The 72,089-nt window shown below is 37.7% G+C and overlaps 1 long non-coding RNA gene, 1 other non-coding gene and 1 pseudogene across 2 annotated transcripts; all 3 read right to left on the reverse strand.

The window, feature by feature from the left end:
• Nucleotides 1-4,133: 4,133 nt before the first annotated feature.
• Nucleotides 4,134-6,438, reverse strand: LOC133681462 (uncharacterized). The gene is made up of 5 exons (XR_009836521.1): nt 5,480-6,438; nt 5,308-5,378; nt 4,969-5,226; nt 4,784-4,900; nt 4,134-4,703 (listed from the first exon to the last, which is right to left on the reverse strand). It is a non-coding gene; the product is annotated as an uncharacterized LOC133681462 (long non-coding RNA).
• Nucleotides 6,439-7,666: 1,228 nt separating this feature from the next.
• On the reverse strand, nt 7,667-44,049 carry LOC133682739 (N-(5'-phosphoribosyl)anthranilate isomerase 1, chloroplastic-like; annotated as a pseudogene).
• A 12,166-nt stretch (nt 44,050-56,215) lies between these two features.
• LOC133684363 (small nucleolar RNA R71) lies at nt 56,216-56,322 on the reverse strand. The gene has a single exon (XR_009837872.1). It is a non-coding gene; the product is annotated as a small nucleolar RNA R71 (small nucleolar RNA).
• Between the last annotated feature and the right edge of the window lie 15,767 nt (nt 56,323-72,089).

Genomic DNA, 72,089 nt, shown 5'->3' on the forward strand with positions numbered 1-72,089 from the left:
GATCCCAAGTTTCAATCTTAGGACGCCCAACATTCAGATCATCCTTGATCCGAGTCCTCCACCACAGCTTTGCGTCACCGCTCAAATACATTGCTGTGATTTTTACCTGTTCGTCAGCCCCAATCCTGGCCACCCCGAAGTACCCCGACGCTGATGAGACGAGGGGCCGAGACGGGAGAGGAAGTTGTTCTTATCGGGCACGAGCGGCTCGAAATGGGTAGTCGCCAGAGTAGAGGCCCCCGCGCCGGCATCGTATTCTGCATCCGAAAGCACGAGCGATCGCGCGCGGGCCAGTTCGGCGGGAGTCCGCTCGACTGGAACACGGGCGCTGCTGCTAGGCTCGCCCCGCGCCCCCGGGTATAGCTTCACATTCGAATTCCACCGAAGTGGGTACGCATCACAGGAACCCCGCCTCGTCGCAAGGCACCCAGGGCCTTGGGCTGAGAGTGATGGGGGCAGCAGGCCGACAGTTCGGTGCACCAGCACGGAGCCTGCCGACACGGACAGCCCGATTACCGCTCATACGACTTTATGTACACGCGACAACAATCCCGACGAGCGAACCACGACCACGAGAGCAAGTGGAAACACCCGAGTGAGATCGTGCCCGCACTGCTGGACGCGAAGGATCTCGAAGGGACAAGCAAGAAACAAGCCGGACGTGAAGGATCTCGAAGGGAAAAGCAACAGGCCGCGGGGGGTGAGAAGTAAGAGAGAGAAGCTGTTGGTTGCAGGAAGTGGAACTCCCGCTACTGTTCACGTCCTCCATTTTCTTGTGCAACATTTTCTTCTCTTGCTTTTTGCAATCTCATAGGGTCTTCTTCTGGTCTCTTGGTTTCACTTTTTCATGGCTAAGTCAAAGAAAAAAACATCGACGCTGCGGTTTGCCCAACGAGATTATGAATTCTGCTCGTCACTCCCTTCTTCGTCAAACACTTTGACTATTACTGTCCAACTATTACCGTCTCATTTTTGAATTGTTATTCTCTGATCTCTCCTCAGATTTTTAAGTATATCTGGAGTTATAGGACTCCGATTTAAGTGAGACTTATCTTGTTGGAAAGCTAACATATGATGCTACAAGTTCTATGATTTGAGGAGAACCCGGTTCTGCCTCTAAGATAGTCAAAATTGCTTCTCAATAAACACTTCGACTGTTACTGTCCAACAGTTACTGTCTCGTTTTTGAACTGTTACTGTCTGACCTCTCCTCAGATTTTTAATTATATCTGGAGTTATAGAACTCTGATTCAAGCGAGATTAGTCTTGTTGGAAAGCTAACACATGAGACTACAAGTTCTATAATGTAAGGAGATCCCAGTTCTGCCTGAGACATAGTTAAAATTGCTCATCAACAAACACTTTGACTGTTACTGTCTCATTTTTTAATTGTTACTGTCTGACCTCTCCTCAGATTTTTAAGTATATCTGGAGTTATAGAACTCTGTTTCAAGTGAGATTTGTCTTTTTGGAAAGCTAACATATGATGCTACAAGTTCTATGATTTAAGAAGAACCCAATTCTGACTCTAAGATAGTCAAAATTGCTCCTCAACAAACACTTGAACTGTTACTGTCCAACTGTTACTGTCTCGTTTTGAACTGTTACTGTCTGACCTCTCCTCAGATTTTTAACTATATCTGTAGGTATTGAACTCCAATTCAAGCGAGATTAGTCTCGTTGGAAAGCAAACACATAAGGCTACAAGTTCTATGATTTAAGGAGAACCCAGTTCTGTCTCTAAGATAGTCAAAATTGCTCATGAACAAACACTTTGACTGTTACAATCCAACTGTTACTGTCTGACCTCTCCTTAGATTTTTAAATCTATTTAGAGTTTTAGAACTCCGATTCAAGCGAGATTAGTCTTGTTGGAAAGCTAACACATCAGGTTACAAGTTCTATGATTTAAGGAGAACCCAGTTCTGCCTCTAAGATAGTCAAAATTTCTCATCAACAAACAATTTGACTGTTACTCTCCAACTGTTACTGTCTCGTTTTTGATCTGTAACTGTCTGACCTCTTCTCATATTTTTAAATATATCTGGAGTTATAGATCTTCGATTAAAGCAAGATTAGTCTCATTGGAAAGCTAACACATGAGGCTACAAGTTCTATGTTTAAGGAGAACCCAGTTCTGCCTCTAAGATAGTCAAAATTGCTCATCAACAAACACTTGGACTGTTATTGTCCAACTATTACTATCTCGTTTTTTAACTGTAAGTGTCTGACCTCTCCTCAGATTTTTAACTATAGCTAGAGGTTTAAAACTATGATTCAAGCGAGATTAGTCTCGTTGGAAAGCTAACACATGAGGCTACAAGTTCTATGATTTAAGGAGAACCCAGTTGTGCCTGTAAGATAGTCAAAATTGTTCATCAACAACCATTTTGACTGTTACTATCCAACTGTTACTTTCTCGTTTTTGAACTGTTACTGTCTGACCTCTCCTTAAATTTTTAACTATATCTGGAGTTATAGAACTCCGATTCAAGCAAGATTAATCTCGTTGGAAAGCTAACACAAGAGGCTACAAAGTTCTATGATTTAAGGAGAACACAGTTTTGCCTGTAAGATAGTCAAAATTGTTCATGAACAAACACTTTGACTATTATTATCCAACTATTACTTTCTTGTTTTTGAATTGTTACTGTCTAACCTCTCCTTAGATTTTTAAATCTATCTGGAGTTGTAGAACTCCGATTCAAGCGAGATTAGTCTCGTTGGAAAGCTTACACATGAGGCTACAAGTTGTATGATTTAAGGAGAACCCAGTTCTGCCTCTAAGATAGTCAAAATGGATCATCAACAAACATTTGGACTGCTACTGTCTCGTTTTTGAACTGTTACTGTCTGACCTCTCCTCAGATTTTTAACTATATCTGGAGTTATGAAACTATGATTCAAGCGAGATCAGTCTCGTTGGAAAGCTAACACATGAGGCTACGAGTTCTATGATTTAAGGAGAACCCAGTTCTGCCTCTAAAATAGTCAAAATAGCTCATCAACAAACACTTGGACTATTACTGTTTAACTATTACTGTCTCGTTTTGAACTGTTATTGTCTGACCTCTCCTTAGATTTTTAACTATATATAGAGTTAAAAAAACTATGATTCAAGTGAGATTAGTCTCGTTAGAAAGCTAACATATAAGGCTACATGTTCTATGATTTAAGGAGAACCCAGTTCTGCCTCTAAGATAGTTAAAATTAATCATCAACAAACATTTTAACTGTTACTGTCTCGTTTTTGAACTGTTATTGTCTGATCTCTCCTCAGATTTTTAACTATATCTAGAGTTATATAACTCAAATCTATAATTTAACATCCAGGCATCAATTCATAATTGACTTTAAAACAACTCATAAGACCATGTTTAGAATATCTTACCCGATACGAATCAAGGTCTTGATTCCTCATTTTCTTTCTAATGACAGCCGACCCTCCCCTCTTCTCTTCTTGTTCAATTTTTCTTGTTAATCCCTTGCCCACCAGTGTTTAGTTTTACCTATAACCCTTAATCCTAGATGGCACTACAAGATTTCACAGTTTTACTGACGAAAATATTCCATCGGTGTGTGATTACCAGTCCGTCGGTGAATTATTTACCGGCGTCTTCACCGACAGAATATGTTCGTTGGCTTTCCTTTCGTCGGTAATTCCACATTCTGTCGCTATATTGATCGAAAACACAAAAAAACCATTTGCCGATGGTTTTACAGACGGAATTTGCGTGCCAAAAAAAAGTTTCCCACTTGAAATATACCGACGGATTTTATTCCATCAGTGATATCGTGATTTACCAACGGCCACGTACCATCGGTAAATATGTCGGTGAGTTTTTGAAATACCGACCGAATATATCCGTCTGTGAATTCGTCGGTATTTGTGGCAGCTACTATCAAATGCCGACGGATTCATTCCGTCGGTAAAGCTGTCGGTGAGTGTATGAAATACCAACCGAATATATCTGTCTGTAAATGTGTCAATGAATGTGGCAGCTACTGTCAAATGCCGACGGATTCATTCTGTCGGTAAAACCCTTTGTAATAATTTTTTCTAAATTTATTTTCAAAAAATTATTTAGAATACATAATATAAAATTATATAAATTAATGGTAATAAAAACCAATTATGCAAATAAAATTTATATTAAACATCAAAAACATAAAATCAAAGTTAAATAATATTCATTACAAACTGAATGTGTTTAAAAAAAATATTAAATGAAATTTTAAAGGTAAATAATGTTTATCACAAATTAATATAAAAGTGGAGCTGGAGGAGGCTGGTGGTTATACGGCCAAAAATGATTAGGCGCACATGTTCCACTCTGTGTTGCCATGTTCATGACCATTTCGCGAAGCTCTTCATAAGATGCGTTTTGTTGTTCAGACTCCACTCTTTTTCGTGCTTAAGACACTTTGAGTTGTGCGTACTCCATTGATAGGTGGTCGTATTTTTCGGTGAGCTGAGTCGCGTGTTGCTGCAAGGCCACGAACTCCTTAGATTGGGAACTCCTAACGGTTGAAACACTACGGGCCGACTGCAAGTTATCGGTCGTAGTATTGGAGAGCCCATAAACTTGATTTTTATCGGGTCCACCTGACGATCCAACCTCCATCCACAAATCCGGATCGAATTCCGGATGGGTCAAAGTATCGTCCCCGTATCTCTCCCTCAACCGATTATTATAGGTCTCCTGAAAATAAAAAAAGTAATCATCATAGTCAATTCAATAAACATAATAACTTACAAAATAAAATGGTTGAACAAACATACCACGAAATGTTGAGCACGATTGTCAACGAACTGTTGTGCCCCCTTTTAGCGGTCTTGACTCTGCACGTCCGTCTCCACAAACTCCATCGAGCTCGGCTCACGTCCAAGAGACGTAGCCTATAATGAAAAAAGATTTATTAACAACAACTTAATTTAACGATATATTTCATTTAAATTAATCTTACCATCTGTTTCGCATGTGCAGCAAACGAAACGGAGCCGTCAGTGTGCGTTGTCACCGAGCCATGAATTGGCCGATTCCGGTTGCCAGCACCGGACTGTGAGCGTCGTGTGAACCGCTCAAACATCACGTGCTCAAGATAGGACGGCCATATATCTTCTAGGATGTATATCGGTTTGAAATCCCTCCAAACCGCAACATTATTCCAACCTTGGAAACCCCTATCTCTCGCAGTTTTTTTTGCCCTTTTTTGTACTTCATACTAAAAATCACGCAACCAAAAATTACATTTCAAAACATAAATTTTTGTCTAAAGAAAATCTTGTATTATTTTCGATGTTACCTAGTTGCCGCGTGATTTTCCCACACCCTCCTCACAACAGTGTTATGCTCACTGTCCTAGTAGAATTTGTCCTGTGTATAAATAATTAATTTTAAATAAAAATAATAATTTATTTACAATTATATTAATTATTTTTTTAGAAATAAGTTGAAAATTATAAATTAACACCAACCTCAAATCTGTCAAACCATGCATTGATTTGAGGCATCCATTCAGGATGCTTGAATATCTGACTCCATTGAAACAATAGAATCTCCATCGACGATTTAAACGCCGATGATATTACTCGGGTGGCCTCAATGTTTGTGAACCTGAAAATAAATGAAATAAATTCAATAGTGATTACTTCATAAATTATGTTGTAATTATGCCTCGTACTTGTGGGTAAATTGATTCCACTTCAAAGGCACGCCGCCTCTGCGTTGTGAACTAGCGCTGGAAGAGGCAACATTGATTGATGGCGCAAGTAGTGTAGGTGCCTTTTCTTGAGAGGCACCTAAGGAAATATCATCATCGCTGCTAGACGAACTAGCTGCGACCATACGTGAGCGACCAGCTTTGGTTTTCATTCTACGCATCTACACAATTTTATACAAATAATTATATAATTAAATTCAAATGTAAAAAAAAAAATCGACAACACCTCCCCTATACTGGATACTACCCAAATCCACAAACCTGCACATATTAACAATAGTCACAACCACTTGACCCAATCTATACTAATTATTCCAACATATTCAATTACTAATCCTAAGGTAAATTCAACATTAAGAATTACAATTCAACAAATTATTCAATAATTATGCCAATACAACAATAAAATTTATTCAATAAATAAATAAAAACTCTAGACTAACAATTAAAATTAATGGAAAAAATTAAACATAAATCATGTAATAATAGAGTAAAATTAATAATTATTCCAAAATATTCAATTACTAATACTAAGGTAAATTCAACATTAACAATTACAATTCAAAAAAGTATTCAATAATTATGCCAATACAACAAAACAATAAATTCAAAAAAAACTCTAGACTAACAATCAAAATAAATGGAAAAAATTAAACACAAATCATGCAATAATAGAGTAAAATTAATAATTATTCCAAAATATTCAGTTACTAATACTAAGGTAAATTCAACATTAACAATTACAATTCAAAAAATTATTCAATAATTATGCCAATACAAAAAAACAATAAATTCAAAAAAAAACTTAGACTAACAATCAAAATAAATGGAAAAAATTAAACACAAATCATGCAATAATAGAGTAAAATTATTAATTATTCCAACATATTCAATTTACTAATTCTAAGGTAAATTCAACATTAATAATAAATATTCATCAAATTAACTAATAATAATTATGCCAATACAAAAATAAAAAAGTATTCAATAAATTCAAAAAAAACTATAGACTTTAGGAATGAAATATGCTTACTTTAATAATGTGTTGAATTCAAGACTTTATCTACATTACAAAAAGTACACTAAAACAAAAAACATAATAAAAATAAAAATAGCTAAAAAAACCCTTAAAGTAAAATGAAATAGAAGAAATGACACGACCAAAAGATTGATGTCTTTTCTCAAGTGCAGGAGTGTCGAAATAATAAATAACCCGGCAAGACCGAGGTCGAACCACAGGGAGGTTACTTGTATAAATTATAAGCAACAATAATACTACAATAATAGTAACAATAATAATAATAATAATAATAATAATAATAATAGTGATAATAATAATAGTGAAGAAGAAGAGGAAGAAGTTGATGAGAACTTTAAGATGAAAGATTAACGTAAGGATTAAACAATGATAACAACAAATGTCAAGGTTAGAGGATCCACTAATGATATTTCAAACAAGTATAGTATAAACCCTTATTATTCAATTGAAAACCACACACAAGGAGGTTCCAATCAGATTATAAATTGTTAACATGATTACATTAGCTATCTTATTCGAATAATGCTAATACTTGTAAATGTTTTCAGGCATTCATGATTATAACTTATGTTAACAACAAATCAAGTTCCTTTCATAGCTCAGGTGTCGGTTATACCATACAGTATGGGCTATGAAAGTGTCAAGTATTCGTTGTACTAAGTGTTATACAACATAAATCTAGATTAACCATTTAACAAGCAAAGTATTAAAAGTGAACAAGATAACAAATATAAAGCATGTTAGTATCCAACATTAAGGTCCATGTTAAGTTTATGTTATACTTATTCTTACACCATTAGTGTACCCTTTTCACCTTGACATAATTAATTTAGCTAGACATAATGAAAGAAAGAAACATAAATAAACAAGGAAAGGAAATGAAAAGCATAAGCAAGAGATTAATATAAGCAAAACTTAAGCATTACAAAATATAAAGAGAGAGCAAGAGCATGATCTTGATCTGAGAACCAAGATGCCTAAATACATGGCAAATGCTTCCTTTTATAGGCCAATATTCGGAACTATTGATTTGTTGACTAATTGATGAGTGAGTGGCCACATCTTGACTTGGTGACAATTCTTATCTTCTTGTCTGCCAAAAACATCATTGATGACGTCATAATTTGAACAAACTTAAATCATGAAAGTTCTATAAAATTATCTCATCTTTCCAGGGTAAAAATTTGAGATCATTTGGACTTCTAAAACTTGAGATATGGGCTGAACACTGAACAGTGTCTAGGCTGCAGGACAGATTCAGACTTCTTCTTTGTTGCTACAATTTGGACTTGAAAACAGCCTTATTAAATCTTGGGCTCCGCATGAAAGTTGTAGGCCTATGTCTTATCTTTCCATCCATATAAAATAGACCTAAATCCAAGATCTACAACTCCAGATATGACCCAATTACCGAACAGTATTCCAGTTTAGACTCCACCAGCATCTCTTTTCTAAGTTTGGCCATCTCTTTGTCCTTTCAATTTCAGTACTTCAACTCATCAATCAATTCTTTCATTTATGTGATAGGCCTGCATTTAAGATGAACATTTATCATAAATTAAAGGTATCTTATATAATTAGATATGTTATTATAAAACATGCTTTAGTTAAGGAGTTATTGATACTTTAAGTGCAAAATGATGATATAAAACCTTGATAAAAATGCAGTTTTAAGTACTAATCAAGAAACACATACCTTTTAAACTGATGAAGATTCACAAGAAAACTTGCTAGAGATTGTATGTGAAAGCTTTGAAGAATTGAGAGGAAAAAAATCAAAATTTAAGGTGAAAAACGGAGGAGAAGAAAAAATAAACTAAAGGAGCGGTCGCTGGAACTTATAAGGCAGTTTTACCGATGGATTCACTGACAGCAATAAAATTAATTATTATTTTAATTTATTCCGTCGATAAAGTGTTGAAAATCCGTCGGTAATTTTTGAATTTCGCACCAAAATTTTTTAATGACACTCCATATTTTTCGTGGTCCGTCTGTAATTCCGTTGGCAAGCTGACGCGGTCAGAGATGCATTTAATGCACCACCCTTTGAAATTCGCATAGTCCGTCGGTAATTTTGTCGGTAATACTGACCCGCCGACAACTTACCGACGGACGTAAATCCGTCGGTATTGACGTCGATGATGGTGGCATTTCAAGTAATTATTTTCAAACTCTCTGTGAAATGTCAACGGACTTATTCTTTCGGTATTGATGTTGGTGATGGTGGCATTTCAAGTAATTATTTTTGAACTCTCTGTGAAATGCTGATGGACCATATTCCGTCGGTATGGATGTCGGTGATTGTGGCATTGTACAAGAAAGGTTGTATTTGTATTGTCTATTTACCTTCTTGCAAAAACTTAAATGATAAATTGTCCATCACACAAAACAATAACAACAGTGCTTAAACAATAAATATTTTGTGTTACAAAATATATCATCCATAATCTAAATTACATGAAAAAAATGGTTTTACGCAGAGCTTCATTTTGATAGATAGTTAGTCATAATTTTCTTCTTCTTCGTCATCAATTGAATAGTCATCACCTTCATCGCAATCTGCAATATGGATATCTTCTTCATCAACATTTGCTTGTCCACTAGAGCTCAAAACAACATTCAACTCCTCTGCGTCAACATCAACAAGACTATCATCGAAAACACAAAAATTTGAATTTTCTTCCAATTCAATCGAAGGAGCAACTCGATATGGTTCAACCAACTCACTAACTTGAAAGACTTCATCTCGCATACTTGTTTCTTCGTTCTCATCTTGAACAACCTCGACACACCCCGAGGTTTCGTTTTTAAAACGGACAATCAACCCATTCTTGATCGATCCATTCTAAATGAAGGGGTGTATGTGTAATAAACTTGTTGACATTGCTTTGCGAAAACAAAGACATCGTTTATGTTGCGGAGTCTAACTTTTGAGTTGATTTCGACCAGACCAAAGTGCGGATCAATTCTGATTCCTCTGTCAGTCGTGTCATACCAATAACATTTGAATAAAAACACTCTATTCTGCTCGCTGTTGTATGTCTTTCTTCCTTGCCCATATTCTTTAGTATGGAAAACATATCCATTGACAAAATACCCGTTGTAGCACTAAAATTTTCTTTTAGGCCCCAGGCTTAGTGAAGACAATGACTTAGGTGCACTCTTTCCCATTTGATAAACCTTGTATGTAATGTACATAAATAAAAAGTAAATGAACGAGAATCTCGCAATGACATGCATACGTACAATAATTTTGCAAGTTAGAATGAGTTTGTGATAGTGCTTACATGTGTTCTGAACCACGTGACAAATTGTTCATCTTGTAATTGAAAGATCTGGGTTCGGTCAGTTGTGAGTTATTAGAGAGCAAATATTGTCGATGTTGCCTGCAAGTGATAATGAGTGTATGATATTATAATATATAATTAACAGTATATTACTAACAAAGTTTAATTAGTATTACACATATATAAACTTACTAAATAAAAGATCTCAGCTCATCACAGTTAAATAGAACATAGTTGTGTGCTTGTTTGAACTCTATTTCCGACAAATATCTTCCTCTTACGATATTTTTAGGTGTGGGTCATCCAGTATTGGAGAATATTGACAAGTTCCCACTGGAAGGCACTTCACCGCCATCATCGTGCCGTGGAACACGATTGATTCTCGTTCTCAAATGAGGTTCGAAATAGTACGAGATAAATGTTGAGATCTCCTCAACAATATAGGCCTCACATATCGAAGCCTCAACATGCGCCTTGTTCTTAACCTTTTTCTTGAGATTAAACAAGTACCTGTATTGAATTAATTAAGTATTTTCAATTAAGAAAAACATAGAAAATACTTTTATATATGAATTACATTGCAACTGTAATATATAACCATTCGAATGGGTACATCCATCTATATTGGACTGGTCCTCCAGCTTTTGCCTCGAACCGTAGATGTATAGGGAGATACTCCATTGAGTCAAAAAATAATGGAGGGAATATCATCTCAAGTTTGCATAGTGTCTCGACGATATTCGTTTGAAGCCTCTCAATATGCTCAACATTCAACTTGCCGGAGCATATATCTCTGAAGAAATGACTGATCTCCGTGAGTGCATCTCATATTCCCTTTGGCTATAAATCACGAAAAGCTAATGGGATGAGTGTTTGTATAAACACTTGGCAGTCACGACTCTTCATTCCATACAATCTGCAGTCCTCTATATTAACCAGCCTTAAGATGTTCGATGCATGTCCATCCGAAAAACACAGACTCTTAAGCCATTTGTAGACTAGCAGTTGTGCGTTTTTCTCTAACACGAACCTTGCTCTTGGTTTTGCAACCCGTGACTCATCATAAACCAACTCCATATTTTTACGGTTATAGTATAAAGCTATATCCTGTAAACACCCAAGAGAAAATATAGGTATATATATAAATTGATGATGCAGTTTTCGCTGCCGATTTCAGTTTTCGCTGCCGATTTCATGATCAGCAGTATAAAGCTATATCCAATCTAGCCTTGATGTTGTCCTTTGTCTTCCCCTTCACATCCATGATGGTGTTGAAAATGTTCTCAAACACGTTCTTTTCGATGTGCATGACGTCAAGGTTATGGCGGAGCAGATTGGTCTTCCAATAAGGAAGCTCCTAAAAGATACTTCGCTTTACCCAATTATGGGTCAAACCAAAACCAGGAAACTTTTGCTTACCTGATTGAAGGCCAAACATAATGTCACCGTACTCTGATACAACATCATGCAATTCTTCACCGGAAAGACGCGGGGATGCAACATCTTTTTCAACTCTGCCAACAAAGAAATCTTTTATGTTCTTTCTGTACCTGTGATTAAGTGGCAAGAAGCGACGGTGACAATAAAAAAAAGAAGCTTTACCTCCGTTTGCTAGCATGAATGCCTTGTTGTTTTCCATGCAGTATGGACATGCGAGTTTCCCATGCGTGCTCCAACCAGAAAGCATTCCATAAGCTGGAAAATCGTTGATAGTCCACATCAAAGCCACCCTCATAAGGAAATTTTATTTCCTCGATATATCATAAGTCAGAGCTCCGGAGGACCACAACTACGCCAACTCATCAATCAACAGTCGAAGACAAACATCTATATTCCGCCCCGGGCTGCTTGGACCGGGTATGACAGTAGATAAACACATGAACTCCGGCCTCATACACATTCCTGGTGGCAAGTTATAAATTGTGAGTATGACCAGCCAACAAGAATAAGGAGCAGCAAATGACCCAAATGGGTTGAATCCGTCTGTACACAACCCAAGACGCACATTCCTTGATTCAGCTAAAAAGCGAGGATGAAAACTGTTAAAGCATTTCCACGCTTCGCTCATCAGAAGGATGCACTATCACTCCATCAAATCGCATCATGTGCTTGGTGTCATGTCATATGCTCAGCAATCCTTGGTGACATTAATAACCTCTACAGTTTAGGTGTGATCGGGAAATATCTAAGTTTTTTATATGCCACTAGAGTCTTTCCCCTGTCAGTTCTAGGTTTGTAACGGGAATGCCCGCATGTCATGCACTCGGTCATCTCAGCATTTTCAAGGTAGTATAATATGCAGAAGTTAGGGCACATGTCAATTTTCTGGTATCCTAAACCGAGGGGTTTCATCATGGACTTCACAGCATAGAAGTTCTCTTTCAGCCTGTTCCCTTCAGGTAAAATGCTTCTCACCCATTCAATAATGTTGTCATACCCGACCTCACTCAACCCGTGATCTGACTTGATGGTGAACACCTGTGCTACGGCTGATAATTTACTGTGGTTTGTGCAACCATCCCATAATGGTTCGTTATAATCTTTCAACAAATCAAAAAACCTAGCTGCATCTGTATTAGGTTCTTCTTCTACGATTGGACATTGACTAACATTACCTTGATTCATTCTCATTGCATCCATAACCATATTTATGTAAGGATTAGTGTTGTCATTTGTCGTTTCATACATGTTGCTAGCACTAGAAGTTGACCCAACCACCGTTTCTCCCATTCTCCTCTTACTAACAAATACTTCTTCATGTGCATACCAACACTGGTAATTCTCCATAAACCCTTTGTGTAGAAGATGCATCATTACAACATCTAGATGCAGATATTTTTTATTTTGACACTTCCTGCATGGACAACTAATACCGCCTCCAGTAAAATTTCTCGAAATAGATGTTGTGAAATTAATAAAACCCTGAACCCCGTTACAATAATCAATCATCTGCAATCCTTGGGGTGAATCTCGATACATCCATGAACGATCATCCATGACTTATATCGAACCTCTATAAAATTATGATGACATCATGTATTAATTAACTAAGTTAGGTAAATAAATTTGCAAAAATATTACTTTACCTTGAGATTATCCAACAAACCAATCACAACTTCTCATAAATATTAAATATTCATTATCATTTATCAACGTCAATACAAATTAATATATATAAATTTACAGAAATTACCACCCCGCAATACCATTGATAAAACTTTAAACGGACCCATTAAGCAAGCTATTAATTATTTCAAAACAGCACATGTAATTCGGTAATTCCATAAAGTTTTAACAATTTACAAACAAATACAATCTTACAAAATCTAAAACAAACCATAACAGGTATAAAATTATACATTCATATACTACAAGTTTGTTTGAGAAATAACAATAAAACATGTACATCTACTAACAAAATACATATACTAAAAAAACAATAAAATTGACATTTAAATGTTAAAATTTAAAAATATAGAATTACTTACAAAAATTGATAAAATCCATCGGTAAATCAGAACACGGATGCTTGACCACAAAACTTCAAGAAATATAATTTGTTGTGCTGAGATGAGGAAGATTTTTGTTTGGGAGGGGGGGCTGGTTGTTTGCAGATGGGGAGAGTTGGGATTAGGAAGAAGAAGGGGAAATAGGGGAGGAGAGGGTCAACAGAGAGGGCATATATCAACTTTTTCAGACGGTTTCATCGACGGATTTTCCGTCTATGAGTCCGTCGGCTATTCTAACAGAAAAATCGACACGTCATCGTACGGATCTGCCATTTCAAATCCCTTGGTGATTCCGTCAGCATTTCTAGCGGTGAATCGGTCACGTCACCGTACGGATCTGTCATTTCAAATCCGTCGGTGATTCCATCGGTAAAAATAACCCTGCCAAAACCTCCACATCAGCGACCCGCCTTTTTTTTAATTCTGAACATTTCATTCGTAATTCAGTTGGTAACTACTGATGGACACTTTCCGTCGATAGTTACCGACTGAATTCCGGACAGAAAAAGTTTCGTCGGTAATGTCAACCTCAAATTACCGACATAAATAGTATGTCGGTAAATTCGTTGCTATTAAGCGAATTTCTAGTAGTGTGGGTTCTTGAAATTTGATGTTTCTCTCTTGATCTGTAAAAATAGATACCAAAACTCTCTCTCTTCTTTCTCACGATAGTTGCATATTTGTTTTTGGTAAGAAGAGTAATATTTATGCTCTATAATTATTCTTATTTGCATTTAGGCCCTATTTTCTTTAAGTGTATTCGTTTTGCCCCCACTTCTTTTTATTTTAGTTTATTTTTTTTAATTTAATTCAGCCTTGATTATCTCAGGATTTACACAGCGAGGAGAGGAACGTTTCTTGCCATAATGTCTGAGTAGGTCCTAAACAAGATTGATGTTATTACTCATAAATCATCCACCCAATAAGGCATTTTGCAAACGGCTGATAATATCTGTAAGTGCATGAGCTAGTCGACCAACCAGAATCTTTACAATGACCTTATAAATTACATTGCAACAGGAAATGGGCCTGAAATCAGATGGAGATGTAACATTAGCTGATTTAGGGACCAAAGAAATGATGGAGTGATTAACCTGCCGAAAGAGCTAACTAGTAAGGAAGAAATCTTGAAAAACAGCACAAAAATCTTCCCCAACTATGTGCCAGGCACGCTTGAAAAAAAATGAAGAATAGCCATCCAGCCCGGGTGCTATATCATCCCCTATGCTAAAAACTACCTTTCGAATATCATCATAAGTGGCCGGAGAGAGCAAAAGAGCATGAGAACTAGAGAAACATGGCCCTCTATGGATCACCGTACTATCAAGAGGGATAGTGGGGTTGGACATGCCAAGTTGCTACTGGAAGTAATTGACAAAGACGCCTCCAACTTCCTCCAAAGAGGAGCTTTGACGACCATGGCCGGTCATAATTGCTGGAATAAAGTTCCTTCTGTGATTATGATTCATCAGTGCATGGAAGAACTTGGTGCCTCTATCACTTTCTTTAAGAAAATTGCATTTGATCTTTTGGCTGAAAAATTGTTTATCTACAAACTTCAATTGTGAAAGCTTTGATCTAAGAAGCTTTTCCTGGTCCAATAAATGGTGATTGTCTCTGTCATGATGCAGGGATAATTGATGAGCTATCAATTCAGTTTGAAGGTGAGAAACACATTCTGAGATGTGGCTGAAATGTAGCCGATTGAGCTCCTTAAAAGGCCTCTTTAAAATCTTTAACCTGCGACACAAAAGATACATAGGAGTGCCATATAGATCAGAGGGCTAATGAGTAGAGACCACGTCAAGGAATTGATCATGGGAAGCCCACATGTTGAAGAATTTGAAGTTCCTCCTGCCGTGAACAGGATGATCCAAACTAACTTTGGCAGGAGAGTGGTCTATAAAAGCTCCAGGAGGATCAAAGTGAATGTGAGCCAAGTGCTAAAGGGAAGACCAATATGGATTTGTCAGAACCCTATCAAGTTTGCACCATACAGTACCATTGGTCGAACTGTAGTGACAGCCAGTATAGTTCACATCCTGGAGGCCAAGGTCTAAGCAACACTGATGAAAATCAGAAGTTTCATAGGAAGAAACAGGCTCACCATTATGCTTGTCTGCAGAAGAAAGAACAGAGTTGAAATCACCAAGAAGCATCCAGGGACATGAGGAGGTCCAGCATCTCAAATCCGCCCATAAAGACTTTCTAACAGAAAAGGAGTTGAATACATACACAAAGGTAACCTGAAAGTTGTATTGAGATATAAGAATATGAACAGAAAGATGCAGGGCTTGAGAAGTGGAAAAAATTAGATCAACAGAAACTGTGGAAGGATTCCAAAAAACCACAATATGAGCAATAGATGCTGCATCCGCATTAGAGATATATTTCCAATCCCGAAGTCGCAACCTGTGCAGGTTGACTACCCTAGAGAGAGTCAATTTAGTTTCAAGCAATCCACAAATATCCATACGGAATTTCTTCATGAGGCCAGCCACCTCATGTTGCTTCAGGGGATTATTGAGACCCCTGACATTCCAGCTATATATAATCATGGAGATGCAGGAGAAGGGATGGCCCTTCTACTACTAGTATTGGTTCTCATGCTATTATGCTTCACATTGGTCCTGACTGAATTCCCCAACAAAGGAACTTCTAAAGGCCGAGAGGCCAGAATACCTTCTCCCGGATTGGGAGGCCTCAAGCTAGAAGAAGCAACTGTCAAAACAACATCAACACATTCAAGAATAACAACATATGTACATGCAGTAGTAACAGTATCTGCACATTCAAGAGTAACAACATCTGCACTTGCAGTAGTAGCAGTATCCGCACATTCAGGAGTAACAACAATTCTTGTACTAGGCAGATGGACAATAGCATCTGCACATGCAGGAATAGTAAAAGTATGGCAGAGAGTTTTACCAGACACATTTTCAATAGCATTCACTGTCTTCCCTTTGGAGGGGCTTTTAACATGGTTATTGGACTTTCGCCTAGACTCTACCGTGATCCAGCCTTCATCAGGAGTAACACTGGGACCAACAGGCTGAGGAGCCACAACAGGAGAGGTTGATGTAGCTATAGGAGGAACCTGAACTGTTAATGGTTGACTCTGTTCTTGCGAATCCTTGATTGGGACCTGCATATGTTGCTGTATGTGGGGACCCAGTCTACTAAAGACTCCCTCTTTGCTTGCATGGTTAACCTGAGCACAACCCCCATCTTTGATATTGGATGCAGCTTTGGAACAGAGAAGCCGGGTATGGCCAATGGCAATGCAAAAATTGCAAAATTTTGGTAGAGATTCATAGACTACCTTTTATTGAAGCACTGGACCAGATGGCAGAGACACCACTATAGATTGTTGAGTGTCTTCACAAAGGTCAAGTTCAATAAGAACTCTTGCATAAGACAGACGAGAGAGAGTAGAGGTCATATGGTCACACTGGATGGGCTTGCCTAGAACACTGGCAATTTTGGACAGACACACAGGTGACCAATAGCAAAGGGAGAGGCTTAGAAATCTTACCCAGACATGAACCCTCGTCATCTCCTCACTGGACAAGTAAAAAAACTTCATCATCTGTTTCAAAATAAGAGGTTTACCATACACAAGGTATGGTCCACCCTGAAGAACAGAAATTTTGTCTTCCTTCCGATTAAATCTATAGATCAGCCATCCAGAGGCATGGATAGTGAGAGAAGCTTCACATTTCCAAACAGAGGAAATGATGTCATTCAAGGCCCTATAACCAAGGCTCTTACCTGAAACATAACCCACAACACACAAATTCCAGACCTCAAACTGAGGTTGGATATCTTCTTGAGAGATGACACATGATTTGGTGAGATGATTAAGGGAGAAATTTTATAGCTTTGTACATTGAGTAGATGGACGATCAGAAGAGAAGAGATCCCGCCATACACGACTACCAGAGGCAGAGGGGAGGGAAGAAGTTGCTTTTGGAGATGTATTTTGTGGACTACCCCCTGTAGTGACAAGAGGAAGAACTGGAGCAGCAGAAAGGGAAGACAGGGGTGAACCATCACAACAATCATCATCAAAAAAGGAAAAATCCAGTTGTTCCTCTTCCAAAAGCGCATCTACCAAAGCTTCATATTTTGAGCAATCTTCAACTGTAACAGTATCCACAAGCTTGGAACCAGAACTAATCTCAGGGATGGTTGGAAGAACATCTGGGCAAGGAGGACTGAACTTGGACAGAGACAGAGGAGAAGGTTCAGAAGAAGATGCAAAAGGGTTAACATCCAATTTGTTAGCCTGGAGGCCAGGAACAATAGAGCTATCATGAGTTGGTTCATTGGGAACAGGCATATGCAGGGTGTCTTTTCCACCAGACACTATAGCAGCAATCTTCCGTCTAGTTTTGGCCATTTGAATTAAAACTCAGGCGAGAAAAGAAAAATCAAGTGGGAACCGAGGAAAAAGCAGAATCAGAAGGAAGAATTGAGTAAAGGGGGAAATCAAAGTGAGGAAGGAAAGGAAATTAAGGGAGAATTAAACTCCAAAATCAGCCAGCGCTACTGAGGGAATCAGCTCCATGAGAGGAGAGTACTCTCTCTAGATTCTCTCTCTAGCGTGACTTCACTGGGAGATCTGTTCTTGCATTTGGAGGAGCTTTTCTTGCATGTGGTAGTAACATGCCCCATGAAAACACAGTACGTATAAAAACGGGGAAGAGACTCATAAATAACCTGTTGGCCTAGGGATGAGCCATTAGAAAGTTGAACAGTGACCAAAGTAGGCAAAGTGCCAAGCAAGTCAGCCTCAATGAGAACCCGAGCATAAGAGAGCTTAGACTTGGTGGATGTGGGTTCATCACAGTGCAATAGCTTGCCAATCACTCTAGTTAGTTTGGATAAACAAATAGGGGTCCAACACCTAATAGGGAGATTTGGAAATCTCACCCAGGTGGGCATCTTGGTCAGGTGTGGAGGCATAAAGTCAAAAAAATCGAGCATAACTTGTAAGATTAATGGCCGACCAAAAACAGAATGTGGTCCCCCACTTAGAATGTCCAACATAGCATATTCAGTGGGGAAAGCAAATATCAACCATCCAGAGTCATGCATGGTGAGGTTAGCATGATATTTCTAGTGTTGAGCAATATATTGAGACAACATGATATAACCAGGGCACTTGCCAGCAACAAACCCAATGAGGCAAAATTTCAATAAATCATCAAGGTGAACCACATCAGAAGCTAAAAATTGACATGAAGCAGTGGATGCAAATATAGGGAAGTGAACAAGACCAGGAAATTCAGGGGAAGCTGGTACAGAATCCTTGACAAGCAGTTGTCCAATCTAGGTCGGAGGCAGTTGTCCATAAGGAGTTCGAGCAAAAGGTGAAAGAAGCAAACTATCGCGCTGTAAAGCCCTATGTCCCTCAGAATGAGCCAATTGATCCGCCTTAAAACCCTCAGAAGAAACCCCTTTGCGTGCACAGGAAGCAGAGGAGCTTGATTTGGATCGGGTTCTCGCAGAAACCCTAATTCCAATTGGGGACGAGACAAAGTCTCCAAAAGTCAGCTTAGGACGGGGTGGGGGGCTTGAGACGAGGACTCAGGATCCGATTGGACTAGAGATAGGATCCGAAGTGGTGCCCTTTGTACGCGCGAGGGAGCATAGACCGAGGGTTGAAGATCAAAATTCCTTCCACCAGACCGGAGAGCTAAAGAGTGCTTTGATTTAGCCATAAAAAGAGCAGTAGCGGACACAGAAGTGAAGAAGAGGAACGGTGCTCAAGGAGAGAACCAACAGACGCAGTGCAACACACCAGCGTTTTCTCTCACTATAACCGAGACCCAAGCTGACTTTTGGAGACTTTGCCTTGTCCCCAATTGGAATTAGGATTTTTACGAAAACCCGATCCAAATCAAGCTCCTTTGCTTCCTGTGCACGCGAAGGGGTTTCTTCTTAGAGTTTTAAGGCGGATCAATTGGCTCGTTTTGAGGGACAATAGGGCTTTGTAGCGCGATGGTTTGCCTCTTTCACCTTTTGCTAGAACTTCCTGTGGACAACTGCCTCCGACCCGGACTGGAAAACCGCCTGTCAAAGATTTTGTACCTGGTTCCCTTGAATTTCCTGGTCTTGTTCACTTCCCTATATTTACATCCACTGCTTCATGTCAATTTTTAGCTTCTGATGTGGTTCACCCTGATGATTCATTGAAATTTTGCCTCATTGGGTTTGTTGTTGGCAAGTGCCCTAGTTATACCATGGTGTCTCAATATATTGCTCAACACTGAAAATATCATGCTAACCTCACCGTGCATGACTCTGGATGGTTGATATTTGCTTTCCTTATTAAATCTGCTATGTTGGACATTCTGGGTGGGGGATCATATTCTGTTTTTGGTCTGCCATTAATCTTACAAGTTATGCCCGATTTTTTTGACTTTATGCCTCTAGACCTGACCAAGATGCCCACCTGGGTGAGATTTTCAAATCCCCCTATTAGGTGTTGGACCCCCTTTTGTTTATCCAAACTAGCTAGTGTGATTGACAATCCATTATACTATGATGAACCCACATCCACCAAGTCTAAGCTCTCCTATGCTCGGGTTCTCATTGAGGTTGACTTACTTGGCACATTGCGTACTTTGGTCACTATTCAACTTCCTAATGGCTCATCCCTGGGCCAACAAGTTATTTATAAGTCTCTTCCCCGTTTCTGTACATACTGTGCTTCCATAGGGCATTTCACTACCACATGCAAGAAAAGCTCCTTCAAGCGCAAGAACAAATCTCCTGAAAGCCACACAACTGTTAGTCCCTCTACCGACAAGACAACTGTTGAACCTCAGCATCTATCTGGTTCATGTCCTCTAGTTATCCCCCCGGTAGGACCCCTGACCACTGAGATTGTCACTCCTACTCCCTGGAGACAATGCTCCCCTTAGTGTAAACGAACCAAGCTTCTATTGGCCAATAACTTTGCTTCAAGCTCTGCCTTTGGTCCAACCCCATGTCAGGATCTAACTGGTATACCGGCCTCTTGGCAGTATCTCGACCGAAGCTTAGCTCCCATGGTTTCACAACACTATATGGGTCAACCGAACTCTTCTCTCTCTAGTAACAGCTCTGATGAGTTAGCCCGTTCGGCGCCTATATAGCTTCTTGAGGCCTTGCTACTCTGTGGTGGCACCTAAGCTGTCTTGTTCACTTTTACAGTTGATGGGTTTTTTGCTTGGTTGCTTTTGTTTGGCAGGTTCTTTCTGGTGGTGCCTTCCTAGCTTGTTGCTGGCTGAGTTTCAGCTTGGGGTTTTGTTTTCCTTCTGCAATGCTTGGTCATTGTCTTTTGGATATGTTGCTTTGCTGCTGTCTTGGAGCACTACTGTTTGATGTGCTCTGCAGTTCTGTTTTTTTTTGTTTAACTTGGTGGGAGCCTATTCCCCTAAGCTTTTTGTTCTGCCTTCTTGGAAGTCTGGATTTTGGTTGCTACTGCTTCCTGCTGCTGAGGCTTTGTTCTTGCTTGTGGGTACATAGTCCCTTTTCAGTGAGGATCAGCCTATGTTAGTTGTATGGGTTGTTCTGCTCCTGGCTTTGCTCGCTGGGGATTTGTATGCCTCTGTTGGCTTTTTGAATGTTTGGTTCCTGCCCCCGTATGAACCTGTTCATACGGGTTGTCTTGCTATGGTTCGTCCAAGGGAGCCTGTTCCCTCTGACTGATTATGCATATCTTTATGTATTGCTGGTCTCTAGCTTGTATTGCAAGCTTGTCTTGCTATTTTTTATCTAAACATTTCTTACATTTGATCAAAAAAAAAGAAAGAGTGAAGAAATTGCAGTCAAGTCACGCTAGAGAGAGAATCAAGAGAGGATGCTCTCCTCTCATGGAGCTAATTCCCTTGGTAGCGCTGGCGGATTCTGGAGTTTAATTCTCCCTTGATTTCCTTTTTTTCCTCACTTTGATCTCTCCCCTTCCTCAATTCTTCCTCCTGATTCTACTTTTTCCTCGGTTCCCCCTTGATTCTTTTTTTCCCGACTGAGTTTTAATTCAAATGGCCAAAACTAGATGGAAGATTGCTGCTACAGTGTCTCGTGGAAAAGACACCCTGCATATGTATGTTCCCAATGAACCAACTCATGATAACTCTATTGTTCTTGGCCTTCAGGCTATCAAATTGGATGTTAACCCTTGTGCATCTTCTTCTGAACCTTCTCCTGTCTCCGTCCAAGTTCAGTCCTCCCTGCCCGGATGTTCTTCCAACCATCCCTGAGATTAGTTATGGTTCCAAGCTTGTGGATACTGTTACAGTTGAAGATTGCTCAGAATATGAAGCTTTGGTAGATGCGTTTTTGAAAGAGGAACAATTGGATTTTTCCTTTTCTGATGATGATTGTTGTGATGGTTCACCCCTGCCTTCCCCTCCTGCTGCTCTAGCTCTTCCACTTGTCACCACAGGTGGTAGTCCACAAAATACATCTACAAAAGCAAATCCCCCCCTCCCCTCTGCCTCTGGTAGCAGTGTATGGCAGGATCTCTTCTTTTCTGACCGACCATCTACTCACTGTACAAAGCTTTAAAATTTCTCCCTTAATCATCTCACCAAATCATGTGCCATCTCTCTAGAAGATTTCCAACCTCAATTTGAGGTTTGGAATTTGTGTAGTGTGGGTTATGTTTCAGGTAAGAGCACTGGTTATAGGGCCTTGAATGACATCATTTCCTCTATATGGAAATGTGAAGCTTCTCTCACTATCCATGCCTCTGGATGGCTGATCTATAGATTTAATTGGGAGGAAGACAAGATTTCTCTTCCTCGAGGTGGTCCATACCTTATGTATGGCAAACCTCTTATTTTGAAGTAGATGACAAAGTTTTTTTGACTTCTCCAGTGAGGAGATGACGAGGGTTCCTATATGGGTAAGATTTTCAAACCTCCCCCTTTGTTGTTGGTCTCCTGTGTGTCTGTCCAAAATTGATAGTGTTCTAGGGAAGCCCATTCAGTGTGACCATATGACCTCTACTCTCTCTCACCTGTCTTATGCAAGAGTTCTTATTGAACTTGACCTTCGTGAAGACACTTCACAATCTGTAGTGGTCTCTACCATCTGGTCCGGTGCTTCAACAAAAGGTAGTCTATGAATCTCTACCAAAATTCTGTAACTTTTGCAACGCCCTTGGCCACACTCGACTTCTCTATTCCAAAGCTGCATCCAGTATCAAAGATGGGGGTTGTGCTCAGGTTAACCATGAAAGCAAAGGGGGAGTCTTTAGTAGGCTAGGTCCCCACATACAACAACATGTGCAGGTCACCACCAAGGATTCGCAAGAACAGAGTCCGCCATTATCAGTTCAGGTTCCTCCTGTGGCTACATCAATCTCTCTTGTTATGGCTCCTCAGCCAGTTGAACCTAGTATTGCTCCTGATAAACGCTGGATCACGGTGGAGTCTAGGCGAAAGTCCAATAACCATGTTAAAAGCTCCTCCAAGAGGACGACAGTGAATGCTATTGAAGATGTGTCTAGTAAAACTCCCTGCAATACTCTTACTATTCCTGCATGTACAGATGCTATTGTCCATCCGCCTAGTACAGGAATTGTTGCTACTCCTGAAAGTACAGATATTGTTACTCCTGCATGTGCGGATGTTGTTACTCTTGAATGTGTAGATGTTGGTTTGACAGTTGCTTCTTCTAGCTTGAGACCTCCCAATCCAAGAGAAGGTATTCTAGCCTCTCAGCCCTTTGAAGTTCCTTTGTTTGGGAATCCAGTCAGAACCAATGTGCAACATAATAGCAAGAGCACCAGTACTAGTAGTAGAAGGGCCATCCCTTCTCCTGCATCTCCATGATTATATACAGCTGGAATGTCAGGGGTCTCAATAATCCCCTAAAGCAGCATGAGGTGGCTGGTGGGAGCCTGTTCCCCAACCCTTTTTTGATTTTAGGAGTTTGTTCCCTTTTTGTTTATTGTTTTCAGTTGCAGGTTGTGTTCTGCTTGCTGGTCCTTGCCTATTGGCTTGGTATGGTAGCTAGGTTAAGGGTTTGTTTCTAGGGTTTTGTTCCCTTTGTTTCTAGGGGGACTGTTCCCTGTCATTGTCTATGCATGTACAGTTGACTTGCTGGTGTTTAATTATGTATTATTTTTTATCTATATATTTCTTACATTTGATTAAAAAAAAAGAGCTTTTAGTGTTTCAGCGGTCTGGTGAGAGAAATTAGAGAGATAAGCTATCCTTCCACCCGAAGTTGTTTCCTCTAGTTTTCATGGTCATCCATTGCACCCGAAGCTGTTTCCTGTAACCCATTTCCTTTCCTTCCCGCTTGTTTCATAAATGGAAAAAAACAAATGGAAACCTGCAGCAGCTGCTGCTTGACCGCTTTTTATGTTCGGCTTGTTTTAACTCGCAAGTGCACGAGTGTGCGATGTAGCAATTAACTCGGTAAGATCGAGGTCATATCCACAGAGAGCTAGATCTGGAAATTAAGCTAGGTAACAAAACAAAACTCAAGAGAAATTAAATTAACAATAACTTGGTTGAAAATGATTGATGGATTTGTTTTCAAAGATGAAAAAGTGTAAATAGATTTTAAATGACAAGAAAAAGTAAGTCTTGGTCCAAATCAATTTTAATGGTGATGTATTGGTGATTCCTTTAACATATATAAGATAACTCAACCTAATATCAACGATGGTGATATTAGATCGGAAGATATTACAATGAAGTTTAAAAGGATGAAGATTGATTATTGCTTAAGAATGTACAAGTATTTTCATATTAAGTAAGACATTGAATCAAGCAATCTCTATACCAAAACTAAGGTTTGTGCATAAAAATTCAAGATTATAACATTACCTAAATGATTTCTAAAATTTCTTTGCAATAATAAACATTCATGAAGAAAATGAAAAGATAGACATTAAGATTCATTCATATCTTAAAGAACTCACCTCAACCACCATCATCCTTGATTTGGATCCAAGAAGAAGATTAGCCAACCATGATTAGATATAATAACACTTTAATAAACATAAAATGACTTGAATCAAACTGAAATAATGAGTTTTACAAGCTAAAGAACCGAAATCTATAAAGAAGAACACAACACAATTTCAGTAAAAATTCGGACACAAATCTGACTCTAACTTTGGACAGCAATTCGACCCTTTTTGAAGCCTCCTCTGGAGATGGCTATTAGAGACATATTTATAGGCCATTCTGTTAGCTTTCCAGATCATTAAAGAACAGCTCATTTGGACATCTGAGTCAAAAGTTATGGAGAAAACACCGAAAGGTGTTCTGGAAAATCAAACCAGGCCAGCTTGGAGAACACTTTGGTGCACGTTTTTCTTCCTCCTTTATGAGTTGTCTCTTTCTTCTTTTGACCCAAAATAATGTCACAATGTCCCCTCCAGCTTTCCATCCATGTGCTTGCCCTCTTGGATCAATGAATTACCCAAATAAATCAAATGTTATTTATTATGTGAACATGTAGGATCATGGATTGTGTTTGGGCTGATTTGGAAGGTGATTTGGGGCTGATTTGGGGCTGATTTGGGGCTGAATTTAAGCATCAAATAAGGATACAAATGTACCTATTATTTGGGCTAAGATTGACTTTGAAACCTTGAGTGTTTGATGGTTGAAGTTTGCACACAACATAAGGCATGTTTGGGCTTGAAATAAATCATATGATATTCTTTTCTAGAATTGGACTTGAATTGATTTTTGGGGCAAATTTGGAGCACTTATTTGAACCAAGATTTGCTTCAATCTTCAACTAAATTTCTCTTCAATTCTTTGTTCCGAATTCCGACGTTGAATTTTCTGAAATAATTCATTTAAGCTCCAAAAACCTATCGAGACATTAAAAGAAACTTCATTACTAAAAAGCACATCAATTATTATAAAAAACCCAAATAAAAATAATAAATACATATGTAAAATAAGAGACTTAATGATACTTTTGATGCACAATCACACCCCCCAACTTAGATTTTGCTAGTCCTCAAGCAAAACAAAACATAAAACCTTTGAAATAAAAAGAATAATAATAACATAATTAGGCTCGACTCATCACACTTAAAGGACATATCATGCAAACATTGGTATCTTTAACTTAGTGTACACAATAACAAATAAAGAAAAATAAGCATACTCACATTCTCTAAATCAAACATCCATACAAAATTCCAAATTCAATCGTATTTATCATGCAACCAACATAATTGATTCACGCAAAAACTCAACTTGTAATCTTCCCTTCTTACTACTACAAACAAGGTAGCAAACTAGAGAAATATCTATATATATTTTTTTCTTTTTTCTTTTTTTTTTTTCTCTTTTTTTTTGAAGATATTATTTATTCTTTTTCTTTAAGTGGTCACTTCCCTTTTGACGCGAATACAAACATTTGTGATGAATGCACCCGGTTACTCACAAAGTCACAAACTTAAAGTGCTTTGCATACTCATATTTCAAGCTGCCGTTTGACGTAAAGATAAACATTTGTGATGAATACCCCTAGTTACTGAGCAACTCAAAACATTGGAGTAGATAGAATTTTGTACACATTTGTGTAATAATAATTACTCTATTTACTTAAACCTTGTTTAGGACTAGATCAAAAGGGATGATCACAAGTAAAGCATCACACTCATCTTTCATGCATAATCACACAACTCACACAACTTTTACAAGGAAAGATGTACTTCAATAATCTTAAGAAAAAAGTATGCTATATCTTGCTTTATAAGATATTATCTATCCCAAATTAAAGCATGCAATGTTCAACACAATAATGAATCCAAAAATGTAATGTTGATCTTAAACAAGTCTCATTCACATACGAATGCAAGTTTTTTTTTTTTTTTTTAACAAGCATGGTTATCTCAAGCATTCAACATAATCAAATATCTAAAATTAAGTTTTTCATTATCCTCAATGTAAAAAAGAAAGAGAAGAAAAGTATAAAGATTAGAAAACTGTTACTCCCCTTTTGTTCTCAAGGATGAATGTCTGATTGAATTGGACATGAGCTGACTTCTTGCTTGATTTTTTTTACCTGCATATCACAACTAAAAGAAAACATTGATGTTTTTTTTTTTTTTTTTTTTTTTGAAAATAAAGAACCTCACACCCCCCCAACTTAAAATAATGCATTGTCCCTAATGCATGAACAAGAAAATATAAGAGATGGAAGAAAGAGAAAAAAAAATAAAAATAAAAATGAAAAAAAATAAAAATAAAAACTCATTACTTCTGATACTACAATGGTATTGGATCTTCAAGATCCAATGTCTCAACTTCAGCCACAAAGTTTTCAAGATAAGGTTTCAATCGATGACCATTTACTTTGAAAACATTTCCATTCTTAGGATTTTCTACCTCAAATGCACCATGCTCAGAGATGGATTTAATCACAAATGGACCAATCCATTTTGTCCTTAACTTCCCAGGAAAGAGATGTAATCGTGAATTATACAAGAGAACCTTTTGACCAACATGAAAGGATTTTCTAAAAATGTGTTTATCATGCAAAGCTTTCATCTTATGTTTTGAAATTTTTGCATTTTCAAATGCATCATTTCTCAGCTCCTCTAATTCATCCAATTGAAGCTTTCTATTTTTGCCAACCTCGTTTTCATTATCATTGAATTGCCGGATGGCCCAATATGCACGGTGCTCAATCTCAACAGGGAGATGACAAGGCTTTCCATAAACTAGCCTATAAGGAGACATTCCTAAAGAGGTCTTGTAAGCAGTGCGATATGCCCACAAAGCATCAACTAGTCGTAGGGACCAATCTTTACGGTTTGGATTGACTGTTTTCTCTAGAATGTTCTTGATCTCCCTATTTGCCAACTCAGCTTGGCCACTAGTCTGTGGATGATAGGGGGTACTGACCTTGTGAATTACACTATATTTTCTCATCAAAATCCCAACGGGCTTGTTACAAAAATGCTTACCCCCATCACTAATCATAGCCCGGGGCATGCCAAAACGAGAGAAAATATTTTCTTTCAAGAATTTGACCACAACTCGATGGTCATTGGTTCGAGATGCAATGGCCTCCACCCATTTAGACACATAATCAACAGCTACAAGGATGAATTGGTAACCAAATGAACTTGGAAAAGGTCCCATGAAATCAATCCCCCAACAATCAAATATTTCCAAAACAAGAATGGGGTTTAGGGGCATCATGTTACGCCTAGTAAGGTTACCTAGTCGTTGGCATCGGTCACATGCAACACAGAAGGCATGGACATCTTTGAACATGGTGGGCCAATAAAAACCACACTGCAAGATCTTGGCAGTGGTTTTCTTGGAAGAGAAATGCCCACCACAGGCTAATGCATGACAAAAATTAATTACACTTGGAATTTCATGATCAGGGATGCACCGCCTAACAATTTGGTCAGGGCAGTATTTAAATAGGTAGGGGTCATCCCAAAAAAAGGTGCGCACGTTACGCAAGAATTTTTGTTTGTCAAGTTTAGACCAATGAGAAGGAATCTGACTTGTGGCTAGGTAATTTGCTATGTCAGCATACCATGGAGAGCCAATGTAGGAAACAGTACCTGCACAAAATAAATTTTCATCAGCAAAGAATTCATTTATTGGAGATTCATCAATTGTGGTCTCATAGCTGGAAAGACGGGACAAATGATCAGCCACTACATTCTCTACTCCCTTTTTATCTCGAATTTCAAGGTTAAACTCTTGGAGTAAGAGGATCCATCGAATCAAACGTGGCTTGACATCTTGTTTTGTGAGCAAGTATTTCAATGCTGCATGATCAGTAAAAACAATAACAAGAGATCCAACCAAATAAGACCTAAACTTGTCCAATGCAAATACTACAGCTAAAAGTTCTTTTTCAGTTGTAGTGTAATTCAATTGAGCATCATTCAAAGTCTTGCTAGCATAATAAATGACATGAGGTTTCTTATCTTTTCTTTGTCCTAAAACAGCCCCTACCGCAAAATCACTAGCATCACACATCAGTTCAAATGGTAAAGACCAATCAGGAGCTTGCATGATTGGTGCAGTGGTCAACAACCCTTTAAGCTTTTCAAAAGCTTCTTGACATTTTGATGTCCAATCAAATTGAACATCTTGTGACAACAAGTTACACAATGGTTTGGCAATGGTACTAAAAGAATGAATGAATCTTCGGTAAAAACCAGCGTGTCCTAAAAAGGATCTCACATCTTTCACAGTCCGAGGGGTAGGTAATTTTTGAATGACTTCAACCTTTGACTTATCTACCTCTATCCCTTTTGAAGAGACAATGTGACCTAAGACAATGCCATGTGTCACCATAAAATGACATTTCTCCCAATTAAGTACAAGATTCCTCTCTTCACACCTTTCAAGAACTTTTTCTAAATGCATTAGACACAACTCATAAGAATCCCCATAAACTGAAAAATCATCCATGAAAACTTCCAAAAAATTTTCCACCATGTCACTAAAGATACTCATCATACACCTTTGAAAAGTGGCTGGTGCATTACACAAGCCAAAAGGCATTCTTCTATAAGCATAGGTACCAAAAGGACAAGTGAAAGTGGTTTTTTCTTGGTCTTCTAAAGAAATCTCAATTTGGTTGTAACCTGAGTATCCATCAAGAAAACAATAGAAAGCTCTTCCGGCTACTCTTTCAAGCACTTGGTCTAAAAATGGAAGTGGAAAATGGTCCTTCCTAGTCACCATGTTCAACTTACGATAATCAATGCACATACGCCATCCAGTTTGGATTCTAGTTGGTACTAGCTCATTATTTTCATTTTTCACTACCGTGACTCCAGATTTTTTTGGGACAACTTGGGTTGGACTAACCCATTTTGAGTTTGCAATGGGGTAAATGATACCCGCATTAAGTAGCTTAAGCACTTCACATCTTACTACTTCCTTCATGTTTGGGTTCAATCGTCTTTGCATTTGCCTCACAGTTTTAGCCTCTTCTTCAAGATAGATTCTATGTGTACATAAAAGAGGGCTAATTCCTTTCAAGTCAGTAATAGTCCACCCAATTGCTTTTTTGTGTTTTCTCACCACTCTCAAAAGTTCTTGTTCCTGCTCTATGCTAAGTTTTGATGAAATCACAATAGGATATGATTCATCTTCCCCTAGAAATGCATACTTAAGATCACTCGGTAAAGGCTTCCTTTCTGGTTTATAAGGTTGGACAAGAGATGCCTCAGCTTTCACTTGGGGTGAAATCAAAGGCTCAAACGATGGGGTCCATTGACCTATTGACATAAGAGGCATTGGATCTAGATAAGTCTCGAGTTCTCTTACTTCTTCATCAACACATTCCAAAGAATAAAATCTTTCATCATGAATTAAAGTTCTCTCCAATGGATCCTTTATCCATTCTCTCTCAAAGTGTTCTTGACAAACTGTTTGGATCAAATCCACCTCTCTAATGTCCTCGTGTTCACCAATTTGTTTGGAGACATTGAATATGTTCATCTCCACAGTCATGTTCCCAAAAGACAATTTCATCACCCCATTCCTACAGTTGATTAAAGCATTGGATGTAGCTAGGAAAGGTCTACCTAAGATGACTGGGATGGGAGCATTAGAACCTTGAATAGGTGCGGTGTCCAACACTACAAAATCAACAGGAAAGTAGAATTTATCTACTTGGACCAACACATCCTCAACAATACCCCTAGGAATCTTGATTGACCTATCAGCTAATTGAAGGGTGATTCGAGTAGGCTTGATTCCTCCTAAACCTAATTGTTCGTAAACAGTGTAGGGTATCAAATTCACACTTGCTCCTAAATCTAACAAAGCTTGGTCTATCTTATGATTTCCAATAATGCATGAAATGGTAGGACAACCAGGATCTTTGTATTTGGGAGGGGTCTTAAACTGGATGATGGCACTAGCATGTTCAGTTAGAAAGGCTCTTTCTTTCACATTCAATCTCCTTTTGACTGTGCATAAGTCCTTGAGGAACTTTGCATAAGATGGGACTTGTTTAATTGCATCAAGGAGTGGGATGTTGACTTTCACTTGTTTGAACAATTCATAGATTTCCGAGTTCATAAGATCATGTTTAGGTTTCCCTAACCTTTGTGGAAATGGTGCTCTAGGAACAAATTCTAAATCACTCACTTTGACTCCAATTTTTCTTGAATCATCTCCTTTCTCACTCATCTCTTTCTCATTTATCTCACCTTCTTTGTCACTCAAGCTCTCATTTGTCACTTGTGTTTTGATTTCCTCTTCACTTTGCCTAGATTCCTCCTCCACAATACTTCTAGGAATCCCAAAACCTATAGCTTTGTCAATAATCTTTCCACTTCTAAGGGTAGTGATGGCTTGGACTTGTTCATGGTTTGAAGGTTCACTAGATGAGGATTCACTCATATGTACCTGACCTCTAGGATTTGGCATTGGTTGAGCTGGGATCTTTCCCTTCTCTTGAATGCTTAGTGATTGAGTCAACTTGGTTAGTTGACTTCGAATGTCATCTAAGGTCCTATTGGTCTGGTCTTGAAATTTATAAGCTTGGTTGTTGATTCCTCCTTGTGTTTGCATGAATTGTTGAAGAGTATCCTCTAGGGATCTCTTATGAGGTGGTTGGTATGTGTTATGTGTGGGAGCATGAAATGGTTGGGGTGGAGGTTGAAATGTTTGAGGTACTGAAGGGCCCTCATTTCTCCATCCAAAATTTGGATGGTTCCTCCATCCAGGATTGTAGGTCTCAGAGTAGGGATTGCCTACTTGGTTTGAAAATGGCTTTCTAACATTACTTGAATCAGAAGTTTGGCCATATAGCACTTCCTTGAAGGCTGGAATGGTAGGACACTCAGTTGTCTTATGCCCTTTGCTCTCACAAACAACACAACTTTCCTCTTGTTGTTCACTCATGACATGCACTTTTTTAATCTCAAGAGACTCTACTTTCCTAGCCAATGAGGTTAATCTAGCATTGAGGTCATCAGTCTCTTTCAATTGGAACTTCCCACTTGAATGAGAAATGGTGTTTCTAGACTCGACATGAAGTGGGAGAGAAGTCTCCCATTGCTTTGTGTTTTCAGCCAATTGATCAAAGAAATCAAAGGCTTCACTTGGTTCTTTGTCATAAAACTCACCATTACACATGGTTGACACTAGCTTTTTAAAATCTGCGGTAAGAGAGTCGTAGAAGAAACTCACTAACCTCCACATCTCAAAACCATGGTGGGGGCATGCATTTAACAAGTCTTTAAACCTTTCCCAAGCTTGGTGAAATGACTCATTTGGACTACAAGAAAAATTCATCATTTGACGTTGTAAGGCTGCCGTTCTATGAGTGGGGAAGTATTTTTTCAAAAATTCAGCTTGCATTTCTCTCCATGTACCTATAGACCTAGGACGCAAGGAGTTTAGCCAAAGCTTGGCTTTATCCTTTAGAGAGAATGGGAACAATTTAAGACGAATAGTTTCCTCGGTGCATGTTCTATCAATAAAAGTATTACATACCTCTTCAAAGTCTTTAATGTGTATGTATGGATTTTCAGAATCCATACCGTGAAATGTGGGAAGAAGTTGAATCATGCCCGGTTTCAAATTGAAAGCTTGTTGGTTAAGAGGTAAGATAATACACGAAGGTGTACTTTGTCTAGCCGGGTGAAGATACTCTCTAAGAGTTCGAAAATTAGGTTGATCATTGAATTGTGGAGGTCCATTACCTTGAACACTCCCTTCACCCTCTACATCTTCAACATTAGCCATGATAAAAAAACAATAATATAACAATTATATGAATACGAAAGGAAAGGAAAAGAAAAAGAAAAAGAAAAAAAAGATTGCAAATAAAAGTAAATGAAACGTAAAAGATAAAGTAATAGCTCAAAAATAAAAATACAACAAATTAAGAAATTCACTCTCTAACTAATAAGCAATAGTAACAACAATAAACATTAAAAGATAATTATAACAAGCATGAATAAAAGGCGGTAATACCGGCCAAGCACTTCAAACAATAAATATAAGAAAAATAACAACAATAAACAACAAAATAAAATAAAATGAACAAAAGGCGGTAGTACCGGCCAAGCACTTCAGACAATAAATATAAGAAAAATAACAACAATAAACAACAAAATAAAATAAAATGAACAAAAGGCGGTAGTACCGGCCAAGCACTTCAGACAATAAATATAAGAAAAATAACAACAATGAACAACAAAATAAAATAAAATGAACAAAAGGCGGTAGTACCAGCCTTATAATATAAACAATAAATATTATAAACTAATTAGAATAGACAATAAAAGAAAAATGGTTGAACCAACAAAAATCCAACAATTAATAGTCCAGTCCACAGTCCAATATCCGAAAAGTTGAGGTCAAATTAAATTTTTTTTAGGCGGTAAAACCAGCCATTTGATTTTTTATTTTTATGTATTTTTTTTGTTTTCCAATAATCAAATAGAAATTTGTTACCTTTGCTTGCTAGCTCCCCGGCAACGGCGCCAAAATTGCTTGACCGCTTTTTATGTTCGGCTTGTTTTAACTCGCAAGTGCACGAGTGTGCGATGTAGCAATTAACTCGGTAAGATCGAGGTCATATCCACAGAGAGCTAGATCTGGAAATTAAGCTAGGTAACAAAACAAAACTCAAGAGAAATTAAATTAACAATAACTTGGTTGAAAATGATTGATGGATTTGTTTTCAAAGATGAAAAAGTGTAAATAGATTTTAAATGACAAGAAAAAGTAAGTCTTGGTCCAAATCAATTTTAATGGTGATGTATTGGTGATTCCTTTAACATATATAAGATAACTCAACCTAATATCAACGATGGTGATATTAGATCGGAAGATATTACAATGAAGTTTAAAAGGATGAAGATTGATTATTGCTTAAGAATGTACAAGTATTTTCATATTAAGTAAGACATTGAATCAAGCAATCTCTATACCAAAACTAAGGTTTGTGCATAAAAATTCAAGATTATAACATTACCTAAATGATTTCTAAAATTTCTTTGCAATAATAAACATTCATGAAGAAAATGAAAAGATAGACATTAAGATTCATTCATATCTTAAAGAACTCACCTCAACCACCATCATCCTTGATTTGGATCCAAGAAGAAGATTAGCCAACCATGATTAGATATAATAACACTTTAATAAACATAAAATGACTTGAATCAAACTGAAATAATGAGTTTTACAAGCTAAAGAACCGAAATCTATAAAGAAGAACACAACACAATTTCAGTAAAAATTCGGACACAAATCTGACTCTAACTTTGGACAGCAATTCGACCCTTTTTGAAGCCTCCTCTGGAGATGGCTATTAGAGACATATTTATAGGCCATTCTGTTAGCTTTCCAGATCATTAAAGAACAGCTCATTTGGACATCTGAGTCAAAAGTTATGGAGAAAACACCGAAAGGTGTTCTGGAAAATCAAACCAGGCCAGCTTGGAGAACACTTTGGTGCACGTTTTTCTTCCTCCTTTATGAGTTGTCTCTTTCTTCTTTTGACCCAAAATAATGTCACAATGTCCCCTCCAGCTTTCCATCCATGTGCTTGCCCTCTTGGATCAATGAATTACCCAAATAAATCAAATGTTATTTATTATGTGAACATGTAGGATCATGGATTGTGTTTGGGCTGATTTGGAAGGTGATTTGGGGCTGATTTGGGGCTGATTTGGGGCTGAATTTAAGCATCAAATAAGGATACAAATGTACCTATTATTTGGGCTAAGATTGACTTTGAAACCTTGAGTGTTTGATGGTTGAAGTTTGCACACAACATAAGGCATGTTTGGGCTTGAAATAAATCATATGATATTCTTTTCTAGAATTGGACTTGAATTGATTTTTGGGGCAAATTTGGAGCACTTATTTGAACCAAGATTTGCTTCAATCTTCAACTAAATTTCTCTTCAATTCTTTGTTCCGAATTCCGACGTTGAATTTTCTGAAATAATTCATTTAAGCTCCAAAAACCTATCGAGACATTAAAAGAAACTTCATTACTAAAAAGCACATCAATTATTATAAAAAACCCAAATAAAAATAATAAATACATATGTAAAATAAGAGACTTAATGATACTTTTGATGCACAATCAGCTGCTAAGAGTACACAGGATTCATTGCATACTCCTGTTCCATCTCACACTAACCAAGGCATCCCCTACCTGACTGGCTGAAGTTATGAGGGAACCATCACTACGATGAATCGCAGGAATGAAGTTCTTGTGCTTTTGGTTCATCAAAGCATGGAAAAAGCTAGTCCCTCCATCACTATCCTTAAAAAAGGTACATTTCAATTTCTGGCTATAGAACATTTTCTCCAATGATTTAAGATTGACAAGCTCCAGGTGAAGTTTGTGATCCTGAGCCAGTAATTACGCATTGTCTCTATGGTCTTAAAGCAAAGATTGGTGCTGCTCCAGATCAGCTTCAGCTCTACGGACTCTCTCCGAGATGTGGCCAAAATGGAGTTTGTTGAGCTGCTTCAAGGGACCTTTGAGGAGCTTAAGCCTCCTGCATAGAACATACATTAGGGAGCCATAGACCTTAGCATGCCATTGCTCCAAGAGGAGAGATTTATAGTCATGATGCTCAACCCACATGTTGAAAAACTTGAAGCTAGCATGCCTTGGTTGATGTTGGGGGCCAATATAGACCGATATGGGAGAATGATCAGAGAAGGCACTCGGGGTGCTGAAATGGACATGGACAGATCATTGAAGACTCAGCCAGTGAGGATTAACCAAGACTATCAATCTTGCTCCAAATCCTCCCATTTGTCCAGGTGAAATGGCTTCCTGTAAAGTTGAGGTCAGAAAGACCTAACATAGAGCAACAGGTTCTGAAATCAGCAACTTCATACAAGGAGACAGGCTCTCTATTATGTTTATCCTCTTCAGATAAGGGAGAGTTGGAGTCACCCAGGATAATCAAGGGAGAGTTTGAGTTCCATCTCTACAAGTCTTCTCAAAGAGCTTTGCGAGCAATAACAGTGTTATATCCATAAACAAAAGTAGCAGTAAGAGAACAATTATTCACCATGCTACTGATGGTGACGTGAAAACCCTGGGCAGTAAAATCAATAAGCTCCACCTTAACAGTAGAAGGGTTACAAAAAACCAAAATACAGGCAATGTTAGTTGCTATGACATTAGACAAGAACCTCCAATTCCTGAGCCAGAGTTTGTGCATGAAAGACACAACAAAAAAAGCCAGCTTTGTTTCAACAAGACCGCAAACATCTAATTTATTCTTCTTCATGAGGCTTACTCCCTCATGTTGCTTGAAAGAATTGTTGAGCCCCTTCACATTCTAGTAGTAGATCTTCATAAATGAGGGGGTGGGAAGTAACCCCTCGCCCCTACCAGGGACACCATCATTGCACTGCTGAGCCCCCCTTCTTGGGGGCAAACCTTTAGAACGAGATGTGGAATGACCTGAAGCACCTGAAATAACCACAGATTTGCCCTTATCTGCCTTAGAGCCAGCTAAGTCAGAAGCTGGTGCTGGTGTTATGTAGGGGACAGGTTTTGAAGGTGAGAGCTAACGCTCATATTGAGGCATATGAGAAGTACCTTGAGCTGGCCAAAGCTTAGCATGAGGAGACACATTAGAAGGTCTTGGGAGTGAAAGCTTGCACTTCACTTTTCTGCGCTGGACAATTTCCCAGCCTCCAGTGTTAGTAAAACCAGCTTCATTCTGAGATAGAAGTGCAGCTTCAACTTACTTTGTAGTGGGAACACAATCAGCAGGTTGATTAGCCTCTGAGCGATCAACAACAGGGTTGTCTACTCGGGAGCCCAATCGGTGGAAAACAGAATCCCTTTCTTTAGGAGCTGGAGTATAGGCAGGAGTCTGCTGTTGTCCCGGAACAATAGGAGGTAAGGATTTTATGCACGTTGAAGTAATGTGACCAAGGGTTTTGCAATGCTTGTAGAAATAAGGAAAGGTTGCATATAAAACTTATTGATGGAGCAAGCTACCATTGGGCAAAGTAACTTCAATGGAGTACGACAGGTCAGACAACAAGTTGACTTCCACCAGCACCCTGGCATAAGAGAGTCTAGACATTGAAGAGGTAAGCATGTCACTTTGAACGAGCTTACCAACAACACTGACAATCTTAAACAGACATTTAATGGACCAGCACTTGAGTGGAAGATTGGGAAACTTAACCCAGACTGGAATAGTGCGCATTTCTAAGGAAGAGAAATCAAAATATTCTAGCATTCCCCGGAGGATGAGAGGCCGACCACAAATAAGATAAAAGCCCCCTCAGATAAGACATTCAATTTGTCTGCATCAATGGCAAATTTGAAGATCAATCAACCAAATGCATGAATAGTTAAAGAGGCCTCGCAGTGCCAGGTGGTGGCAATAAGGTTCTGTAAGGTTTTAAAGCCAAGGAAACGGCCAGCAATATACCCAACAAGACACGTCTTCGAATGGTCACATTTAGTGTCAAGATCATCGTCAACCAAATTACAACATTTAGTTTTAGTGAAAGCAGAATAATGGATGAGTTTAGGGCCCTGATAGTGTCGCGATTAGACGCGAAAAGATTACACCAAGTGCTAGGGGGAGGCTTAGGACTGGTACTTGCAATGGCAATCAAAGGGACATTAGCATCTATAGAAGCCTCAAGGGCAGATAGGGCTGGAACAGCGGCCAAAGCAGAATCAACACATGAGAAGGAGAGAACAGAGGTTGGCTGGGTGACCACAAGGGGAACAGAGGGGCTAGGAGGAGCTACAAACACTAGAGTGGCGAAGAATTTGGAGCCCCCTCATAATCCTTCACCTCTCTAGTGGTTATGGCTCCCCCCGTTCCTGTTGCTTTCTCTACTGGTGCCCAGCCAACCACGGTTGCTTCCCCATGTCATTTCAGCTTTTGTTGCTCCCTCAGCATGTGCCATGTCAGCTCCCGTGGATGGCATTGTTCCTTTAGCAACTACTGTAAGTGGAAATCTAAATCCTCCTGAGTCTTCTCCTAGTACTTGGCGTAATCTTTTTGCATCTAATCGCAACACTACCAATTGCCCTAAGCTCATCCATTACTCTGCTTTTACTGAAAGATGTGTCTTGTTGGCTATATTGTTGGTCGTTCTCCTGGCTTTAAAGCCTTGCAGAACCTTATTGTTGACTCATGGCACTGTGAGACATCCTTAACTATTCATGAATCTGGATGGTTGATTTTCAAATTTGTTAATGATGCTGACAAATTGAATGTCTTATCTGGGGGTTCTTATCCAGTCTATGGTCAACCTCTCATTCTCAAGGCAATGCCAGAATATTTTGATTTCTCTTCTTCTGATATGCACATTGTTCCAGTATGAGTTAAATTTCCAAACCTCCCACTCAAGTGATAATCTCTTAAATGTTTGTCTAAGATCATCAACATCCTTGGTAAATATGTTCAAAGTGACATGCTTACCTCTACTATGTCAAGACTCTCATATGCCAGGGTGTTGGTGGAAATCAACTTGTTATCTGAGTTGTCTTACTTCATTGAAGTTACTTTGCCAAATGACAGCTTACTCCATCAACAAGTTGTTTATGAAACTTTACCGCGTTTTTGCAAGCACTGCAGAACCCTTGACCACCTTACTTCAACTTGCACCAAATCCCCGCCTTCTAATGTTCTAAGCAAACAGCCAGCTCATGACTCTGCCCCTGTTCCTGATGGCACCAGAGGCAATGACTCTGTTTTCTATCATCTAGGACCTTATGAAGGCACTTTTGTCATTGAATGCTCAGAGGGAAATATGCCTGCCAATGGTAGTGGTGGGAGGGTTCCTCCTTCCCCTGCAAACTCGTGATTATCTACAACTAGAATATTAGGGGTCTTAATAATCCCCTGAAACAACATGAGGTTGTTTGCTTCATGAAGAAATCTAAGATGGATGTTTACAGTTTTCTTGAAACCAAATTGCTCTCTTCCAAGGTCGCTTGCATGCATAAATTTCAGCTTAAGCACGAAAAGTATTTTACTAATGCTGATGTAGCTAGCAATGCTAGAATTGTTGTTTTCTGGAATCCTACTACGATCAATGTTGATTTGTTTGCCTCTTCTGCACAGGGTCTTCATCTTTTTGTTAGTAGTTTGATCTCTCAGTTTAGTTTCATAGTCACTTTTGTTTGACTTCAACACTATTATTACTATAAGGTCTTTGTGGGCTGATTTATGGAGATGGTGCCCTGCTTGTCCCTAGATGGTGCTTGGTGATTTTAATTATATGCTCTCTCCAGCAGATAAGCACAATGGTGAAGTTGTTTCCACTTATGAAACCTCAGATTTTAGAGAATGTTGCTTTGATCTTGGCCTTCATAATCTCAACTATACTAGATATCACTTTAGTTGGACTAATGGTACAGTTTGGAGTAAGTTTGATCGTGTTCTAACTAATCCTTCTTAGTCCTCTTTACAGCGTATGGCTCAGGTTCATTTTGGCACTCTTGGTGCATTCACAAATCATTCCTCATCAGTAGTTTGGCTTGATCAGAATGTGCAAGGCCGCCTCAATTTCAAATTCTTCAATATGTGGGCTTCGCATGATCAATTTTTGAAGGTTGTCTCTAGTAATTGGTACTCCCCAGTTTATGGAACTCCTATGTATATATTCTGCAGAAGGCTTAAATTTCTAAAATGACCTTTGAATGAACTTAACAAGCTTTACTTTAACCTTATTTCTGAGCGAGTTTCAAGACTTGAAACTGAGTTAGAGCTTCATCTCAGCAAGATAAAGATAATCATCTTTTATTAGAGCAAGACAGGCTCTTTCACTTAAAGTTGTCCAATCTGAAATCTGCGGAAAAAATGTTCTTTGGCCAGAAGATCAAATGCAAATTCCTCAATGAGTGACAAAGGCTCCAGTTTCTTTCATGCTCTAATGAGTCAATCATCGGAGGAACTTTATTCCAGCCATCATGTGTAGTCATGGTCATCTTAGCACCTCCTTGAAGGAACTGGGAGCAAAATTGGTATCTAACATCCAATCTCAGGAGTTCATGGCCTTGCAACAACATACAACCCATCTCACCAAAAAATTTAAGCAATTCTCGGTGAATTATGAAAAACTCCGCCAAGTGGTTATGGACATGAGATCACATATAGGTGGTAAGTGTCCACTTCTTTTTTACCGTATGGTCCCGAGAACAACCAGCCTCCTCCTCCTCCAACTTCGCCACGTCGCCACTGTTATAGTTTAATTTTTAATTGAACATATAAATTTATAATGAATATTTGAATTTTATATTATTCAAATTTATTTTTACATATTTGAATTTTATACAATTTTACTTTTTTAATTATTTTACTTTTTTGTTAAAAATATTTTTATTTTTTTTAATTATTACATACTGGTATACCTATGGACACAATCCATAGGTATATTCCAGAAAGTTTGTTACAATTTACTTCATATACCACTATCATTGACGGAATAATTTTATCGGTATTTTACATAGAGTTGAAATAAAATTACAATGAATACCGCTACGAACACCGACAAAATCGTTGTCAGTATATTAAAGTGGGTAATTTTTTCTTTTGGCACACATTTTCCATCTATAAAACCATTTATGGTTTTTTTTACTAACAAAAATGAAATTACTGATGAACGATTTTTGTTTGTGAATCTATTGGTAAATATATTAAGACACTAAATCAAGACCTATTAATAGCGTGTGTTAAAGTTTGGAGGAAACTAAAAGGAACATATAACATTGGTGGAGTTCACATACAACAATAGCCATCAAGCAATGATAGGAATGGCCCAGTATGAAGCTTTGTATGGTAAAACGTGCAGGACTCCCTTTTATTGGGAAGAAATCGGGGACAAGAAGTTGTATGACTTGAAATTCATGTAGGTCATCATTGAAAAAATAAGAACCATCAAAGACCGGATAAAAGCCACCCAAGATAGACACAAAAAAATATGCGGATGTGAGGAGGAGACCCCTCAAGTTTAATGTAGGGGATCAGGTATTTTTGAAGGTAGTCCTGTGGAAAAATACGATGAGGTTTGGACTGAAAGGAAAGTTAGCTCCTCGTTTTATCGGGCCTGTTAAAATCTTGCAACGTATTGGACTAGTAGCGTACAAAGTAGACTTGCCCCCGCAGTTAGCCAAAGTCCACAATGTATTCCATGTCTCCTTGTTATGAAAGGCCAACATGGACCCACTCGGTTTCTACCTAGGTTCTGATAAAAGTCAAAAAAGACCTAACGCTTAAAGTTAGGCCCACAAGAATTCTAGATTGGTGAGTGAAAGAACTACAAAATAAGAGGATTCCCATTGTTAGGACCTTATGGCAGAGCGCACAAATAAAAGAAGAAACTTGGGAGAAAAAATCTAAAATGAGAAAGAAGTTCCCCAAACTATTTGAACAATCAGGTATGGAATGCAAGGCCTCCTTAATTGCAAGGATGAAATTTATATTAGAAGTGAAGAAAGTAAAAACCCAACAAAAAATAGTACTGATTTTTTTTATAGGTTTTAAATAAGTGCAGCCATGCATTATTTGTTTTTATAATTGTTGTTCAATAAATTTTATGTGAGTCTAGCATGATTGTCAGGTTCAAGACACTTGGGTCTGACAAAATGTTCCGGGTGGGAAAAAGGAGAGTAAACCAGGTGAGGCTTTTTGAAGGCTATATAAGATATCGACTATCTTATATGATTGAAATGGTTATTGTTCGTCATCATCTTCTGTAATGTCTATGTGTATTAGTAAAGGTAATGGTAGTGGTGATAATGATGGTGATTAAAAATCAAGAAAATGATGCCATGGATAATGAAAGGTAATGGAAGGATTTAGATTTTGAGGTGAATTGAGTTAAGAGTTTGGTCCTCAAATTAAAAATTCTTGATTAATAATAAGAAAATGAAAGCTACATGAAAACCATAATTTTGAAACCCGGCCTGACGAGGGCTGGAACCAGGTCGGGTTGAAGAAAAAATAGGGTAAGGAAAAAACCCGGTGTTACCCAGTTGATCCGGCGGGTTGACCCGGCAAGACCCGGTTGCAACCCGTTGACTTTTTTTTTACTAAAACGACGTCGTTTTGATATATAAAAAAACGAATTGACCCGGCCAACCCGGTGACCCAGTCAAAACCCGAAACTCGAGCTGGCCACTGGACCGGGTCTGAAAACTATGATGAAAACCATGACAACTTCATCTCTGTCTATTCTTATTATTAGATGCTACTACTATTATTAAGAAATTAAATTATCATTACTACAAAATTCTATATTTTTAAACCTCTACATAGATGGTCATACAAACCGGCAAAATGAAGATGATGGATGAACTATACATGAAGGTAAATCATTTTCTTACCTGCCACCTGTTGCGCTATCCACGAGAATCCAATCAACCAAGGAACATTCTTCATCTGAAATTTGATTTAGAAGGTTTCCATTCTCATTTGCATGGAGAACATGCACCATTCGATTTTTTCCCTTTAAATCTAGAAAAGCTGCCCGTGAACCTTTCCCATGAAGCTGAATAACAGATATCAAATTCGGAAACAAAAATGATATACTAGATACGTAGTCAAAAGTACGAAAATATACCTGCACAAATTCAAGGTTTGCTGCATCCGCAACTCTCAATAACGTGTCTGCATCATCATCCACAAACACCCCTACCGGGGCTGCTTCATATTCTCTTGCAACTTTCAAAATTTCCTTTGCAACTGGAAGTGAAATGGAACGTTTTGAGTTGGGCTAAAGAATCATCCCAATAAAATTAGCACCAGCTTCTGCTGCCATCACAGCATCTCGAGCTGAGGTAATCCCACAAATTTGAACCAAAAGGCACTTTTTTTCATGATCTTCATGAGGGAAGGTAGCTTTCTCTGATGGGGTGGAAACGCAATTAACCTTACTCCTTGGATGAGATGTAATTCTCGAGAAGTTCAGTTCACTCCCAGCTAGACCTGCAAATACTCAGCATTCTCGACTCTTTAAATATACACTATCAAAATCTCATTTAAACATTCAAAAAGAAATTGCATAAGAGTTATTTATGGATTGGGGTTTAATCCGTTGTCTATTGGGGTAAATGGGGCTGTAATTGTAACAGGCAGAAACAAAAGAATATTATATTCTAAAATAACAGAGGATGAAAAAACTACAAGGAACATGACTTCTTTGCCAGTGACCTCCAGTAGTCAACCCTATCAATAAAGAACAAAGATCAATGAAAAACTTAAAGACCCAGCGATCTTTATTAAAAAAAAAAAAACACATTTACAATTCTCAAATCATTAAAAACCAAACAGGATGTTGCTCCTTAAACTAGTATGATAAATGGATAGTTCAGATTTTTCATTGAATGTTTCGTCATTTCAAGATCATTTTTGAAGCACAAAGAACAATAAAATTTTAAATTATGTATTAACGAAGGTTAACAACTTAGTTGATATTTCAACTTAGTTGTTTAGAGAAAAACTAGTGTTGGTGCCTGCGCAATACCGAGGGCAACTGGCATTGATTATCGAGGAGCTGAAAAGATAGTGTGTTAAGTTGATTTGGTCTATCTTGGATAGTCCTTTAACAAGAAGCTTAATGAGATGTCTTTGCAACAAGGGCATCTGTTTATAATATTCGAGTCGTAAAGAGAGCTAATGTAAAAGTAAAGGAATTACTTGCCCAAGAGTATATTTATTGCATACGCTTTGATTAACTATCCTGATAATAAAAAGATGAAGGTTTCTTGTTAAAGGACGATTAGCAAAAACATACAATAAATTCAACATGAATGGTTGATGGTTGATGGTTGATTAACTATCCTGATAGTGGATGAAGACTGAAAAGGTAAAATAGGCTTGTAAAGAAGGTGGTTGTTCCCTGTAAATGGGAATCCGCCTTTAGCGAAAAGAGGCCAACAAACTAAAGCATTATAATGTTTGATCTCGTGTCCTTATTCTCAGTAGAAAAACAGCAATTTGAGATCAGTTCTATGTAAGAGGTTGAACCCGGTAACTTGTTTAGTCATTTTTCCATTTGACCAAAACAAATAACAATTTTAATGCTTCAAATGTCAAACTCAAACCTACCCCTTCCTCTTCCACGGTAAGTACCTCGGCCTCCACCTCTACCTCGTTGTTGGGGTCCATGACTGATTTGAAAGGCTTGTTCCATGCCACCTGATTTCAGATCTGGTACATCAAACACATGGAATCTATGAAAATGAAGCAATCATTTCATACAAACCATTAAGTCTCTGGTCCAAGTATACTTCATTAAGACACAATCTACATCAAATTATGTAAATCAAGAACATCAAACTAATAGAGTGTAGACAGGGAGAGAGGTTGAGCTTGCCTGGAGAGGCGGCGTATCTGGATATGGAGTTGAAAGTTCCATGAGAAGGAAGACGAAATGAAGCAGGAATAGAACCAAGTGCGCTTCGAAGGGAAGATAAAGATTGCATTTCCTTCTCTACTTTTCTTAGAATTCCTTTTTCTCTGGTTTATGTGTTATTGTAGGGTTTTTCTGGTTTCAGTGATGAGGGAGCCACTGTTGAATTACGGGCCAGCCCATTTCATTTTTTTTTTAGGGTTGGCCCAGCTGTGTTATTCTTTTTTATTTTTTATTTTTATTTTTTATTCTTTTATATTTTTAAATATTTTACCTTGAAGAACAAAAACACATTTAATTTTAATTTGAGAATAAAACAATAAAAATAAAAATAAAAAGAAAAAAAACCTCATGCATCATAAAATCTTTTTCATTGATATATTTCATGATTTTAAAATCAAAATTAACAAATAATTTTATTTTAAAAAAATATTTGAAAATTAATAAAATGATCTAGATAAATAAAAAAAATTATGTTATACAAGTTGTAACCAACAATTACTCACACAAGATGAGAAATAAAATCACATCTAGCTTCACACAAAAAAAATGATAAGAATTCCTATCTTTTATTCTTCTCTCCTCATTTTTTTTATGTATTTTCTAATAAATTTAAAAAAAAAAGTCTTTAAAATAAATTTCTAATTTTAAAAATGATTTAACTCAATTCCATCTTGCTACGGTGGACTAGCAGCGAGAGTTGGGTATTTAGTGCTAATCTAAATATAAACTAGAAAAATAAATTAAATTATTTTACTAAAATACATCATGAACGTTTTCAGGTTAAATCCCTCCCACTAAGAGCTTCGTTACTAAAATAGTTTCTTTGTAAGTTAATAAATTATGATTATAAGTGATCTTTAGCAGTTAACCTTGTCAATTATAGACTGAAAATCATTGAAAAACTTGAAGACCCAATAATATTTATTAAAACAAAAACACATTTATAATGCTCAAATCATTGAAAACCAAATAGAATGTTGCTCTTTAAACTAGTATGATAAATGAATAGCGTAGGCTTTTCATTGAATTTCAAGATCATTTTGAAGCTAAAAAGCACAATAAAAATTTAAATCATGCCTCCAGCTTTACTTCTTTTCCTTTTATCAAAATCTTATGAAAAATCACTTAAATCTCAACCTAAAAATAATAAATTTAAAAAAGAATTTATGTGATTGTGATGAAAATTCCTAGTGAATTAGCGTAAAAACTTTGGATGAAATAAGAAGATAAATATGTACCTTAGGATATTAAATGAGTGGTATTTTGGTAAATTAAAAAATTTATTCTCCCTTTTTAAAGGAAGGCCAATGAAAATGGAGAAAAAAAAGAAGTTGAAAATTCATTTTCTTTATTTTTGTAAACCCTCGATTAGTTTTTTTAAAACAATTAAAATCTTAACCTGGTTATAGAATGAGTTAAATTAAATTAAGAATATAGAACTAAATATCAAAGGATGGAATTAAAATAAATAAAAGAAAGTATAACACTCATTGTTAGAAAAAAACAAAGATGGGGATAAAATATAATAACTAAACAAAATAGGGTCAATATATAAATTGTCATAACCCATTTTTGGGTTATTCCCCAAATTCACTTTTTCTCTTCCAAAAAAATCAAAAATATATTCGGACTAAAAACAAAAAAAAATCTAAAAAATAATAACAGTGAAGAGGAGGATGTCAGAGCGTCCAGAAAATAGTTAGAATTTGGTTGAGGAGGTTCCAAAATACAAAGATTGAAATTTTACAGTATGTCGTTGACTGATGAGAACCCTGTTGACAAAGAAAAATTCAATTTGATGAAGAAATGTCCAAAATCAGGTGTTTATGGACTCAATTAAATTTTATTGGAGGTTTAATTGAATTTATAGAGGATTTGATTTCAAGAAAAATTGATTTTTAAGTCAATTTGGGCTTTAATCGGAAGAAATTAAAGTTTAGGGGTCAATTACAATTTTTAAGAGTTGATTTAGTTAAATCATGGGCTTAATTGCATAAATATTGAAGTTTAATGGCCAATTAAAAACTTGATTAAATAAATTCAAAACCAAGGACCAAACTGGAAAAGGCGCTGAAATCTGGGGTTTAAATTGAAGTTAATCAGGGGTTTAATTAGAGATAAATCACAAATTAAATGACTAAAGCGTAATTAAAGGACTAAAGCGTAATTTTCTTCTTCAGAGAGGCTGCTTGTGGGGCCTCCTTCTCAAGGTGTTTGACGCCTCGTTTCTTCCCCAAATTAAATGAAACTTGCATTGAAACGATCCTCTGACACTTGACTACATGAAAGTGTAAGCCGTTCGGGTTGATGTAGAGGCGGTGGCACCGTCCCAAAGTGGCCGACCCAACCAACCATTTTTCCTGTACAAAACTGACAGTTCATCATTGCTACTTTGAGCCAATGGTTGGGATACTTCCGGGTCAAACCAAGGGCTGAGATTTTGCACCAAAAGAGACAAAGTGTCCTTATTTCACCGCCTATAAATAGATTTTATCTTTATGCTCCAGAGGAGGAGAAAATTTAGTCCAAAGTCAGCCAAAAAACCAGCCATTTCTGGTTCCAGCCAACATTTTCTTCCCTTCCTTCTCTCCCCACCGTGTCTTCAGCCCCTGAAGCCCCCACAGACACCTTTCTCCTTCACCAACAGATGGCGGTGCAGCCTCCCTACAACCCTAAATCCTCACCAGTGGCAGATTGCCCATTGGTCCTCACCCCCTACGGATTTTCTTCTCCTTCTTTCTTCCTATCGCATCCACTGCCAGTCGCCACCGCTTGCACCATGTTGTCATTCGCATAAGCCAAACCATTGCCATGCTAGGTGCACCCTCTCTCTCCTTCCCCTTCTTCTTCTTCTTCTTCTTCTTCCTTTTATTCGTTGTCTTTATTCACTGAGTGAACAATAGACGTGAATTATAATTAACATCCTACTGTTCACACACGAACAGTGGGCGTGAATTATAATTCACGTTCACTGTTCATGCAATGAACTTTGGGTCGGGTCGTTTCTAGCCTAGCCTAAATTTCTGGGTCCGGTCCAGCCTGACCCAAAAAAATTTTAATTTAAAAATTCCAAAAATCTGGTATTTTTCTAATTTTTTTGTGATTTTCTCGTGTATTTTTCTATATATTTTGCGTAATGTTGATTTATATTTTTATACCATAAAGATACAAATCTAGTATTAAAATACCCAGTTTTCATCGAAACATTACAAAAAAATTATAAAACAAAAAAAATATTTTATTTTTATGCATACGGCCAAGTCTCTCAAAGATAAGAAAAAATCATCACATTGTATTTTCATATAACAAAAAAAATAATATATGTTTTAGCATGCATTTTGGCTTTAATAATCAATTTATTAAAGCCATGAGAACTAGGCCAATATTTCAAAAAATACCCAAAAAATATTTTTTTTTTCTTAGTATCTGGATTATGAATTTATATGTAAAACATATTCCCAATATTAAAAAAAGAAGTTCCTTTTTATTGATGTTAGAATGGTTAGGTTTTTTTACCTGATAAGATAAAGACCTGCTTACCGAGGAGGATTTTTTTAAAATCATAGACGGACCAACAATTAGAAATACAATAACACCTTTGATTTTATATCAGATAATCAAACAATGCAACTTACCTTAGGTAATGCCTATTTAGGGTGCTAAGACCTTCCCTTTATACAACCAGTCCCCATACTCGATCTCTAAAACTAGTTAGAGTTCCTAGTGACCAAAATACCAGGTGGCGACTCTCATTCCCTCCTTCCACTGATAAAAAACAAGAATTTGTTACCTCCCTATATTTTTTAGATAGATACATTTGATGAAGTGGAATATTCGTCAGCGACGACGTACATGTACAACATAAATATCGGAAGATTTGATTATAAATACCCTATTTTTCCTCTTAAAAACCAGCAATAAGAGTGAAAAAAAGAGGGTGAATGTTTTCAAGCCTATTTACAAAAAAAAAAAACTTAGAGGAAATCCTGCAAATTGATGGGATTTGGGTGAGATTTAGGCTAAGAAGTGTAGAAACAATATCAAGGCAAGAATCAAAGGAAAATAAGTGATAAGATTTGGGAATTTGAAGAGGATAGGAAGCCAACCAAGAGAAAGGAAGGAGTGCTGAAAATTTTTGACAAGTTAAGGATCGAAGCTCACTTTATCACCTGGTAAGAGGTTTTAGACTCGATTACATAAGTTATTTTGAATTTGATTAAGAGTTTATCCCTAAATTGTACATTCTAGGTTATGGTTCATGAGAAAATGAGGAGAAATAAGAACTTTTGCCCTGTTTGATGAAATTAGGATGGAAAACAAATTAGAACAATGAATAATTAAAGATGAAATCCTAAGGTTGTGAAGGGTATTGGTGTCAGTCATAGGAAGAAAAAATTGGGAAAATTTTTAAAGCAATGAATGAATATTATAATTATGAAGGGTATTGCTTTTATGATGTATTGTAATTTAGCAGTAGGAGACCATTTCATGCGTCCATATGTTAGGTAGATGCTTAACACCTTAAAACTAAAGCATTATTTAATTATGATTGTAATTTTCTTAAAATGTATTGTAATCCTATTTTATAAATGATAGATTATTGAAGAAACTTGTTATCCTGGTAAATGAAACTAGTTCCCTGATTAGTGGGTAATTGAAGATTTTGATTCCCTAATTAATGGGACCAGTGCCTTGGTTAATGGAAAGATGGAGATATTGGTTCCCTATTTAATGAGATAATGTTATGATTAATGAGTAATTGGAGAAACTAGTTCATAAGATTACTAGGATGGATTTTAGTGTGATGATTTGGAAGATATAATTGGGGGGCATGTATGGTTAGGTTCCATTTGTATACTTGGTGGAATCAGACATATCTTAACCAAACCCTTTGTATGGGCTCGTCGTGCACTTATATGGTCTTGGGAGGCTTATTTGTCTTATAGTTTAGGCGCTTTATCTGTTTTTGGTTTCATTGCTTGTTGCTTTGTCTATTTCAATAATACCACTTATCTTAGTGAGCTTTACGGGCCTACTGGACCAGAAGCTTCTCAAGCTTTTACTTTTATAGTTAGAGACCAACAACTTGGGGATAACGTGGGAGGAGCTCAAGGACCTACTGACTTTAGTAAATATCTAATGCGTTCGCCCACCGGAGAAGTTCTTTTTGGAGGAGAAACTATGCGTTTTTGGGATCTGCGTGCTCCTTGGTTAAAACCTCTAAGAGGTCCAAATGGTTTGGACTTGAGGAGGTTGAAAAAAGACATACAACCTTGGCAAGAACGACGTTTTGCGTATGACCCATGCGCCTTTAGGTTCATTAAATTCCGTAGGTGGTGTCGAGATCAATTCAGTCAATTATATCTCTCCTAGAAGTTGGTTAGCTATCTCTCATTTTGTTCTCGGGTTCTTCCTATTTGTAGGTCATTTATGGCACGCGGGAAGGGCTCGTGCAGCTATAGCAGGATTTGAAAAAGGAATTGATCATGATTTTAAACCTGTTCTTTCCATGACTCCTTTTAACTAGTTGAGAAAAGAGAAAAAATTGTTGAAGTAGGAATCAATTTGATTCTACTATACATATTGATTGGGTCGATCAGGTCCTACCCTAAGAAATAATACATATAGATTCAATCATAAGAGAAAGGCTAGTCACTGAACATCAACCTAATCTTAATGAATAAGGGGATAAACAACGACACCTATGAACTCGGATAGCCTTGTGCCCTACCTTTCATTCGCTATGATCTTTCTTCTCTTATGATTTTTCTAGTTAGCATCACAAAGAGCTTATTCTATCCCCCTCGGTGAAAGCAATGACACCGCTTATGAGAGCAAGGGATGATTTCACAGTTAGAAAATCTTGAACAGGTAGGAGCGATTCCTGATTCAATCACACCGGAGACTTTCACAACTATTATTACTTTAAGAACGAGTATTCATCCTAGGCAAAAAAAGTCAAGCAAGATCGGATTTAGTTCCCCTTCTAACGGCAGTTCCTTATTCAATTGTAAGTGGTGCTCTTGATTCAATTCCACCAAACAATTCCATAGGAGCTTGCATTCGAGTCCTTTTCTTTATATATGATGTCACTTCTTTCCCCTGCTTTTAGTGAAGTTCCGAGCAATCCCAAAACCAAAAGTCCATCCTTGCTGTCAAAAGATCTATGTGTGGATAAGGGACGAAGAATGCTTAAAATCCCGGTTATTCCTCTCCACTCTCCAAAGAGCTCCTTCTATTCCTCAAGTCCCACATCAGTTTGATGCCATCTTCATGAAGGAGAATGCCCTAAAAGCATGAGAACAACAAGTAATTCCTACTGTCCTTACTCAAACTAAAGCACCAAGAGCAGCTTTCCTCCCCGAGGGTCGTATCTGAAGGTTTTTGTGAGAGACTTTGTTCTTAGCGGCTTAGCCTATCTAATGAAGCAACCTACAGAACTTGAGCTTGTGAAGAATTATCTGTTAAAACTCTCCAACCGAAGAAAAGGATTGATAACTTTACTTTTGGATCAGGAGTAATGCCTACAAGTTTTAAGGTTCTCCATGACTCGCATCGTCAAAAGGACATATTGGTTGCCGATTTTGGTGGCAGTGCAATAAGAAGAGTTGCGCCTGTCGATTCAGGGTTCTGGTGGATTATACTACTGAGTTCATACACCAAGTACACGCGTGTTTATGCTCTGGCATAACTCCTTGAGGCCTAGAGAGGGATGGAGTTGATACTCAACCTCTGCCTCTCAGATGGCTTTGACACTTTTCCAACACTTCTATGTGCAGATGGATGTAGCATGATTGACAGAAGGATGGTGAGTTTATACTTTAAGTTTTCCACAAGGTTGGCTCCAGCCTTGTTTCGTAGTGAATTTATGGATTTGAATAATTCTTGAAATAATTTGTAAATTTAACTTGTACCTGAAACAAGGAATATGGGTATCCAATTGATAACAAGGCACTCTTTTATTTTTTCCGCTTAGGTGTGCTCAGCAGATGCTAAAGCCAGAGCGTGATGGCAAAAAGTTGATCGAGCGAATTGATAAGCAAATCACAACTCTTAGCTATCACATTCAGAAAGACTACTGGCTGAATTTCACTGAATTAAATAACATATACCGCTACAAAAATGGAGTACTCCTACACAGTTGTTAACAAGTTTAATGTCATCCTCGACTCTATCTGGGTGTTGGATTTCATGCCCTTACGGGGAGGGCATCTGATTAAGGAGCACTGGGAGGTCGGGGAGATGCCCTTGAAGATCACTTACCCAATTCTAGCCGAATTTGATCTAAAAAACACACGGCGAAGTTACCATAATGGTGGGTCTTGGCCAGGTTAGTGTCAGGAACACAATGTTATAGTACATTATTTTCATTTCAATGGTGCAAAGGAAAAAGATGCTTGTACGCACATTAGCTCAATTGACCATGATTGTCTAGATCAGGTTTCCAGTTTAAGAAAGTTGTGAGAATGACCTAATGGCCTTGAATACCGATCCAAATTGAAATTGTCTTCAAATAGATAATTCTATTGGAAAGGCTATGGTAGGAAATTTATAGTGGATTTTCCTTCACACGAATTTATTAGATTGGAAACAAGATTCAACTAAAAGGATAATGAAGCAGTAGAAAGGAAATGCAGCTTAAATAGTATTTTTAGCTGGCGGCTTCTTTATCACACTGAGGTAAGGAATGCACAGGAAATGTATCTCAATAGTCAAAAGAAGCTGTTAACGACATTACCGGTTTTAGGACTCAGAGCAGAGGAACTTGAAAGTGTCCGAAGAGCCTTTTTTCCCTAGAAGGGAGATTAGGTGCCTAGCCTCAGATGCAACAAATTTCCCCATCCATATCTTGAAATAGGGTTCGTGATGCTTGCTTGATGTCATATAGGAAGACAAAGAGCTATGAGTTTTCTTCCTTCTTTGTTAAAGGGCAGGTCTACTTGCTCTTGTTGGAGAGAAGGAGAGAAGTCCTTTCATAACAAATCTCATGTTCATCAATGGGGCCCAAACAAGGAGTAGTTGTGTTGTGACTCTCTAGTCTGTTAAAAAAAAAGACAATGTCTGTCTTTCCATAAGCCAGCTTTTCTACCCGCAGACTAAGATAGCGACTTCATTCCAGTTAAAGTGAAAGAGTCCATAAGCTCACTCTTCGCGCAGAAGCTATAACATAAGAGAAGTCCCATACGCAAGTGTCCGAGATTTTATCCTTCGCTACCTCTTCGCTCAGGAATCCAAAAAAGTCAATCACTAGTCCCAACTTCAGTGATCTTGCTTCCAAAAGAAGAGTCTAGTCTCCAGAGATCTTTTTTTTTTTTATTTTTAGCTTTTAGATGGACTTGGAAAGGACAGTTCTTATCAAAGGTGGATTCACCAATAGTAAAAAGCTTGTTTGAAAGCCTATGCCCAATAGAAGTTAAGACCTAATTATGTTGCATTTCCTTTTCTTTACCCTTCCTGTCTCCTACCTCAGTCCTTTGCTAGCCAATCTCTTTTGTTCTCGCTAGAGTTATTCAGAGGACCCGGTAGACCTAGACTCGAACGGATAGAATCATCCCCCCTATTAAATTAAATAAGGCGATATCGTTCCTTCACACCTGAAATGCTCACTTATAGAGCTTTAGAGAGTAGGGGCTTCTGCCGCTGTCATAAGAAATGCTACTGAGATGGAGACTGCTAATACTAACTAGACCGCGTGCGGGTACCGGAGCTGCTTACCGATGGTCCTTCGCTTACTTCTCTAGAGTCAACAATGCCACTTTTTCCGTCACGAAAACTGCTGGATGGGATCGGCTTATATTGGCTTAATGCTCTCGTTTGTTCTCTCACGCGCCCGAGGATAGGGATCGCCGTTCGTGTCTTACTGGAGATATAGTTTCATATTTTACAAAAAAAGTGCTAGGCTTGAATAAGAGAAAACAAATGGATGGCTAGCATCATATGTCAGTAGCAGTGAACATGACGCCAAGGCCAGGTAGGCGAAATTCTTCTTGCTTGGTCTTTTTTGGGTATGTTAAGTGTTTGGTGTAGTACGGTTGAGTGAGTTCACTTGATCTTTGCTAATTGGCTGACATTCTTATTGCTCTATACTACTATAGAGAAAGAGCCGGTAAAAGACTCATCCATCCTTGTGTAGGATTAGATTTGGCAGTCCGGGAAGGAACTGACATACTTAATGACAGGTGCGCTTATAGTCTTATATAAGGCATGCCATGATATTTCACCTTACCTTCCTTTCCCAGGACTGAAAACTGCCTAAACTGAACAAAATGTCTTCTACTACTATCTTAATCTGCTAAAATGGACAAAATCAACTTAAAATCTAACGCTTGCTGGCGGAAAAACCCTCTTCTTAAAAAAAAAGAAGAGCTCGCGCACTAGCATTCCTTCTCCAGATTGGAGACTAGATAGGTTTTTCTGCTTGAATTTGGAATGGCGGGATTGATTGACCCATGTCACTTCCTTGCATTAACAGAAATAAGACCGACCTTATCATTTTATCAAAGACCTTAGCAACAACCTATGCGGAGAAGGCGAAAACAGCTCATTCTCTAAGATATTTTGCATCTGTTTATACCCTCTGTTCTCAAAAGCGCTCGTCGAAGGCTGCTCTTGGGACATTAATGCAAATCTTCCTTTTGCGAAGGTCTACTATGCTCCCTCACAGTCTCTAACATCAATTCCATTCCTGAATATCACGACTATTGATTCACTAGGCAACGCTAAACCACCCTCTTATTTGTCAAGACTAGTGCCTGCTACTCCAACTGCTTGCCTGGGACTGGGTATAAATCCCATCTCTCGACAAAATGCTTTACTTTAATAAGAGCTCCTAAAAAAGAAAAGGGGTAACCTTTTTTGAAACTAAGGATTTAAAAGCTCTCTTATGCTTCCTACTTTGCTTTTGCTACTGATGGCATACTTGATGTAACCATATTATTCGATAATTTCACCTATATATATATATAATGCCTTGATATTTTTTATTTTATGTTTTGAACATATTTTTGGATGAAAGATGCAAAAAGGAGTAAATTGGAGGTAATTGACAGATTTGACCTTCAGTCGATGTTTTATGCAGAACGTGAGTTCTAAAGGTCAAAATAAAGTGATTCCAGTAGCACTAAAAAGCTAACATCCATACCTTTCTAGAAATTTAAGACAAGAAAAATAAAAAGAGAAAGAACATGGAAATCACAACCTTCAAAGTCAAATCTTGCATTCTGCCAATGTTGACCTTTGGCCATTCAAAATTCAATATTTGGAGTTGCAGAAGTCCAATTGTTTCAAACTCAATTTTATTGGATTCCTGACTTAAAAACCTATCAACTCTTCAAATTTCAGCTAAAAAGGATTTCATATGAGGGCTATGTGATTTTTCAAAGATGACAGCTAAATTCTGCCATACAATGATGGATTGTTGGTGGCAGCTGAATATTGTCGAAAGAAGCTGCACCAACCATTGACAAAGGATAGCCACCATTGTTGATAAGTGCAGGAGGAGCTGCCATTAAAGCCTATAAATATAGGCATCATTTGGAGAGAAAAGATATAGAGCAAATAGAGAGGGAAAGAGAGTGCAGTAGAATAAAAGAAAGAGGGGTGGCAGTCAGAAGAGAAGAAACACAAGTTCCTTCTCCTACAAACCTGAAATCATGTATTCTTCCATCTTTTGGAGTAGTTGTTCAATAGATATGCAAGGCTAAACTTGTTTTCTTGGTTGCAAGGACGCAAAAACCTTCAGATTTTAGAAACTGTGAGATTTATTCTTCCATTTATTTTCAGTTTGTATTATGGATGAGTATGCTTGTTTTCCTATGCATATTTCCTATGATTGTTTATTTTAATTGCTAGAGCGGACTCTAAGTTATTATTGTGAACAATCTATTGCTAAGTTTGATATCAAAATCGGAGTTGTGGTATATAAACTTGTGAAGCAACTAAGCTTGATAATTGTGGCAGAACTGCGTTATTAAACTTAGGGAGAACATTCGACCAAAGCAACACAAGTTGTGGATAGCTTGGTTGTTAAGATTAATGAATTTATTTAGATCTTAAGGCTGCCATTGGATTAAATCATTAGTGCGGACACTGTGATTGTTTATTGGTTAGGATTAGTTTTACACCGAATTTGTTAACTAATTAACATTAAAAAAGATAAAAAATTTAGAATATAAACTAGAGTTTCGTTTCAAGGATCAGTTCTGATTTCTGTAAGTGGATGTGTGCTTGCGACCAAGGTTTGTTTTCTTGATAAATTTTAGTTTTAATTGATTTTATTTGCTAGTTTAATTTCTGCCATAGTTTAGATCGTTACAAATCAAATCCTCCCAATTGCATAACGTATAGCATAAAAATCTGAACTAAACCTTCCTCGTGGGATCGACCCCTTGCTTGGTCTATACTATCTTGTGTGTTTTAAGCTAAGATAATTAATTTGTGCGACAACGACATCGCAACAAATTTTAGCGTTGTTGCTGGGGAAGTAATTTTAGTTAATTCTCATGCTTGTACTGTTATTTTTATTTGTTGTGATTATTATTTATTTTTTCTAAGAAAAAAAAGAGAAACATAATTTTTGCTTGCGGCGATACTTTTTATTTACGACAGTGGTACTATTTTAAACAGATTTTTTAGTGGAATTAGGATTTGGCCTTTTGTTTCCTGAAGGTAAACAACATTCTGAACAAGACAAGTGGTAAAAAACCACTAGCCCTACCTTATCGAGGCCAAATTCTGTTGTTTTCTAGGGTTTTTAGGCACTTTTAGTTTTCTACCATAGGATTTTCGTATAATTTGCATTGTTTTCGATCTCTTGTGTGGTTGGTTTCTTTTCAGTTTTCTTGACAATTTATGCCCGTAACCGTTCTACTAATCAAAGTCAAGTGCAGTTGGATCTCGAAATAGAAAACACTTTACGCAGGTTACGGAAGGAAGCTCGCCTCAACACCATGGTTGATGCATGACAACAAACACTCAAGGAGCTTGCTGCTCCTAACATGGAAAACCAACCATTGTGCATAAACATTGACAATAATGTAAACTTTGAGCTCAAATCTGGTTTTATACATTTGCTACCAACATTTAATGGTTTTGCAGGAGAAAATCCTCATACTCATCTCAAGGAGTTCCATATGGTTTGTATTGGCATGAAACCAAATGGAGTTGATGAAGAGCAGGTTAAGTTTAAAAGGGACAGCAAAGGCATGGCTTTTCTCTATTCTCCCAGGCTCCATTGGAACTTGGAATGGCATGAAGAAGATCTTCCTTCAAAAATATTTCCCAACATCTCGAGTTGCCAACATAAGAAAAGAAATATGTGGGATTCAACAATCTCATGGAGAGACACTCTTCGAATATTGGGAAAGATTTGAGCAACTCTACATTCAATGTCCTCATCATCAAATACTCGATCAACTGCTCATTCAATATTTCTATGAAGGATTGATGCCTACTGACCGTAGTATCATTAATGCTACAAGTGGAGGGGCATTGGTAGATAAGACACCCGAGGCGATTCTGACAGAGACAACAAAGAAATGGACCCGATGCATGATAGGTTTCTTCCCTGGGTTTAAAATGTCATATCATGTTGTTAACACCATTGCATCTAGAGTTTGGGCAAGTTATGAACTCAAAAATGTGATGACTACTGCCAATGGCTTCATGGTTTTTCATTTCAAAACAGAGGTAGTGATTCATGTGGTCTTGGAGAAAGGACTTTGGATGTTAGGGGGAAGGTCATAATCCTCCAGCAATGGCATCCTCATTTTGTGTTTGACAAGAACAAAATTTCTGAACTTCCTGTTTGGATACGCCTACATGGTTTGCCGTTGGTATTGTGGTCAAAATCCAGTCTCAGCCTAGTAGCTAGTATGGTAGGTAAGCCATTGTCATATGATGAGCAGACTTACAATTGCACCCGTCTGGATTATGTGAGAGTATGTGTTGAGATTGATGCATCATTGCCATTCATTCACCAATTTGACATGGAAAGCAAGCTATCGGATGAACCAATATTAATTCAGGTTGAGTATGAATGGAGGCCTCTCCGATGTGAAAAGTGCTGCTTGTTTGGACATGTATGCCCTAGGGTGACTATAGTGGGAACCTGCCAACCAGACACTGTACCTGTCCCCCCAATGTTAGCATATTAAGCAAGGAAGCCCCCTCTAAGGTTATGGATACAGACACTCAGACTGTAGCAGCTAACCCTCTTGTCGCTAATTCTGCATCTATTCCCCCCATCACTAGCCTTGCAGCTAACTTGTTAGCACATGTCCTGTAACGATTTGATTTTTTCAAGGCCAAAATCGATGGAATTTTTTTTTATCTGGTTCTAGATGTTTTTCACCATATCATTATGCAGATTCATTATGCAAATTTATAATTGCATTCCATTCATTAATAAGGCACAATCCATGTAGGATAATGTAAATCAATATTCCTATAAAACGGATTCTCAATACACGTGCACATATTATTATATTTTCATACTCATAGGTTTACATTACATCATATTGACATACTCACAAATTCACATTCCTATGTAAATACCAAAAGAGCGTAATAAAGCAATAATTCATAAACCAAAAGATAATTTCAAGCATTATAAGCAATTTAAAGAAACATAATAAAGCAATATTAGCGTTACATTTCATTCATGGACCAAAAGAGCATAATTCTATCATTTCTCCTTACTTACATAAATACCACCATTAATAATTCATCAATTGCTAAGCTAACGTTATTCTTTGTTTAAAGCATAACAAACATAGTTCTTTCGTATACTTAGTATATACAAAACCAAGTATACATGAACACATCAATTCTTGAAGACTAATTCATAACTCTCCAATCCGGCTATCCTCTTAGGATGCCATTAGCCGAAGTTAGTCATTTATTTAGCCAAAGCTAGTCATTTATTTAGCCAAAGCTAATCATTTATTCATCCTGGTCATCCATTTAGAATGCTATTAGCCGAAGTTAGTCATTTATTTAGCCAAAGCTAGTCATTTATTTAGCCGAAGCTAATCATTTATTCATCCTGGTCATCCACTTAGGGTGCCATTAGCTCATCCTAGTCATCCACTTAGGGTGCCATTAGCTGAAACTAATCATTTATTCATCTCGGACATCCATTTTGGATGCCATTAGCCGTAGCCAATTATTTTTTCATCCCGATCATCCACTTAGGATGCTATTAGCCATAGCTAGTCATTTATTTGTCCCTGTCATCCATTCGGATGCCATTAGCCGAAGATAATTATTTATTCATCCAGGACATCCACTTTGGATGCCATTAAACGTAGCTAATCATTTGTTCATCCCGATCATCCATTTAGGGTGCTATTAGTCGTAGCTAGTCATTTATTTATCCCGGTCATCCATTCGGATGCTATTAGCCGAAGCTAATCAATGATTTGTCCTGATCATCCCTTCGGATGCCTTTAGCCGAAGCTAATCATTTGTTCATCCTGGTCATCCACTTAGGATGCTATTAGTTGTAGCTAGTTATTTATTTGTCCCGGTCATCCATTCGGATGCCATTAGCCAAAGCTAATCAATGATTTGTCCCAAACATCCACTTTGGATTCCATTAGCCGAAGCTAATCATTTATTGATCCCGAACATCCACTTTGAATGTCATTAGCCGTAGCTAATCATTTGTTCATCCCGGTCATCCACTTAGGGTGGTATTAGCCGTAGCTAGTCATTTCTTTGTCCCAGTCATCCATTCAAATGCCATTAGTCAAAGCTAATCATTTATTTGTCCCGGTCATCCATTCGGATGCCATTAGCCAAAGCTAATCAATGATTTGTCCTGGTCATCCCTTCGGATGCCATTAGCCAAAGCTAATCATTTATTTGTCCTGGTCATCCATTCAGATGTCATTAGCCGAAGCTAATCAATCATTTGTCCTGGTTATCCATTTGGATGCCATTAGCCAAAGCTAATCATCAACCAATCAAACATTCCAGAGGTGGTTTATGAAATCACTATAACATGATAATATCCTTTAAATTGCTGATTCAAACGATTCATAACAACTTGACATTCACTGCAACATAATAGCAAACCCTTTGTGATACTCGTACAGGTGTTCCATAATAGTTTAACATTCAATAAACACTGTAATAGATCTTTTGTAATACACAAACAAACATTCCATAACAATTTAGCATTTAGTATATCACAATAGTACACCCTTCGTATTACTCATCCAACCATTTATGACAATTAATGTTTAATACAATACAACAATGGATCCTTTGTAATACTCATACAACCATTCGTCATAATTACATTCAATAAAATACAACAGTAGATCCTTTGTAATACTCATACAACTATTTGTCACAATTACATCCAATAAAATACAACAATAGATCCTTTGTAATACTCATACAACCATTTGTCACAATTACATCCAATAAAATACAACAGTAGATCCTTCATAATACTCATACTATCATTCATCAGCAACCTAAATTCATAATAGCCCAATCAACATCTCATAGTCGGTTTAATATTCATCACAACACAATAATATATCCACCTCAAACAAGTCATTTCAAAACATTAACATTTTCATCATTGTTTCAACATTCTACAAGAACCTTATCGACATTTCATAGTCGTTTCGACAATCATCAAGAATTCAATCAAACACTTTATCATTGGTTCTTCATTCAACAACGATTTAATAAAATATCATCATAAGTAAATCATTTCAAAACATAAACATCATACGAGAAAAAGGTGGAAACCACCTACCTGTTCCACCTACGGTGTCCTTGTCCTGACGATGGTTCGATTCCGGTCGCACCACCTTTTGAATCTAAGTAAGTTTGGGGAAGGTTTGACAGTATTCTTTCTCTTCTCTTGATGGTTCTCCTCCTTCTTCTTCCTCTCATGTTTTCTAGACCCTCTTCCCTTCCCTCTAGGTAGCTGTCCAATCTTCTCTCAAGATCTTAATTCTCCCTCACATGTTCACAAGGCACTCTCTGTTGGTTTGGTTTAGGTTTCCATTGGGAGGGAGGAAGAGAAGAGCAACATGTAGCTGGACATGCAGCTACTGCAGACAACTTTTAGGAAGAGGAAGGGTCACCTTCTCTCTCTCTCCTTGCATTTATACTCCCCAATTAAATGAGGTGGGGTGTTTAGGGTTGGTTTAGATGTGTTCTTGTCCTTGTTTTGGTATGTCCAAAACCGGTTTTACCCCTCTTTCTTAGCTCCTTAAGACAGTCAGGTTTGTTTCCTAAACTCTTAATTAGACTCAGTTGCTGTCGAATCAGAAATCGACAGCAAAAACTGTGTCGTTGTCGAATCAGAAATCAACAGTGAAAGCTAAGTTAGAAATCGGCAGTTGATTAGAACTTAAAAGTGTATTTTTATCAAGGTTTTATATCATCATATTACACTTAAAGTATTATTAAATTCCCTAACTTAAGCATGTTTTATAATAACAAGTCTGATAATATAAGATATATTTAATTTATGGTAAATGCTTATTTTGAATGCAGGCATATCTCACAATTTAAAGGATTGGTTGATGTGTTTAACTATTGAAAGTGAAAAGACAAAAAGAAGGCTAAGCTTAAAGAAGAGATGCTGGTTCAATTCAAACTAGCACATCATTCGGTTATTGGATCATAACTGGAGCTGTAGAAAATGGATTTAGGTCTGGTTTATATGGATGGAAAGCTAAGACATAGGCCTAAAACTTTCATGAAGAGTCCAAGATTAAAAAAGGCCATTTTCAAGTTCAAATTATCCTGCAGACAAACACTGTTCAGTATTCAGCCCATATCTCGAGTTATAGAAGTCCAAATGAACTTATTCTTGTTTCGTTAGAAAGCTAAGACAAATGCCCAGAACGTTCATGAAGACTATCTGTTCAAATTCTAATTTTAACAATGACATTTTGTTTAGACAAGAAGATAATGGTTGTCACCAAGTCAAGAGGTGGCTACCTACTCAATAATTAGTTATCAAATCAATAGTTTTGAATTTTAGCCTATAAAAGGAGGCATTTTCCATACATTTAGGCATCTTGGTTTTCAGATCAAGATCTTGCTCTTGCTCTCTTTCTTTGTATTTTGTAATGTTCAAGTTTTATTTCATGTTATATTAATCTCTTGTTTATACTTTTCATTTCCTTTACTTTACTTAGTTAATGAATATCATTATTATGTTTTATTTTATTTATTTATGTTTATCTTCTTCGTTAATTTTGACAAGGTGAAAAGGTTACACTAATGGTGTAAGAATAAATATAGCATAAACTCAACATGGACTTTAATGTTTGATACTAACATGTTTTGTATTTGTTATCTTACTCACTCTTAATACATTTCTTGTTAAATGATTAATCTAGATTTGTGTTGTACAACCCTTGGTGCAACAAATACTTGGCACTTTCATAGCCTACTGTATGGTATAGCCGACACTTGTGCTATGAAAAGAACTTGATTTGTTGTTAACATAAGTTATCACCATGAATACCTGACCACATTTACAAGTATTAGCATTACTCAAATAAGATAATTAATATAATCATGTTAGTAATTTATAATCAGATTGGAACCTCCTTTGTGTGTGGTTTCCAGTTGAGTAATAAAAAGAGTTTCTATACTTATTTGAGATACCATTAGTGGATCCTCTAATCTTGACAATTGTTTTATCCTTGTTTAATCCTTACATCAATATCACATCTCAAAAGTTCTCTTCAACTCCTTTTCATTTATTATTTATAATTTTATATAGTTCACCTCCCTGTGGTTCGACCCCGGTCTTACTGAATTATTTATTACTTCGACACTCCTACACTTGGGATAAGACATCAATCTTTTGATCATGTCAGTGGTGAAAACTGCATCGTTGCCGATTCAGAAATCGACAGCCAAGATATGCCGCTGCTGATTCAGAAATCAGCAACCAAAAACTTTGCCGTTGTCGATTTAGAAATCGGCAGCAAAAAATGTGACGCTGCCAATTCAGAAATTGGCAGTCAAAAACTGTATTGCTGTCAATTTAGAAATCGGCAGTGATGGTGGAGTCATTCTAACTTTACTTCTCTTTTTTTTTGTGTTTTCATGTCCCCTTCCGTATTCCAGTGGGCCTTGGTGATGATAGGCTGCATCTGCTACCCTTAACTAGCAAACTCGTCCCCCAAGGACTTCATGGAGAGGAGGTATACGGGTCAGACCATAGCACAAAAGCTGACCCTCTGAGTGTAGAAGAATGCCATCATCTCATAAATGGTTTCCCGTTTTTGTGTGGAGAGCAAAATGGTAAGGATAACTCTTTTGACACTTTATCAATTAAGAAAGGTACCTCTACTTCCCCCTCTAGGACTAAGAAAAAGAAAGGGAAGAAAATGAAGAAGGCTATCTGCCAATAATAGCTTGTTCTATTTAGTTTGCTGTATTTCAATAATCATGATAAATATAGGAACTTGGAATGTATGAGGGCTTAATTCCCTTAACAAACAAAAAACTGTTAGAGATTAGGTCACTAAACACAAGCTTGGAATTGTTGGCTTGTTGGAAAGCAAAATTGCACCGACCAGACTGGATCCAGTTATCTTAAGTCTAACTCTTCCCTCCTAGAATTTTTTATCCAACATTAGTGCATCTGCAAGCTGTCGAATCCTTATAGGTTGGGACCCTTTGAAGTATAATCTTACATGCATTAATTTTTATAAGCAGTGGGTAACTTGTGATGTTACCACACTCTCCTATTATACCAGTCTCAAGATAACCTTTGTCTATGGGCTCAATATGCCTACTGGTAAGGGGATGTTATGGGATTACATACTAAGTCAAACTCCTCAGTACTCATCATCTCCTTGGGTTCTCCTGGGTGATTTTAATGCTACACTGAAGGCTACGAATCGCTCAAAGGGTGACACAAACTGGTATGACCATTTGGCAGACTTTGGTTGTTGCATCCATGATGTTGAGCTCTCTTATATACCCTATTCAAGGCTAAAAATTTCTTGGCATAATGGCCAGCTGGGAAAGGATGCTATTATGAAGAAACTGGATTGGATATTTGGTAATTTCCCATTCCTTTCCTATTGGCCAGCAGCCCACACAAATTTCCTCCTAAAAGACCACTCAGACCATAGTGCCATGATCTTAGCCTTGAACCCCCCTTCACCCCATATGCCTGCACCCTTCAAATTCTTGAATGAATGGGTGGATCGAATGGACTTTCAGGACATTGTCAAAGCAGCTTGGCAATCTCCAGTAAATGGCAACCCCATGTACAGATTCACTTCTAAGCTTCGTCTTATCAAGCAAGCACTCAAGGCTTTGCATAGAAACCACTCAAGCCATATATCAGCTAGAGTGGTAAAGCCAAAAACAAGGTGGAACTTAGCTCAAGTTTTGCTAGATGAGTCCCCTGCCTCAGAAGATCTTCTTGCTGCAGAAAGGAAATGTGTTGTACTTTACTCTCAGCTATGTAAGGATGAGCAGGCTATATTCAAGCAGAGATCAAGGATCCAATGGCTAAAGTTAGGGGATCGCAAAACAAAATTCTTTCACAGGTCTCTGATACATAGACAATCCAAGAATGAGATCCATGTTCTTGCTAATAAGGCGAGTAATCTAATCCATGATCAGTAAGAGATAGATCTTTTGGGAGTCAAGCATTTCCAGTCCTTATTGACATCCACTGTCCCACATCCAGAGGAGGACCCTTCGATGATTTTCCCCAAACCTATCCCTACTTCTCTGATTCCTGGGCTTATACTTCATATCACAAACGAGGAGATCAAGACTGCCTTGTTCTCCATCCCGGACAACAAAGCACTAGGGCCAGATGGATTCACATCTCTTTTTTTAAAATGTTGCTGGGACATTATTGGAGATGAATTTTTAGTAGCAATAAAATATTTCTTTGATCATACCACTCTTCCCTAATGTGTCAATGCATCCAGAATTGCGTTAGTCCCTAAGGTGGAGAATCCTACCTGCATGGATGACTATAAACCCATCTCCTGCTGCAATGTGTTGTACAAGTGCATATCCAAAATCATGGTGGCTAGGTCGAAGACTATCTTACCTGAAGTCATTGGTTCCTCCTAATACGCCTTTGTCCTTGGAAGGTAGATCTCAGATAATATATTGCTTACTCAAGAACTAATACATAATTGTCATTTGAATAGGGGCCCGACAAGATGTGCACTAAAAGTGGACCTCAGAAAGGCATTAGACACGATTAGCTGGCATTACATACTGATGGGGTTAAAGGCCATTGGCATTTTAGACCGTATGGTTAGGTGGATTCACCTATGTATCTCTTCAGCTCACTTCTCTGTTGGTATTAACGGTCTTCTGCATGGCTTCTTTCAGTCCAGTAGAGGCATTCACCAAGGTGACCCTCTCTCCCCCTACCTCTTCATCTTGGTTATGGAAGGTTTAAGAGGTATCTTGAGTAGGTCCACTAGGGATCCCAACTTCAAGTTACATTGGAGGTGTAGGCAGAACATAATCACTTATCTCAGTTTTGCTGACGACTTGATGATCTTCTGCCAAACAGACTTGGCTTCGGTTGGAATTATTCGTGTAGCCCTGGGTTCCTTCTGCAAGATATCAGGGCTAGCTATCAATCATGACAAAAGTTATGTTTTCTTATCAAAGGTGGATCGCTCAGGATAGCAATCACAAACCAACTTCACTTCAAGCCAGGGACTCTGCAAGTGAAGTATCTTGGCGTCCCTTTAATTAGCACCAAGCTGACTTATCAAAATTGTGTGACTTTGATTGACAGAATCTCTTCTCGGATCAAGGTCTGGACTATTGAAGTTTGGTATCAAAGCTGGAACAAGATTACTTAGTAGTAATCTACTGCATTGCTATCTATCTGTTAGCTAATAGCATTATCTAGATTAGGATGTTTCTTTCAATTCATTTGTTTAAGCTTATCAAGGATTAGACTAGCTTGTTATACAACTCCTTTGATAAAGGAGAACATAGATGGTACATTTTTTTAGTGTTTTATTTTTCTGTAATGTTTGTTTCCTTTTATAAATAAAACATTGGGAATGGCAGTAACCAACTGAGATATTTTCTGCTCCTTGTTCTTTCAATTGTAAAGTCTTTGTTCTTTATTCTTTTTTCTCAGTTCATAAACATTAGTCTGTTCTTTATATATCAGTTTTTTACAACAATTGGTATCAGAGCTCCTCTGATCTTTGAAGGGTTTGTGAGTGAAAACACGAGAGAATAGTAAGGTTAAATCAAAGCTTTCTGCTTTGAACGGTTTGTGAGTGAAACACGAGAGATTAAGTGAGTTTTTTAAAGAAATGGATTCTGCAAATTTTCCAGCAAAAACACCAGTGTTCACAGGGCAGAATTATGGTGTGTGGGCTGTGAAAATGGAAACCTATCTCAAAGCTTTTGATTTGTAGGAGATAGTGGAGAGTGATAGGCAACCCACTCCACTAGAAAACAATCCTACGATTGCACAGATGAAATTTTTGAATGAAAAAAAGGCAAAGCGATTCAAAGCTCTTACCTGTCTTCATAATGCTGTGAGTGAAGAATCTTCACAAGGATTATGACTTGTAAATCTGCCAAAGAAACGTGGGATAAATTAAAAGCAGAATTTCAGGTGATGAGAAGTCAAGGAAGATGCAAGTTTTAAATCTCAAAAGGCAGTTTGAAGGTTTGAAGATGAGAGAAACCGATACCATCAAAGACTTCTCTTCTCAAATTTCAACACTTGTGAATCAAGTGAGACTTTTGGGAGAAGATTTTTCAGATTCAAGAATAGTAGAGAAAGTTCTGGTAAGTCTACTAGAGAAATTTGAACATAAAATTTGCTCTTTAGAAGATTCTAAAGATTTCTCAGAAATGAGTCTGCAAGAACTGGTAAATGCATTGCAAGCTGTGGAGCAAAGACAAGCTTATAGACAAGAAGGAACAAGTGAAGGAGCTCTTGTTGTAGTTTACAAGGAGAAGAGTCGGGCTAAGAATTTTTAAAGAAACAATCAAGAAGAAAAAAGAGAAAAAGGGAGAGGTTGGCAATCTAATAACTGGCAACAGAACAACAACAACATCTTCACTGAAGGGAAAGAGAAGAAAGAACATTTTCCTGCTTGCAAATTCTGTTAGAAAACAAATCATCTTGAGGCCTGGTATTGGCTTAAGAATGCACAATGCTGAAACTGCAAGCAATTTGGTCACATCCAAAGATTCTGCAAAAATAAAGCAGAAACTGTAAAACAAGCTCAAGTAGCCGAGAGTTTAGAAGTGGATGAAGATCTTTTATTCATGGCTACAATACAGGAGATGTGTAACACAACCAAGGTAAACGACTCATCATGGCTTATTGATAGTGGTTGCACTAATCACATGATTGCAGATATGAACTTTTTCAAAGATTTGGATAAAAGCTATCTATCTAGAGTCAGAATTGGCAATGGAGACTATATGAAGGTTGAAGGAAAAGGAGCAATTGAAGTAGAAACATTGTCAGGTACAAAAACTCTAAAAAATGTTCTTTATGTACCTAAGATCAATCAGAATCTAGTTAGTGTGGGGCAATTAATTGAATCTGGTTACTCAATATTCTTTAATGATGGAGTATGTGATATTAAAGATAAAAATGGAGTGCCACTGCTTTTTGCAAAAATGATGAACAAAAATTTTAATGTTGATTAGAGAAAAGTATGTTTGAGTGCTAACACTTGTGAGAACAATGAATCTTTTCTTTGACACAAACGGTTGGGGCACTTCAATTATGCAACTTTAAAGAGAATGGCTGACCTGCAGATGACTCACGATTTACCAGATATACAGGAACAAAAGAGTATTTGTGAAGCCTGTCAGTTAGGAAAACAAACTAGAGTTGTTTTTCTTGACAATGCATTCAGAGCACCGTCAAAACTCCAGCTTGTACACACAGATGTGTGTGGGCCGATGTATAATGAATCATTGAATGGTTCAAAGTATTTTTTTCTATTTGTTGATGATTATAGTAGATTCTGTTAGGTTTACTTTTTGAAATCAAAATCTGATGTGTTTGCTAAGTTTGTTAAATTCAAAGCAGCAGTTGAACTAGAAACAGGAAACATGTTTGAAGATCTGAGGGGAAGAATTGGAATGTGTAGCTTTGGAACCAAAGAGTAGTGTTGAAGTTTGGTACCAGAGCTAGAACAAGATTACTTAGTAGTAATCTACTGCATTGCTATCTATCTGTTAGCTGATAACATTATCTAGATTAGAATGTTTCTTTCAATTCAATTGTTTAAGCTTATCTAGGATTAGACTAGCTTGTTATACAACTCCTTTGATAAAGGAGAACATAGATGGTACGTTTCTTTAGTGTTTTATTTTTCTGTAATGTTTATTTTCTTTTAAAAATAAAACATTGGGGATGACAGTAACCAACTGAGATATTTTCTGCTCCTTATTCTTTCAACTGGAAAGTTTTTGTTCTTTGTTCTTTATTCTTTTTTCTTAGTTCATAAATATTAATCTCTTCTTTATATATCAGTTTTTTACATCATGGACCTCAGCCTCCCTCACCTATGCTGGGCGTCTTCAGCTTATTAAATCTACTCTTTTCTCTATACAAGCATATTGGTCCAGCATGTTCATTTTGCCCTGTGCCACAGTCAGGGAAATTGAGACCATTCTATCTACCTTTCTCTGGAAGGGAACCGCACTCACTCACAGAGGAGCCAAGGTTGCCTGGACCTCCCTATGCTACCTTCTCCAAGAGGGTGGCTTGGGGATCAAAAGTATTAAAACCTGGAATAAGGCTGCCCTATTAAAGCATGAATGGCTGCTATCAGAGGGGACTTTAGATTGGGTGATTTGGGTGCATTCTGTTCTTCTCAGAGGGCACTGCTTCTGGTATATCCGATTATTACACTTGGAAGGGACTCTCCTCAGGAAACTTCTCAATTGATTCAGCATGGGAACTGCTCAGGGATTCCAGGCCATTGGACTCATTGTATCATCTAATCTGGTTTCCAGGACATATTCCTCATCAAGCTTTCATTCTCTAGGTAGCCTCTATGGAGTGTCTGCATACCATGGACAAGCTCACCTCCTTCCATATCATCTCTTCCTTAACTTGCGTTCTATGTGGCATGCATGATGAGATGCACAAGCACCTTTTCTTCAAATGCACATACTCAGCCATATTGTGGAGTAACATCTCAGCAAAAACACTTTTAGCCTGGCCCTCTTTAACTTGGAATGGATTGCTTCAGTGGGCGGGTTCCACACTCAGAAACAACAAGGACTTCTCCCACCTCATAGCTAGACTGGTTCTCTCTACAACTATTTATTTCATCTGGTTTGAGCGAAACAACATAATTTACAACCAAGTTTCCAAGTCAGCACAGGAACGAAGGGATGAAGCTGTTGATCTCATCTGTATCTGCCTACTGGAAAAGGATCAAACTCAGATCCCTGACACTTTTAAATGCATCTGAAGACTACCAACGAGCTAAAGATTATGAAATCATCAGAATTTGCTTAATGGGCAAAGACCTCAGACAAATGCTGGGAACTATCAAGAGCACCTAGACTCCTAATGAACACCGGCCTAATATGGAAATGTTAATTTGTTAAGGGAAGTCATCGCTGGGTTGATATCGTGGCAATCTTCCTTAATCAGCTCATGTTCACGTAGCGCTCATGCATGTTTTTTCCCCATATATTTGTTTTTACACTGTTATGTGGTGCTGGCAATTAAGCAGCCCCTATTTCCATTTTTTTCCTTATATTTGGCTATTTCTTTGTTTTACTTGGGGTATGCCCCTCGAACTCTTGTACATAATTTTCTTTCCCTTTAATATACATCTTAAATTTATCCAAAAAATAATAATTTAAGGTTTAGGTTTAGGATTTCAAAATTTAAAATTATGGGTTTAGGGTTTTAGAATTACAGGTTCAGAGTTTAAATCTAAAAGTTTTGGGTTTTAGGTTTTTGAATTTAAAGTTTAGATTTGGAGTTGAGATTTGGGGTTCAGGTTTAGAAATTTGGGTTTATGATTTAGAATTTTCATGTTAAGGGATTAAAGTTTAGAATTTTAAGTTTTAGATTTAGGGTTTGAAGGTGAGACTACAACTGCCACTAGCGACTCGAAGGAAGATGACTAGCTGGTCCTGTACTAGCCGTCGTTGACCACCATCTTCTCTAACTAACCCCTACTCCCTCATCACCAACATCTTTTTACTGTTCTGACCGAACAAATTCTTGATCCTGCGCCTAGAACCATCCACCATCCCCACTTGGTCCACCTTCACACTACCTGGAATCGCCTTCCATGACTCAGATCCACAAAACCTCACATCCCACATCAAACCATGTTGAAAACCAAACTCAATGCTCACAAACCCACCCCCGCTGCTGCTCAAACCACATGGGCAGACAGAGTTAAAGTCTCCGACTCTAGTACTAGATTCACTCTGGAACCACTTCTCAGACAACCAGTAGGACATAGCCTTAATATCACAGAAGAAATGCTTATGGAAAATTCTAAACAATGGAATCGTTGTATGATCGAATTTTTCCCAGGGTTTCAAATGCCATTCCATGCCGTTAATTCAATTGCCTCTAATAGGGTATGACATCAATATGGATTAGAGAATGTGATGACGTCTTCCAATGGCTTCATAATATTCCGTTCACTACAAGATTTCATAGTTTTACCGACGGAAATATTCTGTCAGTGTGTGATTAGAAGTTCGTCGGTGATTTATTTATCGACGTCTTCACTGACGGATACAGTCCGTCGGCTTTCCTTTCATCGGTGATTCCCCATTCCATCGCTATATCGATTGGAAAAAAAACCAATTATCGATGGTTTTACAGACGGAATTTGCGCGCCAAAAAAAAGTTTCCCGCTTGAAATATACCGACGGATTTTCATCTGTCGGTGATATCGTGATTTACGGACGGATACGTACCATCGGTACATTTTTCGGTGAGTGTTTGAGATACCGACCGAATATATCCGACTGTAAATTCATCGGTAAGTGTGGCAGCTACTGTCAAATGCTGAAGGATTAAGTCCGTCGGTAAAGCTGTCGGTGAGTGTTTGAAATACCTACTGAATATATCCGTCTGTAAAGGCGTTAGTGAATGCTACTGTCAAATACCGACGGATTCATTCTGTCGGTAAAACCCTTTGTAATAGTTTTTTGTAATTTTTTTTTTAAATTATTTAGAATATATAATATATAATATAAAATTATTTAAATTAATGGTAATAAAAACCAATTATGCAAATAAAATTTATATTAAACATCAAAAACAAAAAATCAAAGTTAAATAATATTCATTACAAACTGAATGTGTTTTAAAAAAATATTAAATGAAATTTTAAAGGTAAATAATGTTTATTACAAATTAATATAAAGGTGGAGCTAAAGGAGGAGGAGGCTGGTGGTTATATGGCCAAAAAGGATTAGGCGCACATGTTCCACTCTATGTTGCCATGTTCATGACCATTTCGCGAAGCTGTTCATAAGCCGCTTTTTGTTGTGCAGACTCCGCTGTTTGTTCTACAGGAGACGCTTTGAGTTGCGCGTACTCCGCTGATAGGTGGTCGTATTTTTTGGTGAGCTGAGCCATGTGTTGTTGCAAGGCCACAAACTCCTTAGATTGGGAGCTCCCAACGGTTGAAACACTACGGGCCGACCGCAAGTTGTCGGCGTAGTGTTGGAGAGCTCGTAAACCCGATTTTTATCGGATCCACCTGATGATCCAACCTCCATCCACAAATCCGGATCGAATTCCAGATGGGTCAAAGTATCGTCCCCGTATCTCTCCCTCAATCGATTATTATAGGTCTCCTGAAAATTAAAAAAAAATCATCATATTCAATTCAATAAATATAATAACTTACAAAATAAAATGGTTGAACAAACATACCACGAAATGTTGAGCACGGTTGTCAACGAACTGTTGCGCCCCTTTTTGGCAGTCTTGACTCCGCACATGCGTCTCCACAAACAGCTCCATCAGGCTCGGCTCACATCCAAGAGACGCAGCCTATAATGAAAAAAGATATATGAACAACAACTTAATTTGACGATATATTTTATCTAAATTAATCTTACCATCCGTTTTGCATGTGCAGCAAACGGAACGGAGCCGCTAGTGTGCGTTGTCACCGAGCCATGAATTGGCCGATTCCGGTTGCTAGCACCGGATTGTGAGCGTCGTGTGAACCACTCAGACGTCACGTGCTCAAGATAGTGCGGCCATATATCTTCCAGGATGTATATCGGTTTGAAATCCCTCCAAACCGTAACATCGTTCCAGCCTTGGAAACCCCTATCCCTCGCGGGTTTTTTTGCCCTTTTTTGTGCTTCATACCAAAAATCACGCAACCTACTTCACGCAACCAAAAATTACATTTCGAAACATAAATTTTTGTCTAAAAAAAATCTTGTATTGTTTTCGATCTTACTTAGTTGCCGCGTGATTTTCCCACACCCTCCTCACAACAGTGTTATGCTCACTGTCCCAGCAGAATTTGTGCTGTGTATAAATAAACAAGTTTAAATAAAAATAATAATTTATTTATAATTATATTAATAATTTATTAGAAATAAGCTAAAAATTATAAATTAACACCAACCTGAAATCTGTCAAACCATGCATTGATTTGAGGCATCCATTTAGGATGCTTGGATATCTGACTCCATTGAAACAATGAAATCTCCATCGACAATTTAAACACTGATGATATTACTCAGGCGGCCTCAATGTTTGTGAACCTGAAAATAAATGAAATAATTTAAATATTGATTAATTCATAAATTATATTGTAATTTTTTTTAAAAAAAAAACCTTAACAAACTTACATTGAAAGGTCGTCCTTCCATTGTGCCTCATACTTGCGGGTAAATTGATTCCGCTGCGAAGGCACCTCGTCTCTACGCTGTGAAGTAGCGCTGGAAGAGGCAGCATCGGTTGACAGTGCAGGTGGTGTAGGTGCCTCTTCTTGAGAGGCACCTAAGGAAATATCATCATCGCTGCTAGACGAACTAGCTGCGACTGTATGTGAGCGACTAGCTCTGGTTTTCATTCTACGCATCTCCACAATTTTATACAAATAATTATATAATTAAATTCAAATGAAAAAAAAAATTCGACAGCACCTCCCCTATACTGGATACTACCCAAATC

This window comes from Populus nigra, chromosome 2 (genome assembly GCF_951802175.1).
Source record: "Populus nigra chromosome 2, ddPopNigr1.1, whole genome shotgun sequence".
Taxonomy (NCBI): domain Eukaryota; kingdom Viridiplantae; phylum Streptophyta; class Magnoliopsida; order Malpighiales; family Salicaceae; genus Populus; species Populus nigra.